The sequence below is a fragment of the Urtica dioica genome, chromosome 1 (assembly GCF_054948205.1).
Source record: "Urtica dioica subsp. dioica isolate 48M chromosome 1, U.dioica_male_clone48M_v1_H2, whole genome shotgun sequence".
Lineage (NCBI taxonomy): Eukaryota > Viridiplantae > Streptophyta > Magnoliopsida > Rosales > Urticaceae > Urtica > Urtica dioica.
In genome coordinates, this window is record NC_142756.1 from 7,603,573 (window position 1) to 7,675,661 (window position 72,089).

The window sequence follows — 72,089 nt, forward strand, 5'->3', positions numbered from 1 at the left end:
GGATTGAAATGAATGAATTGTGGGTATTTGATTTTATATATTGGTGCAAAAATAATTCAAAAAATTGATTACGTAAACCATCTAAACTATAGGAATTGTAAATTAGTCAACCTTTGGTAAATATTTTGTAAATAGCCAACTTGCATACGTGACAGCCTATTAACTACCTATTTTTTTTACATGTTTGGTTGGGTTAAATAAGTCTTTTACTAACCTCTTCATAAGTCCACTTGGCTATTTACAAGAAATTAACCAAATGTGGGCTATATCTCAATTCACTATTGCCGTGTGGCTATATAACTTAATAACCCAAAATAATTAGGTATTGAAGATTATAAAATGTAGTTGAGATAAATCTCAAGTTTAAAAATTAAAAGATGTATATATATATATATATACATATAACATATTATGTAACATTACTTTCGTTCTATTTTCCATCGGCATATCGATTTTCTATGGAAATGACATTTGAAAACGGTATATCAGTTGTCCTTTTCACATTTTTTAAGTTCAATTTTTCATCGGCGTGTCGATTAATTTTCATAAATATGAGGCTCGAAACGGCGTAAAAAACGACATTTCGAATCTTGGTTACAATAAAATATATATTTTCATGATTCCACATGAAATCTACTTAGATGTTCAAAAGACCTATCGTGTATGTCATCTAAACAAAGCTTTCTATGGCCTGAAATGGGTTCTAAGAGTTTGATATGTTCAGTTGATAAATGTTGCTCTAAACTATGGTTTTATTGGGTTTACTCTAAATTCTTCACTCTTAATTTTCAAGAAGTAAGCTATGCATATACTTATTAGATTATGTAGATAACATATTAATGACATGAAATTACTCAAAATTGATTACTCGAATAATCTCTTATTAGATAAAAACGTTCATTGTCAAGAGTTTTGGGCAATTTGTAGGTTGTCGGCGATTCTCAGCTCCGGCGACCGAGGGCGTATCAAGTTGGTATCAGAGCAGTGACAATTCAGATGACGACTACGAAGAGCACGACGGTGAGATTTGAATAAGTGGAAGGCGACATCGAGGCCATTCGCAAGCAGATCGAAACCGCGAACCAGGTTGTTGCGTCAATCTAGACGAATCAGCGAGAGTTGAGGAACGAGGTTCGACGAGTCCACAGCGAGGCTCGACGCGATTCAACAAGAGTCGAACGAAAGATTCGAGAAGCTCATGAGATTGGTCGAGCAAGTTCTTCAGACTGTGCAGACCGGCCAGATCGGACGGAAAATCTCGATCGAGTCGCACCGGAGCGAGCGACCGCAGTGACCAGAGACGACAAGGATTTCATGAATTGGACGACGACTTCGAGCTTGAACCTGGATGTCGGCGCGAATCTCAGATCCATAAATGAGACGTGTTAGGATGACGATCATGACCTAGGAGTGCGCGAGGCTATGATGAAGGTGAGAAGCACACGCGTGAATGTTGATGGAGGAGATATGAGTTCAACGGTCCGGCGGCACGAGACATTTTGGACGATGGTCAACATCTGTGGGCTCATAAAGTTCCAGGTCTGGGCGTGCCACGAACGGAGGGGATCTTAGCAGAGAATCAGCAGCGCGGGGTGGCACGAAAAGGTCTTAGACCGGAGAACCCGTGAATGCGATTCGAAGAGGAATTCCGTTGGGTGATGCCTCAACATTACGGGGCTGACTACGAAAGGTATGTCACTCCTTAACCACATCCGAATCAACGTCGTGATCACCATCTCTACCACCAACCGGGTTCGAGAGGCGAGCTTCGAGCTCGACGCATGGAATCGCCAATTTTGTATGGAACAAACCCCGTCGCTTGGATTTCCAAAGTTAAGCGTTACTTCGAGTATGACGTTCTCTCCAGCGAAGAAAAGATCGAACATGCTGTGTGGACACTCAAAGGAGACACGTACAATTGGTACCGTTGGGAAGAAAAGATGTGGGGATTTGATACATGGAAAGATATGAAACTCCGGCTTCTTCACCACTCCCAAAACGGGCTCGAGGGTTCGTTACACGAGAAATGGAGTGCTCTCGTGCAAGAGACGAGAGTAGCCGAGTACACTCGACGATTCATTGAATTATTGGCGCCCTTGCAATACGTAAGTATTTGGATGGGCTCAAGGATGACATCAAGCTCGAGTTACGATATTTCGAGCCTACAAATTTGGGGTGAGCTATAGAGTTAGCTCAATTTCTAAACAACAAGAACCGAGCAAAGGAAACCGATCCCATGGACAAGGGTCTCAACCTCGACCTGCGTGGAATAGGTGACCTCAGCTCTGTTCTCCGATTGAGGAAAATCCAACGGTGCTCCGGGGATCAGAGGAATTCATGCCCATCAGGGAGGAAATGAGACGTGACGGTTGACAAAATCTGAGGTGAAAAAGAAGCGGGAGAAAGAGCTTTGGTACTGTTCTGACGAGAAATGGAATCTGAGCCATCGATGTAAACGCAAAGAGTACTTGAGCGTTCTTATGGTTGGGGAGGCGATGAGTATAGTAAGACAAAATTTTACAATATCAAGGAAGAGATTGCTCCAACTTTGAAGGTGGCCGAGATTGACCACGTGGAAGTGTCCTTGAACTCGGTTATGGGATTTACAAGTCCTTAGACATTCAAAATGAGAGATCTTATCGATGGTGAGGAAGTGGTGTGTTTTTTGGGTCCCGGTGCCACTCACAACTTCGGGTCGCGAGAGGTAATGAACCACTTCAAACTTTCCATTGCAAAAACCATGCTGTATGGATTTACCTTGGGGTCCGGCGAAGCGGTCCAAAGCCAAGGGATTTGCCAAAGTGTTCACGTGGCGCTTTAAGGCTTGAACGTGATCAAGAGCTTTATCTCATTTCACTTAGAAGTAGAGACCTAATTTTGGGACTTCAATGGCTAGAGACGCTTGGTTCATGAACATTAATTTGAAGACGTAATTGAGCAAGTTCATGATGGGCAAGGAGCGAGTGACCTTGAGGGGCGATCATTCTCTAGGTCGGTTTCTCATGTATTTAAAGTGCATGATGAAGATGATTCAGAAGGAAGGATAATAAATTTTGATAGAGCTCAACCATTTGACTAGTTCCGTGGAGGCATTCAAGGACACCGCGGGTCCAGCCATGTTGGAGGAGTTTTGAGACATGTTCTACATGCCGAAGACTTTACCGCTAGAGCGTAATCATGAGCACGCCATCGTGCTCTACGAAGGAAGTGCGCTGATGAGCGTGAAACCGTATCGCTACTCGTACAAACAAAAGGATGAGATAGTTCGACTTGTGTCGGAGAAGCTCGCTGCCGGGGTGATTCGGGTGTGCAAGAGGCCATTCCAAAATCTGGTCCTCTTGATCAAGAAGAAGGATGGTTCGTGGAGATTTTGCATTGACTACCATGCTATCAACAAGGTAATGGTGCCGCACGAGTATCCGATACTGGTCATTGACGAGCTTCTTGACGAGCTCTACGGTGCCAAGATATTCTCGAAGTTTGTTCTGAAATCCGAATATCACCAAATTCAGATGAAGGAAAAAGACGTATCGAAGACGGCGTTTCGAACCCACAATGGGTATTATGAGTTCTTTGTTATGCCATTCAGTCTCATCAACGCCCCGACAACGTACTTGATGAAATTTATCTTGATTTTCTTTGACGACATCTTGGTTTATAGTCAGAAACAGGAGGCGCATCGAGAGCACTTGGCTCTCACATTACAAGTGTTACGCGAGAAAAAAGTTATACGTAAAACGAGGAAAGTGTGAATTTGTGAAGGAATGAGTCGCGTATCTTGGTCATATCATCACCGGTGAAGGGGTCGAGACCGATCAGGAGAAGATTCAAGCCATGGTCGAGTGGCCGACGCCACGAACCATGAAAGACTTGTGGGGATTTCTTGGTCTCATAAGCTATTATCGAAAGTTTGTGAAAAGGCATGCGCCACTTACAGACCAATTGAAGAAAAACTTGTTGCAGTGGTCGGAGGAAGCGAATTCGGCATTTGTAGCTCTTAAAGCGGCCATGGCTCAAGTTACGGTCCTTGCTTTACCGGACTTCTTGCAAGACTTCACGATAGATACGGATGCGTTCGGGTTCGGGGTAGGGGCGGTTCTACTCCAACACGACCGTCCCATCGCTTTCTTTAGCCAAACCCTTGATGTTCAAGCTCGCTTGAAGTCCATCTACGAGAAAGAGTTGATGGTGTCGTGTTCTCCATGACGAAGTGGCGACCGTATCTCCTCGGTCGCAAATTCACCAAACGCAGTGATCAACAAAGTCTCAAGTTTCTACTCGAGCAACGAGTAGTTGGGGCCGAGTATTAAAATTGAGTCTGAAAGTTGATGGAATTCACTCTCGACGTGGTGTATCGGACCGGTGTAAGCAATTGAGTAGCCAATGCAGTTTTGTGGTTTTTTTAGGGAGTCGAATTACAAAGCCATAAAGGTTCCGATATGGACTCATTGGGATGAGTTGAATAGAGAATTGGATGCGAATGAGTTTCTCCGTCACATCCAGGAAGAAGTAGTAATCGAAGAAGATAATCCAATTGGGTTCACAGTGGAAGAGGATTTGGTATGCTACAATGGCCGACTTGTGCTTCCAATGGGTCTCAATTGCTTGTCGAGGTGATGAAGGACTTTCATTGCTCGCAGTTAGGAGGTCATGCGGGCTAGATGAAGACGTACCAAAGGATTTCGGCGGAACTATACTGGAACGGAGTGAAAAGCGATATCGCCGAGTTTGCACGGCAATGCGCTATATGCCAACAAAACAAGATCATGGAAATGTCACCGGCGGGGTTGCTTCAACCATTGCTGATTCCCGAAGACGTTTGGGATATTGTGTCTATGGACTTCATCGAATGTCTTCCAAAGTCTACAGGCTTCGATTCTTTCCTCGTTGTGGTAGATCGGCTAAGCAAGTATGCTCATTTCATCGGCTTGAAGCACCCGTTCTCGGCAACAACGGTGGTGGCAATCTTTGTTCGACATGTCATTTTCTTACACAGTCTTCCTCGCGAGATTGTGTCAGATCAGGAATGCATCTTCATTAGCCACTTTTAGACCAAACTTTTTCGGCTCCAAGGCATTAAATTAAAGCGGAGGACACCGTATCATCCTCAAACCGATGGCCGAACGGAGGTGGTCAACCGGTGTTTTGAGACGTACCTCTGATGCTTTGCGTCCAGCAACCCATACTTGGGCTCGATGGATCTTATAGGTCGAGTACTCATAAAATACCATGTCTCACTCAGCGACTAAGTGCACTCCGCTTCGAGCCCTCTATGGACGGGACCCACCATCAAATAATTATTGTTCTAGTATAATTCGCTACATCCATAGTTTGGCCGTGGTGGGCCGTAGTGGCTGAGGTTGACCGAGAACTCGCCGATCACAATTACATCCTCGACGATCTCAATATGAACCTACTCCGGGCTCACCAAAAGATGAAGACATAAGCGGACCGACATAGACGAGACGAGTCATTCGTGGTCGGAGACAAGATGTATTTTGATCAACCCCACATACAGAAGTATTATTAGCACACTGCAATACTTTCCTACGACACGTCCAGACATTACATTTGCCGTCAACAAGCTCAATATACTTATTCAAGTTCTAATTCTCATGCAATTGACTTCTTCAATGCATCTGATTCACTATCTTGTAGGAACTCAAACACAGGGTCATTGCTTCCCGCCAGCTCTAAGTCTTAACCTTGTAGAATTCCCAGATGTTAATTGAGCCATCAGTGTTGACGACATGCGTTCATCGAGTGGTCATTGCGTGCTTCTTGGCTCAGGTCATCTCAAGGTACTCTAAGAAACAAGAAATCGTGGCGCTGAGTAGCATTGAGTCATAGAACCTTATCTGTTGCGGCGTCACAAATTATTTTGCATAGTTTGTAAGTTTTTCATATATCTTAGTATCCAAACCTCCCCAGTTATTTGGTGTGACAATATAGGCGCAAATGCACTGGCTACAAAAGTTTCATGCCAAAACAAAACATATTGAAGTGCACGTGCACTACATCGCGCAGAAGATCGCAGTCAACCTTGAATTCTATCATATACCAATTGATCGGAGATTACATAAATGTTCACCAAGATCATGTATGTAGGTAGATTTTTTTACTTGTGTTCCAAACTAAACTTAGCAAAAAATTTAGCTTGCAGATGGAATTACATTCATCCCGTCAGTATTGTTAGCATAGTGTGTTAGTTAGTTAGTAGTCAATTGGTTAGTCAAGTGTCTATATTTATTGAAACTGAGAACTCTGAATAAGAATTTAGGAAACAAAGCTCTAAGTCAAAATGATTTCAGAGAGAGAATTTTTTATTGAATATGATGGATGAATATACAAAGCTGAAAAACAAACATTTTATAATACCGGTAAAACATCTAATCAGACTATTTGGATAAAACGATAACTCATTGATATAAGCAAGTAAGATACGACAAGTATCTCGCAAAGCTTATAAACGACACAATTAACTAAGCAACTAAGAAACTCATGATCTCCAATACTCCCCTTCAAGATGAACTGTAAATATTCTTCACGTTCATCTTGGACATAAGATGAGCCAAAGCCAGGGAAGCTAATGGCTTGGTGAAGACATCAGCCAACTGATGTTGGGTACGTATTGGAAGTAACTTGACATGCTTGGCTTGTAGGCGATCACGAACAAAATGAAGATCTATCTCGATGTGTTTTGTTCGTTCGTGAAATATTGGATTAGCGGTAATGTGTATTACTGCCTAGTTATCACAATAAATCACTGATGAAGAAGTTGGACGAATCTGAAAATCCTTCATGACTTGCTGCATCCAAACCACTTCACTCATCACAACTGCCAAAGATCTGTACTCTGCTTCTACTGAACTTCGAGCCATGATTGATTGCTTCTTGGATTTCCAAGCAACTAGAGCATCACCTACAAAAATACAATAATCAGTGATTGATCTTCTAGTATCAAGACATGTAGCCCAATCAGCATCTGCGAATGCCCTAATTTGTGTAGAAGAGTTAGAGGGATAAAAGAGCCCAAGTCCTGGATTTTATTTCACATAGCGCAATATGTGATGAACTGCTTGTAGATGAGCAGTCCTAGGTACCTGCACAAACTAACTCAAAGTATGAACAACATAAGTAATATCTGGCCGTGTAATGGTAAGATATAACAATCTACCAATCAGCCTCCTATAACAAGTAGAATCTTCTAAGGCTTCTTCATCATCCAAGGATAAAGATATCCTAGGATTCATAGAAGTCTTAACGGGTTTAGAATCAATAAACCATGCATCATCAAGAACTTGTAAAGCATATTGCCTTTGACTAACAACAATATCAGAAGCAGAACTAGCAATCTCTAGACCAAGAAAATATTTTAACTCACTTAAGTAGTCATTCAATCGGAATTGAGAACTAAGAAACTCCCTGACATCAAACACAATTTGAGAACTAGGACTAGCAACAATAATATTATCAACATACAACAATATCACAAAAAAACTCATACCAGAACCTCTAGTATACATAGAGTAATCACATTTGGATTGTACAAAACCTGTTTTTTGAATGGAGTCAATGAATTTGAGATTCCACTGTCTTGATGTCTGTTTCAGTCCATATATGGACTTACGCAGTTTGAAAACAAACATACCATAATTGGTTTCATGCTCCCCTTGAATAGCATAGCCCATAGGTAGGTCCATATAAACCTCCTCATAGACCACACTATTCAGGAATGCATAGCTTATATGAAGCTGAGATAAGAACCATCCTTGTGAAGCTGCAAGACTTAGTAAAATTTTAACATGAAAAAATTTAGCCACAGGTGAGAAAGTGTCTAAGAAATCTACTCCCTCCTTTTTTTGTATACCCCTTAGCCACTAAACGTGCTTTCCTGCGAGCTAGAGACCTATCTGAGTTGAGTTTGTTGGTTAAAATCCATCTACACCCAACTGAAGTCTTCCCATGTGGTAGAGGTACAACATACCATGTATTATTTTTGTGCATGGCCTCAATTTTCTATGTCATAGCCTCACGCCATTCCCTACTTTTTACTGCATGATGATAAAACTAGGGAGCAGAATGTGCTGAAATAGAAAGCAAAAATTCTCTATAATGCAAAGACAAGCTGTCATAATTCATCACAGTGTTAATATGATGCTTGAAAGTATAGCATGAACATGTGTTCAGAAGATTCCAGTTATAGTCCTTCAAATTGGATGGAGGAACATGATGCCTTGAGGATTTTTGGTGCCTTCATGTGTGGGATCAGGCTGAGGAATGAGTTGTTCAGAGGAGTCTAATGATGGCACAAGTGGAGTGACCCTGTCAGGAGGATGTTCATCTTGGAAATTCATAATAGGTAATTCCTCTTGTATATCATAATCACAAAAAAATTCAATAGAGGCATCATTAGAGGTCAAAACTGGAATAGGGAAATTATCAAAAGGATCAACAGTTTTCTTATTTTTATGCAAATCATGAAAGGGAAAAATCCCTTCATGGAAGGTCACATCTCTGGATACGAAAACTTCCATGGTGTTCAGGTTCAAGAGTTTATAACCCTTGACACCGTATGGATATCCTAACAGGATGCATTTTCTTGCACGAGGGGCGAACTTCAATCTATGAGCTTTGAGAGTGGATGCAAAACAAAGGCACCCAAAAACTCTCAAATGATCATAATGAACCTATTTTTGATAAAGCAACTCACAAGGAGACTTGTTAGATAAGATAACAGAAGGAGTCTTGTTAATGATATAAGTGGCAGTTAAAACACAATCACCCCAAAATTGAATGGGGATTTGTGACTGAAACAACAAAGATCTGGAGACATTTAATAAATGTTGATGTTTTCTCTCCACAAAAGAATTTTTTTGTGGAGTCTCAACACAAGAGAATTGATGTAGAATCCCATTTTTGGAAAAATAATCTGTAAAGATCAAATCACGAGCATTATCATAACAAAAAATCTTTATAGTTGTGGCAAACTGAGTAGAAACGTAAGCAAAAAAAATGTGGAATGATATTGTCTACTTCAGATTTATGAGTCATCAAAAAGATCCAACAAAATCTAGTGCTATCATCCACTAAGGTAAAAAAAAGGACCGATGACCAAGTCTAGTAGGAACACTATATGGCCCCCATATATCACAATGAACAATATCAAAACAGGAAGTATAAAAATTGTTCTCATATACAAAAGGAAGCCTATGTTGTTTGTCTAAAGGACAGATACAACATGGCATAGTATCTATACTACTAGACTTGTAGGCTAATATTTCTTTAAGAACCTGCAATCTTGGATACGAGAGGTGTCCCAACCGTTGATGCCAATATGAGATGAGATTGAATTCACATGAGCAGCTGAGTGTACAATGTTGTTCTTAGTGAGAATGTAGAGATCATTGCAACTCCTACCCTTGCCAATCGTCCTCAAATGATACTCTTACATTAGATTCTTTGGTTAAAGCTTTGACAGATATAAGATTGAATTTAAAGAAAGGAACATATAGAACATTGTGTAAAATAAGGTCGGTTATTAGAACAACATCACCTATGAAATTAACCAGAATGACAGTTCTATTAGGCAAAGTAACAGTAGAATTGTGCACATTTCTTATGTTAGAAAAAAGGACTCGATTAGCACAATTATGCCTTATAGCTCCCGAGTCTTAGATCCAAGATTGATTAGTGAAATTGAAAAGATGAGAGGAATTAACCAAACCGCATAAACTTGTTTGGAAGGTCATGTTGGCTTCACCACTTGTGCTCGGAGTGGCTGTGGATGATGAGATTAGCTGATTGAAGAGGTGATTGATGATCTGGTGAATTTGTTCTGATGAGAGATCCGGAGAGTTGCTTGATGAAGAGTTTTCCGGGCAATTACTTGATCCTTCATCATTGTTTGCCTGTGTCTTGGACTTGAACTTGTAGCCCGGTGGATAACCATGAACTTTGTAGCACTTGTCCACGGTGTGCCCTAAAATCTTGCAATGTGTGCACATTAGACGATATTTTCCCTTCCATTTTTTCTGATCTACACGCACATTCATGGCAAGGGAATTGGACTGATCAATTGAGGCTTGGTGATCTGATCCAATCGACCTCTGTGTTTCTTCTTGAGAGAGCATTGCATAGACCTTGTTCACCGGTGGAATAGGGTCCATGAGGAGGACATGTCCTCGAGCATGAGTGTAGTTCTCATTGAGCCCCATGAGAAACTGCATAACATACTCTGAGTCGACAAACTCAGCAATCTTGGCCTTTCACCGCATGTACACGCACAAGTACATTCCGGCTTGAACTCACACAAATCTTGATGAATTGACTTCAATTTTGTAAAGTACACACCAATAGAATTCTGATCTTGAGTCAGGTTCACGAATTGGAAGATCCTTGGTATGTTACTTTTGTTGAAACCTGTGCTTCAGATCGTTCCAAATATCCTTTGCAGTACCACCAAAAAGAATGCTAGAAGCAATTTCTTTACTCACCGAGTTCATAATCCAAGCGATTATTGTACTGTTGTTTCAGCTCCAAAGGCGAAGGTGATCGGTATCCTCAGGCGACGGCTTCAAAATCGATCCATCGATGAACCCATGGCATGTAAATTGTATCGGTGACGATATTGGAGACGAGACTTCCTCATGAGGAATCTGAATGGTGGAGGTAGTAAGGAGAGAAAGGATCTTCAATTCTTGACCTAGGTCTTGAATTTCAATCTGCGCTGGTGATGATCGTCTCCGTCGATGAAGAATCTGGATTCGCCATTGAGCGATGAACTACAGATCTTGAAAAAACGAGAAGAAGAGACGAAGAAGACGAAGGTTTCTCAGAGAGCACAGAATTGCTCTGATACCATATTGAAACTGAGAACTCTGAACAAGAATTCAGGAAGAAAAACTCTGAATCGAAATGATTTCAGAGAGAGAATCTTTTATTGAATATGATGAATGAATATACAAAGCTGAAAAACAAACATTTTATAATACCGGTAAACATCTAATCGGACTATTTGGATAAAATGACAAGTCGTTGATATAAGCAAGTAAGATACAACAAGTATATCGCAAAGCTTATAAACGACACAAGAAACTTAGTAACTAAGAAACTCCTTATCTCCAATAATATTCAATAGTTTAGTAGTCTAGTTTCTATATTAAACGCAGCTGTAATTGTATAAATATATTTCGACAAATGATCAATATAATATTATTACATAAAACAATCCTTCTTTAATGCTTGTTATTTACAAAAAAAATATTAAAAATAAAAATCCATATAAATGATCTTTCATTATTCTATAATCAAATGCACACACAAACTTAAATTATGAACCAAAAAAAAATACACGAACCGCATCTACCTATTTGATATAAAATCTTCATATATCTATTTGATACTCCTAATCAATCGTGATCGGATCACATGTTTGTTTTTATAGCGATAGAAAAATAAGATCAGGAAGGTTCAGAATCGATATGAATCACCTTCTGATCATGTTGATTACAACTCAGCTCCTGATCATTAGGTCCTTGACGATTCTGCACACCATGATCCACGACTGGTGTTCTGAATTAGGCAATTCATTCGTTGGATCAGATCCATCATAACTACAATCATTATCATGGCCATGATCGTCATGAACATCATCAAGTTTATCTCCTTGATTTCTCCATATAACGTGCTTTAGCAAAGGAAAGGTTGTAGCAATTCCGGTCACTAGAAACAGAACATAAAAGCTACCCAATCCTATCTTATTCCCGTCCTCGCCATTTCTTTCGAGCGCAGAGCTGCAATTATACGAGGAGTACAATTTCTTTTCTAGATCTGGAAGTATTCCACTTTCTGTTGCTCTTAATATGGCTTGAGAAACATTTGGAAGATAAGGAGAGTTCTTGGAGAACGCCTAAATATGTTGAGAAAGTACAAAAAAAATGCACACAGACCAAATCTTAGACGAGTATTATGGTTGTGCATTTCATGTATTGATCTTAGAAGGAAAACAAAAAAAAAATGTAATATAAATAAAAGTCAGTGCTTACTTACAAATCCAAAACCTCCAACCATGAAGGGTTGACCCGATAAAACAAATTTTTCACAGTGTTTCGCCTTAAACAGTTTAACGTACGGAACTTCCAAGAAAGCGGCTTTGATCCTTCCCTTCTCGAGGGCCTCGGGATATTCATCGCCTGAGTTTATCTTCACTATGTTTTCAGTCTTGAAACCCAACGCTTTCACAAGGTAACTCGACACGAAGGAGTTTGCGTCGCAGCCGACTTTCGCACCCGTTCTCAGTAGGGTTTGGATGTCTATCGTGACCGGAGGACGGTTCTGGTCTGTGAGTAAAGTTGTCAAACTAGCTGTATACGTTTGTATGAGAACCACACAGACGAACAGCCATATCACGAATGCCAGTCTAGTCGAATTTCTCTTCAGCATTGGACCTTCAAATAAAGTACAACACATTATTCTCATTCAGGGTTTTTTTTTTTTCTGCTCCTTGAACTTGTGACCACAACTCAGTTTTTTCCTAGCGTTTATAATTGTAGGCATCTTCTAAGAGGAAAACTCAGTTTTGCTATCTTGCTTCTTCGTCTTCTTCAATTGTTACTTTTTCCTCCACTTTGTAAAAATCATCAACGTCAACTTTCATAGCGTATAAGTTTTAAACATCAAACATCTGACCCCATTATAATTAAAAAAAAAAAAAAAAAAATCTTTATAAACACCGAACTGAAGATTTGTTTATTTTTTTATCATCAAATATCAAATACAAGGAGCATGAGTTTCCTAGCTTGGTCTAGGGCATAACTATATAGAGTGAGGTTGTGGGTTCAAATTCATTGGACTAATAATGACTTTTATTTAAGGATTTTGTTGCCAACTAGCTGCCACGTACAAATTTTTAAAATGTGATAGATAGTTAACGTTCTATTAATTTTGTAAAGTAGTCAGTATTATAAATTAACAGTATACAAATATCCAAAATATAACAAAAATTAACTTTGTCATATCAGATCCATTGGCAATATTTGAAACATATTTGAAACGTTGGTTTAATAGAAATATTAACATTTTAAGTGACCTGACTCGTTATATTTTACTTTATTTAACTTCCTATTTGTTTTTCAGGACTATTGTGGTGCAGATAATAATTTAAAAACGAGTTTTGTTTCATTGATATAGTGCATAACTGGTGATTATTTAAAGATGTTTTCTGTTCCATTTCTCATATGTTCCAATTATACCCTAAGCCTATTAACTCTACATGTACATTGCCGATAAAACATTGTCTATTAGATTTAGCTTTTAGGTTTAGGTTTAGAACTTGCCTTGCAGCGAAAAGAGTGTCTTGAAGGCGGAGGCAAAAAGAGTCCCGAGTTGGTTCCATTTAGAGCCCTCCCTAAACTCAGGGTTTTGCTCTCGCTCGACCCAATATAGAGCAAGTCCATTGTACATATTGATGAAGAAAGTTGATAACCATAGATGCCAGTTGAATGGTGCCAGAAATAACAAATCTTTATGCAAATCCCTGGGCTTATAGTAAATTAACATTTGAACCCCCGACTCTGCATAGGGCTGTGAGAACTGAACATATTTGCAACGGTCCGCAATTATGGCTGTATCTGCAACCACTGCGTCAAGCTCCTTCATCAAAATCAAACATACTTTAGTAAATTATGTGCCCCTAATTGAGTTAATTAATTCAATATATATATGTTCATGATTTTTCTTGTAAAAAGTGCTTTTCTTTTATCAATAAAAAAAAAAAGAGTTTGCAATAAGTACTATTAACTAACTCATTTTGATCAATAATATTAATATCTCATACTATTGGTTCAAATACAAAGAAATATGCTCTAACTACAACTAGTACAAAGAAAAATGTCTAATTACAACAAGTAACAAAATTTATGCATGATCACGCTTACAGTCTTGTTTTCACCTAATGTCACCATGTTCAATTAATTAAGAAAACAAAACATATAACCAAGAGAGATTAGTTGTTAATATAGTACCTCAAGCTGGACATGCCTCAACATTAAATCATAGGACGAACCATTGATTGGTACAAATTTGTAGGGCAAACCGAGATCAACTATCTTCATGAACACATCAATGGAATATCCACCGAAAATTGGATTACTTTTATTTTTGTAATTCACGTTCACAAACTCATTAAAAGTTGTTTTGTTAGGCACCCCGATCCTCAACATCCTCGGTGTCGTGTCGCCCAACCACTTGGAATCGTCCATGGACGACCTGGCCAAACAACTTGTCCAAGTATATTCATCGAATGATTATAATAAGTTTTTTGTACCTGAATCGTCTTGGAGAACCCCAAGCCCTCCGTCCAGAACCCTAACTCGTCGTAACTTTTACCGGCGACATTCACAATTTCAAAGATATGTGCATGCGGTAAAACACTTTGGTTAAAATTGAAATGACTCAAGAACCCGTCAAACTTTACTTTCAAAATATTTTCCAAGATCTCTCTTCCCGAAATAGGTTTTTGGCCTTTTAATGCAAGAGACAAAGCTAATGCGGCATCGTATGCTTGTAAAGCGAAAATCCCCGGCTCCAAATTTGGCTCCCAAGGATACTCCAAAGCGTATTGGGTCACAAATTTGGAATGGAAGTCATTGTATCTTTTCCCGCTTTTCGAAATATAGCTCTTGACCCCTAAAACACCTTGTAGGGCCTTGATACGGGATGAACCCATGGAATCGAATTTATTTGTCAGCGAGGCAGTCGTGATCCAAACCGAATCTGCTTCCATCAGCCCTAACCTCTTTGCCGCTTTGAAGATTTCCTCGGCTTGTGTGAGAGAATTGGTGTGAACTATGTAAAGCCTACACATGTTATCTTTTAGGCCTCTAAATGTGATGTCATGTTTTGGCTTGAGAATCAAAGATTGGGAGGGATTGGTAGAAGGGTATTGATCATTGTACCGACTTCCTGTAGTTCCTGGATTAGGTACGGCGTGACACCTGTCGTTACCGAGTCGATGTCCTCGTATATGATGTTGGCTCTCTGCCATTGCCAAGTGCGGATTATTGCTGCCACGGCTTTCATTTGGACTCTTTGGCTCGGCGATGCGTTGATCAGATACGGTAAGTATTGATATGCCCAACTTGGGACCATATCATTTGCCAAGGAAAGGATTGGAACTTGTGACTCGTTGCCAAGCTTGGCGACAATAAGAGCTTTTTGCCATGATTCTAATCCGAGCAATATTGCTTTCACATTATTGTCTTTCATCATTGTGCTTGCTGAAACACAAATCGGTGGATATTAGTTTTTTTCTTTCTAATCATTTTTTATATTTACCAAGTAAGTTCTCTTCTAACAAAAGTTTAATTTAAAGAAAATATAGATTTATAACGAAGAAATTGAAAGAACATAAATTACATTTAATTTTGAAAACGAATTACCATTTATAAATAAAATAAATAAATATTAAAAGAAAATAAATTAAAATTAATTACAAATAAATATATCAAATACAATATATAATATAAGATTGGTTATTTTCTAGCAAATATAAAACATTGACTATTTCGCTTAAACACTTAATACATTAGCTGAAATTGGAGAAGTATGTGTATCTTTCGTTGTAAATTACATGAAATATATAATAATATAAGACAAAGATGTTCGAAATTAGAAAAGTATGTTTGTAATTTATCCCCGGACATAAATATTGCTGAAGAAAATTATCTCCACTTTTCGGTCGAGAAATCAAAATTTTTGCATAAACATCTATCATATAAAATTATGTGGTGAAATTCAATTTTAAACATAAAAAAAAAAAAAAAAAAAAAAAAAAAAAAAAAAAGTTATAAAAAAAATATAAATGTCAATAAAATATATATCTAAAGCTTCACATATATAATGATTTGTTGTTGAATACGATGAACCTTGCATTAGACATTTATAATGGAGTAATAAACTGAGAAATATAATGAGAATATAGACTTGCTAGTTATTACCTTGAAGTGTATTTTTGTATAAAAATAAAAATAAAAATAAAAATAAACGAACAAAAATATATGTTTAGGTTTTAAACTGTTCAAAATATCAATTTCAAACTAATCAATTAGCTTAGGACTCTTCTGTCCAAAATTTTCTAAAATTTACACAAGTTAGGTGAAAAGACATAAACATATTAGATTTATTTGTGCGCACAAGCTAGCAAAGGTTAAAATAAACTTATCAAACTGACCTAAAGAGGCAGTTTCGTTAGGATGGTGATCAAGAGTTGACCCCGGAGAATCGTTGACTATTATCTCGGGACATTCAATGTATGAGTTAAACTCAGAATAGAAGTCAGCCCTTGCGATCTTCATTGCGACTTTTTCTTCTCTGCCGGCTCTGGAAGAACTGTCTATAATGGCACCAATTCGATATTCCATTTTAGGGTTATCTTCAGGACATTTTTCTGGGGCCAAGGACGATATGGGAAATAGAAACGACACCATTATGATTAATATGATCAGAAGAAAGCTTATAGATAGTGAATCCATGTTTGGCTCTATAGTAAGAACTATTCACATTTCCTATTTTATTCGGTGCAGGTAGTTATAAATATAATGAGTAACGACGAGAATCATGATCCTGTAGCTTCAATATTATATTATATACTTGGAGAGAAAAAGTCTTACGAATATTTTACAGTTTGCTAAAACGTTAAACTACCTTCATATCATTCTTGATTGGCAGAGTTCATTAATTAATATGATCAATGGTAACTGGAAAACGTATCGTTATTGATGAACAAGGTATTAATATTAATATATATATATATATATAGTACTATTGGTCTACTAATTGAATCGTTATATAAGGCGAGAAGAAATCAATATACTAAAATATATATGGATTAATATGCAAGTGAGTTTCAACAAGTCAGAAGTAGATATACAGATATTTATATACTTTTTCATAAAAATATATTATTTCCGTGGTATGAAAGTAAGTACTATTAAACGTGTAGTGGTCCCTTACAGGCTACAGCATCCGATCGATTTCTTAGTTTCGGGGATAAAGCTGAGTTGACTTGTTAAGCAGCATTGACTTTACGCATACATGTTTTTTTTTTTTTTTAATTCCGGTCACAGTTATCGTGTGTCACGGTATTAATTTATGATATCATGATAGACATAGACATAGAGATTAATCAAGTAAGATTAAAGAAGTCCGGTTCCAATAAGAGTCGATGGACATTTGAAAATTTTAGGTCCAACTGGAAAATATCTGTTAAACTTTTAAAATAAATTTTTTTCCTATTTTCAATGATAAACAACACGGCATACAGTGTAATAAAAAGATGCAAATAACCATGGAGCCCTTTGTATTTGCACGTTTGTTGTCAATTGGACCAGGCCGGCCCTTTACTCAAACCCAAGAGAAGTCCGAGCTCGTATTTGACCCAAACTTTTTTTTTATCGAAGGATAAGGCCTGGCCTAAAAAAATAAGCTACTTTATACTCAATCCAGGACCAAGCTCTCGACCCTCGGGATTGTGAAACCCCGAAATAATTTTTTAACAAATTATTAGTTTTTTTTTTAAATAAATATATATATATATATATATATATATATATTATGATTAATATATATATATATATATGTATGTATTATATAGACCATAAATAAAATGATGTTAAAGAGTAAATGCGTTTCTTTATTTTATTTTATATGGAACTAGGTATGTGTATGCGTGTGATGTGATATAGTATGTATATATAAAATATATTGTATTATACATCGTACTTTTGGTCAGTTATCATATATATAACGTACATTATTAAATATGTCTTATGTATATATATATATCCTGTATATATATTCGTAAAGTATTAATGATACTTAATCTATATAATATGTATATAATATATGTTGTATATGTATAATGTGTACTAACCTTTTGGTTAAACGTTTTTGGAATTTGTATACTGTAGCGATATTAGTGTGTATATATACTAGCAATAAATAAAAGAAAGAAAAGTCAATGTATATAATATGTATATGCGTTTTTTTTATAAAGCTATACATATTTTGTTATATTCTAGATGATTCTTTGCCGAATTTTTAGCTTTTCTTTGCGGCAAGGAAAACAAGTTTTTTTAAATAAAATAGTAGAGAATATAAATATATATTATTAGGTTCAGAATTATTTTTAGGGTTAGAATTTTCTTCTTTTTGTTATACGCACGTCTCTCTCTCCCTTTCCTCAGCCCCAATCTCTTTTATTCTCTCTTCTTCCCCCTTCAAAAAATAAAAAAATAAAAAAATAAAAAAAACACCCTAGCCACCAAATAGATAAATCCTTTAATCTTTGTTCTCAAGCCCTATCAGCGTAAAAGACTAATTCTTTTACAACCGTATGAGAAATTAGGTATGTAGTTCGTGGTTTTCTCAAATTAATTTCTATATTATTTGTTGTTTTATTTTAAGTGAGCTTTTAGATATAAAAAATGTTTCTGGTTCGGATTCAATAAAAATCGTTTCTTAAAACACTTATTGTGGTTTCAAAACTCGTTATTTTGCATCGATTCTTTTTGGAAAAATTGGGTTTCGATGTCTTCTATCTAAATCCTTAATCGAAAAATATTTTATGAATTACAGAATATTTTCTGATTATTTTCAAATCAGTGCGCAGACCTGATTCGCTGGTCTGGCATATTCCCGATTTTCAGACTTTAAAACGTTTACTATGGATTCAAAAATTATTATTTTACGTTGATTCTTTTTGGAAACGCTAGTTTTACATGTCTTCTTTTTAAAAAAGTAATCGAAAAATATTTTCATGTTATACATAATATTTTCTGATTATTTTACAATCGGTCCGCAGACCAGTTTTTCACAAGATTTTATAGTAATATGTTATATTTGTTTTATTTTTAAGAAATAGTTAAAGATTTTTTTGGCTATGGTGCCTTTACAAAAAGTGATCAAAATTATGTTTTATACGTACTGGAATTTCTACACAAGTTTTTTACAGAGTTTTATTTTTTCCCCGGAACCCTAATAACCAAGGGTATTTTCGTAATTTCACGTTGAATGTCGTTTCTGAAAATTTTCAGAACCTACAGTATGTCTTGAATCCTTTTCTTAGCTGATCCCAGTAGTCTTTTATCCCGATTAGGTTCCAAGTCTTTTAGAGCGTCCAATTCCTTCGACGGTCTACGATCGTAACCGTCGATATCCAGGTGAGAATAGTTTCACTACAACACAGATTAGTTCAAAATTAAATATGATGATTTCGTAATTCATATTATAGTTTGTTTAAAGCTTTATATGTTGGAGTATGTTTTTCTTTTTTATTGTGTGATTGATTGTAGTAGTTGGATTTATGTTTGGTCAACTATGCAGTGTTAAGTTAAAGTAGATTTGAGAATGTACATGTTTTATATTTTTTAGTCATGTATTTTATGATCAGCATATGTTTGAAAGTTTTTATGTACATGTCATATCAGTATGTAATTTTTTTTTAAAGTGAAAAGATAAAGATAAGCAAGGGAGTCGTATCGCCTCGAGAGGTATTAAGGAGAAGTTTCCCGGGCCGAGGCTCTAATTGGGAAATTTCTCGGGCCGAGGCCCTAATAAGTTTAAAAGATAGAGCGAAATGTGGGACTTTATAACCCCCATCTCTTCGTATCTAAAGTGCGCACTGAAATTGGTACGACTACCCTAGGGGCACCCCGAACTAAAAGTTGATAGAATCAAGAAAAGAAAGATCAAGTCATCAATTAGTTTTAAAATACTAATAACCGGTTCATGCATTGCATTACTCTTTTTATTTTGTGAGCTTTATATTATTCTCGCTGAGCGTAAGCTCATCTCTTCGGAAAAAAAAAAATATACGTATGTGTTGTAGGTAAACATCTTACAAGGAACTGAGCAAGACGGATTAGCTGCGTCGATAGCGAGAGGGTTGGGTCATGGATTCCATTCACGAATTAAGTCTTCCGCTACGAGTTATTAAGAAATAAAGTTTAAAGTTTTGTTTTTCGTTATTAAGAAATAAGTCTTCCGCTACGAGTTTTTAAGAAATAATTTTTAAAGGTTTTTATTTTCATTTACGTCGAAGTTTCAAAGAGTTTTATATGATATTTAGATTATGGATTATGTTTTAGTATTTTTGCTGCTATGTTTGGTTTTAAATTCGTATTTTCAATTTTGGTTAAGTACTTCTCATGAAGTGTTCAATATGCAATCTTCATATTTTTCTTAAATGTTTTTGTTTCTTTTTAAGATCTTTAAAATTTTAGTATGCCTTGATTCGATGTGTTTTAAAAAAAAATTCCACCAAGTTTTCTAAAGAATTTTCTAAAGTTTAAAAAGTAAGATAAGTAAGACGGTCCGAAAAGTCGGGTCGTCACAGGGATCAAGAGCCGGGAAAAAAAAAACCTAAACTGGGCCTCAAGCCCAAACTATAATTATTAGAAATTAATAAAAAGGTCCGTCCAACCCAGTCCTTGTGACACCACTAGATTGGACTTGTATTATAGGCTCTCAAGCCCTGCTCCACTCTGGTCCCAACATATGTTAGATTAAAATATATTTATTTTAGATAAAAAATTTATGTTTTGTCTGTAAAAAGTGGTTTTGTATTATTAGTTTTAAAATGATATACTTCGGGAATTTTGATGTACGGTTCAGATCTTCTTTAGCCCGGTCCTAAGTGCTAAGGGTTTTTCTCGGATTGGGCCTAAGATCCTATTCCTTATGCTCAGACCAACGTGACCCCGCCTTCAATAAAATCATTTTGGGTCGCAAAGCTCTTTTGGGCTTGAAAAAAAAAAGCCAGGCCAGCCCCGCCCGACCCTTGTGATACCACTAGGCGAGACCAAGATGGTGGCATCCTATAGGGGCTCAGATGGGGAAGAGGATATGGCTCAACAACGTTTACAAATTCCTTAAACGGAATACGAGGGAGAGTGAGGGAGTGATTGATGTGCTTCACTTGCGCATGCTTAAAGTTGGCATGACTTGTGAACTTGATAGAGAGAGAGAGAGAGAGATATATATTTTCTTTCTGGAAGCGAGGATTTCTATAATATCATGAATGGAGATATATTAATTCATTTGTACTTAAATTATATCATGAATCGAGATATATGAATTCGTTTGTACCTATGTTTAAAGGAAAGAGCTGAAAATGATCTATTGTACTTAGTTTAAGAGAGTAATTTGAATATGAAAATAAGAAAATCTAGGTTTTAATCAATGAGAATGCAAGTGATGATTTGGTTTAGAAGCTTAAAAAACTTGGTCTAGTGATTTTGGACAAAGTTATCAGTTTGCGCATGTGTATAGTAAGAAATATGTTATGAACAATTTGGACCCTACCTTTTTAGGTGTCTTAGATTGGTTTGGCACAAACAGAATTTGCATACCCCTAAGTCCAAACGGCTATTTTCTTTTTCTTAAAACCCCCAAGTCGATTCTGTAGAGCACTTCTTAAAATATGACATGGATATTCATGGTCGAGCAATTTTTCTATTTTATAATTCTTTTCGACCTCAAGCTTGTTAAGAAGTCTCGATCGACCTTGACAATTCTTCAAGTTTTTTTTCACATCGTGTCATACAAACTCAAGAGTCAAACCATGTAAAGTCATGTCGATAGTTGACCGTTGGCAAAGGGTTGACCATATTTGACTAAAGCTAGAAATGTCCCTTAAGCATTTTCTTTAGACTTTCCGAACTGTATTCAACTCAGCTTAAGCCATAAATATCATAAATACCGCATCCATTCAAGTGAATTTTTAGTTCATATGGTCGATTTTACTTGAACACACTCTCGAATGAACGTTATTCATAGAATGGAGTAATGACTTAAATGATGTACATGGACTTGCGAATCCAGGTCGATTTTAGGTTAATATAAAACGGAGTAAAAGAATAAAGCTTCTGTCACCAAAATTTTAGTATAATATGTGCTACATACAGCACGGTTTCCCGATCATCCCATACAAGCATTTCACAAGCATTTCGGAAGGTCAAGGAGAAAGTGATCAAACAAACTAGTGAATGCGAATATGATCATCACTACCTCTCTAAATTCTGATGAACGATTTACTGATCTCGACGACACGGCGATCTCCCATGAGTTATCATTCTCCGGAAAGAATTGAGCCGGCTCGAACTAGACAACACTTTGCCACCACAACCCTCCCTTGCGACGCATGATCTTGCACTAAAATAAAAACTTTGCCCTCTTTACCGTGCAATTTTATTTAATAATAATAACTAAGAATATGAAAAAGAAAAAGACTTTTCAGGGATTCCAATTCCCTATACAGAACTTGTAAAATGCAGTGGATGATTTTGTAATATACCCATAATGAATTAATCGTATCATGACTTGTGTGAACCAAATACTGTTGGACTGCAGTGATTGGTTCCAGTTCTCTATTTTTTTTTTATGCAATCCTAGCTAGCACAAATGGTGTCTCGAGTATTATCAGCAAACAAAACTACAAAAGTGAAGAACCACGCTAAAAAACGGCAATGAAAAGAAAGTTTTGCATTTGGAAAAATCAAATAGTTATTCGTAGTGAACTAGACCTGATTTGAGAAACAGAAAGCAGTTGTTTTGTCATTACTACCATACCAACAAGGCTGAAACGATTTTTTTTTTTTACAGGCAAAGCCACAAAATTAAAACCTTCTAGTCACATCCTCATCTGCCCCCGAATTCAACAAGTTCCGAGAAGAACTAACACAAAACGACTTTGTTAAACCATGTTAAACCTGCAATAAAAATATTCAAGTCAAACTCCCAGGTAATAAGAGTGCAAGGATGTACGCATTGCCAACCAAGTTTGAAGAGCTCTTTTTACAAGGAAATATCTAACATTAAAATAGCAGTTGACTCTCACACGCAAATGCTTTGTGAACTGATGTTATTCATTAGCATATTGTTCATGTGAAACTCAGGTATTCTGAACTATTATATCGGTTCCTGTTGTTGTTAATTTATAAGCATACCGTATTTCCAAATGACTGTTAGTAACAGAGGACAAGCAGAGTAATATAATTTTCTACATTTCGCCGACTCTAAGGATGAATATAAGACAATGACATTGACAAGTACTTCAAAAGGTATAAAGTTGTTAGCAAGGATATGATTTCGGATATAATGCATGGATACACGTGTCCAAAGGGGCAGACGAACAAATTCAACAGCATTAAATGAAACAAATGTGAGAGCTAAGCTAAGGACATAATTCTCAAACAGTATTTCATCAATTTTTTCTCTAGGGATGCCTTGCCGAAACAAGAAACCTTACATAGATATGTACTGCATACCAGATGATAAAATATAAACCATATGATCCATATCTAAAATCGGCCACTAATTTATTTATAATTTCACTACAATATGCAATTAAATGAAAACAATAAGTAAAGATGGCTTGATGAACATACCATTGAGATCTGAATATATACATCAAAACAGCTTTGGAAGAAGAGATCGGCCGAGCAGCTTATGAGTCGGCTTCGGTACACTCCGGTGGCTTCGACAGCTTGCGTTTTGCATGGGATTCCTTGAGGAGTTTCGTCTCCTCCTCCAAAGATAGCAACTTGTTCGCCATCGCATTGACATTGTTGCCAAAGTCAGTGAATTTCCCGTCCCACCACTCTTCAAAATCCTTAAGCTGAGTCTGAATATCCAGAAGAATCATCCTATCCTCTTCTTCTCGCTTGAGGCGCTGTTTCTCGAGCTCCGTCGCGCTTATAACGAGACCGCCGGTTCCAGCGACTTCCTTGTAAACCGGATCGTGCGGCTTTGGATATCTCGCTCTGTAATCAGCATAGGCTTTCCTCGTTTCCTTCAGCGCGCTTCTATAGCTACGCAAGAGGGAATCCATCATCCGGAGCTCTTGGTCGAGCCGATAGACTTCCATGTCTTTCATGTTTCTCTCCTCGGCTCTCGCCTTTTGCAAATGCTCGATGGCATTATCTCTCTGCTGAACTTCGCTCATCAGAATCTGCTGACTCATCGCGGCCTCTTGCTCTTTCGCGATTCTCCGCGCCATCGCCTTCCCGGCGAGAACCTGAATCTGCAGCTCCGGGCACGTGTCTTCCTCGGACGACGACTTGCCGTTGTCCCAAGTCCCGTCCATTCTGAACCGCTTGTTTGAGAAATGCAAGTTGTGATGATCATCCTCGTGGCTCATCTCCCTCTTGCTAGTTCCGATGTGACGAGTCGGCATTCGGAGATCGTCTCTGGAGGACACAAAATCTCCGGCCAAAGGGTCGCGGATCGGCATCCCTGAACCGAGGCTCATATGCCCTCCTTCCAACGAATGAAGTAGACCTTCCGACGGGAAGGCTTCTAAAGACAAGCCCTTCGGTGAAATATGAAAATCCCCATCCTGATCTCCAAGGTCCTCTTCTTGCTCCTCCTCGTCCATCTCTTCCTCTTCATCCTCTTCGATGTCGCCTTGTTCTTCTTCTTCTAATTCTTCTTCTTCCTCTTCTTCTCCGTCTTCTTCTCGCCCAACTTCTTCCTCATCCCCGCCTTCACGTTGCCTCTCGTCCTCGTAACCCAAGTCCTTATTAAGCTCGACACCAAAACTACACTGTCGAAGAAAAAGACCGCTGTTACCATCGTCGCCCTTCCCAAAAAGCCATTGATCAGGCTCGTCATTTTCCTCCTTGCAGCCTTCGTAATCCATCAAATTTACGTCCCCAACTCTCTCCTGTTCCGTCTCCTTCCCCTCGTCTTTACCCTCTTTCTCGACCGCTTCTTCGTGTGCTTTCTCAACCACTTCCTCGTCGACTTTCTCAACCACTTCCTCATCGACTTTCTCAACCACTTCCTCGCCGACTTTCTCAACCACTCTATCCTCCACTTTTTCGACAGCTTCCTCGTTAACTTTCTCGACCGCTTCCTCGCCAGTCTCATCTTCCCCACCGAGACTCAATTTCAAATCGTGCTCGGTCACGACGTTACCTTCCCCTTCCCCGGCAAGGCTCAATTCAGTGTTTTTTTCCTGTAAATCATCAGCTTTCGGGTCCACGTTATCCTCAGCCTCCTTCATACAAGAATCCCCGGCAGCATCGACCTCCTCTTCCAACTCCTCCCGATAGTCCTCCTTCACATCAATCTCAACCAAAGACTCATCCTCCGATCCTCCCGCTTCAGGAAGCAGTAACTCCTCCTTCTGAGACCTGATCAAACACTGCAAATGCGAGGCGTAGTAACAATCGGTAAGCTGCGGCGCACGCATCAACTCCTTCTCGACCATGAACCACATCATCGTGGCCCAATCCAGCTTCTCCAAATTCCCGTCCTTTATGATATTCATCCAATTCAACACTTCTCGCGGCACCATATAAGTGTCGTCGTGCAAAAACACCCAATGCGATACAAGCTCCAAGATGAACGCTATCGACTCCTCCGACTCCTTGGGATCGGCGCTCTCCGCCGTCGCAACGCCCTTCCTCGCCGGGAGCTTCAGAGCCCTCGCCAAGTCTGCCCGGTTCACCATAACCTTGGCGTCGTTGACGTAGCTCCCACGCGAGCTGGGATTGAAGGTCGCGATCAGCTGAGCGACGAGATCGGAGCGGATCTCGCGGTCGAACTCGAGGTGAACGAAATCCCAAAGCCCGAGACGCTTCAGGAGCTTCTCGTGGCTCGAAAAGTCCAGATCTTTTTCAGGAGAGAAAGGAATGGGCTTTAGGTTTTCGATCAATACCTCGAGTTTCTTCGTGGACTTCTTCTTTTTTTGAGGACCCTTCCGCTTCCGGTATGAGCTCGTCTTCCGCTTGGCTCTGCGGCGGTAGACGGAGATCCCGGCGGTCTTCCCAGCGGAGGGAGGCGGAGAAGGGATATCTTCGGAGGCGTCATCTTCGCCGTCGAGATCGAGCGGGGTCTGATTTGGCGATTCAAGGGTTAGGGTTTTAGGGGGGTGCGAATCGGAAGCGAGAGGATTCGTGGCTTTGTCTGGGGATTTTCGGACAAGGGATTCGGATTCGGTTTCTGAGGAAGATGACATTGCTTTTAGTGGGGCAAGGATTTGAAATTGATGCCCTCTGACTGATCTGAGCTGCTCCGAGGAGTTACGGAAGTAGAATCCCTTCTATGCCGAGAGAAAAATCGGTAATGCCAATCTTTGGGATGCTTTAAATTTTACCTTTTTACCCTCTTTGTCTTATGATAAATAGTAATCGAAATACTAAACAAAACATATGTAATGGGTATGATTAGGAAGAGAAATTTTATAAACTAGACCTCTTTTAATTGCAAAATATATAGGAATGGACTTTTGATCCGAAAATGGTCAAAAATGCCATTCATATCAAATTTGATCCTAATTCATGGTATTTCAAAATTGGTTCAAAAGTCTTGAAATGGCATTTTTTTTAAGAGTCTATTTTTGGATATTTGCAATTATGAGGCCCATCTTTGATATTTCTCTACTTAGGAAGTTTATATTATGAATTTTTTCTTTGTAAATTATGCAAACTGGATCATTGTAAATTGGTCATTCAAGCAATATAATTGAAATGACGTTCAGCATATACATACAAAATGGCAATTCGAACGGAAATTTTATAAATGATCGTTCGATAACTGCGATATAAGTTAGACATTATATAAACCGACCTTCAGTCATACAAACTTCATTGTTGAAATCATTTAATAAATTTATTGAATATTTTAGTAGTTTCTATTATTTGGTTAAGATAAATATAATTTTATAGATTTTTTTGGTAAAATTAATTAAAGTTGTATAATTAAATTTTGAATATAAAAATTTATTAAATGTGGCTTTGTTATCAAATAAAAAAGTTAAAAGTATGGAAGTTGTTCGATATCAAATTCTAACTCATATTACATTTTTAACTATAAAGTTCATTGTTGATAATCATTCGCATTAGGCTTTGCTCCTCTATAATTGAGAGAGTGTTCATACATTTGAAGCTAAACGGTCAGATAGCCTACACGGACGTGTAGTTGAACACAGTTGTCCCCGAATGTTGCGAAATATTTTTCTAGGCCAATATTTCTCTTTGCATCGATCTATAAAGTGAGCAGGTGCTATTGGAGTTATTTTTAGATGAAAATTGTAGAGATGGGACTGAAAAGAGAGAGGATTGATCTTCTTCATTTATTAGTGTTATCGTACTTCATGGTTTTGAGTCGAGATAAATAAATGGTAAAAGTTCCAGAAAAAGTCCAACAACAAACAAATCAATCATGGAAGAGAAAGTTTTATTTTTCAAATGAGATTCCGTATAATTCGTTTTTGGAAAAGAAAAAAAAAAACTAAAATACCGCCAACTCTGGATGAGATAAATAGACACACGTTATTGCATTAAATAGAATAAATAGTAAGTGTTAAATGGTAATAGTTATAAATAGATGCTCACTATTTTTATGGGTTTAATTCAGCATAATGTAAATAATGGTGAAAATCACATTTAAAAGCTTTTTTAAATGGTTTAATGCTTTGAAATTTTTCTTCCAAAAAACATTAAATTTCCTCTAACAATTAATTATAATGAAAATAGGCCATTAGTTGTATATCAAGCTGAATATATATATATATATATATATATATATATATATATATATATATATATATATATAACCAGAAAAATAGTAAATGTCGAATCAATACAATTTGATTAAATACTTGTAGAAATTTTAAAACTATTAATTTTTAAATACTTTTGCAATTAAACTTGTTATCATCGTTTATTCTTCTTCTTTTTTTCTTTTTGAATTTTCTGATTTATGATAAACGTAGAATTCTTTTTTTTTTTTTTGTTGAATAAGGTTTGTTGATGGTTTATTTATGTTAATCGATGATATGTATAGTCTATGTTAAATTTATATACATGCAGATTATTCATTATTCACCAAAAATATTTATTATTTAAGATAAATTAAAAACTTAACCATTACGATATGTGCCTGCCAGCACAATATTTTTTACTTACTGTAAACAATTATTATGAACCTTTACAAATATACCAATGGACTACGAAATTCCAATTTATACTATAATATTCTTACACGCACATTGTTGGCTATTTTTTAGCTACATCTAAACCTAACCTTTGATGACCAGTTATATGTATGAATTCTACTACATTTTATCCGGGTTTTTATGCATCGAACTAGACCAAGGTTCAACTCTTTTTTGTAATAATCTTATTTTAGAGTTAGAGGATTTGACACGGAACTTTGTCTAGTATTTGGATCCATTGTTGTGTCTTTCTACAACCAGTTCAACAAAAATCTAAGCCAACCTGGTGATCAACTTTTCTCTGGTGATTCCTAGTGGGTATCGCTCAGCATTGCCCTTCATGTTGAAGAGTTGATGATGTATTTCCACCTTGTAAACACCACGCATGAGATGGTGAGACTTGGTTCGGTATATATGAGCTCCCTCCTTCTGGCTTCGCTGCCACTAATTCCAAACGTCTATAATTATTTGTGATATGATGACGAATAAAAAGAGTGATAAGTGCGATTCATTCACACTTATCAATGTTTTTTAGAAAAATCAAGACTTTTTCTTAAAACGCTTGATGTTATTTTTGTAGTTTCTTTTGATTTTATAGGTTATTAAGGAGCTATAAGTTTTATGATGGTAATGGAGCAATTTCATGGTGATTCGAAGACTTTTCGGACAAGTTAGAGAAAAATAAGAAACATACCACTCTCTTCTGCACGATTTTCAGATTCATAATTGAGTATTTTGGATGTTTTTTTTTTCAAAACTGAATAGATCGTTCTCTTAGATTTCCAACTCATATTCTTTTTTCGAAATCGAACAATTCAGGGCAAAAATTTATGGCCAATTCAAATTTGTTGCGCGTTTTGGACAAAGTCTTATGCGATAGTCGCGTTGAGGGCGACGTGACCAGGATTCCTACTTTCACGATTTTGAGCTAATGTTAACTCTTGGATCACATCCAAAGGCCCAGAATGCTCCGAAAATACTCATATACTTTGAGTTTATGTTCACTTGGTTCTAGACTAGATTTTTGAGAGTTTAGAGAGAGAAACTTAGAGCTAAGGAAAGCTTGGAGAGAGAAGAAGAAGACATCAAAGGGCCATAGAAGCTTTTTGGAGAAGAAGAAGGAGAGAGCTTGTGACTACTCTCTCCAACCTATTCTTCACCACCATCTTCTCCATAGTTTTATCCCTATATCTCTATCTTTTTTTTCATTACTTGTGCTTGAACTATATTTTTTTTTTATCTTTTCCATTTCTTAGTTGAATCTTGTTAGTCTTTTGAGATAATTATTGTTGATCTTGATTTAGACTTTGGATTTCATTGAAGTGGATATTGATTGTGAAATATTAATGGTTGAACGAATATGCCTCTCTTTGTGTTTATGCTTTCTTATTTCTATATAAATTTGCTTGATCATAATCATGAATAGCTAAGCATATAGAAGGGGTGCGATGTAGTTGGGTGAATTGATTCGGTCAGTAGATCATGCTAGAATTGTACTTAAATGTGGTTTGTTTTGTGGCAATCAAGAGAATTGAGTGGTTAATGCCATTGCTTAACTTATCTAACTAGATAGTGAATCTCTAGACCCGTTTAGACAGTGAGAGATGGTAGTCGAGTGTGCTCAAGCCGTTTTCTCACCCACCTACCTATATCTATAGAATTACTAGGGGGTTTGTGTAGTTTTTTGACTTCCCGTAGTAAATGCAATTGTTTGTTTTAATAGAATCCAAGTCGAGATGTGTAAGTTCGTCAAACAATTAGGCCTATTTCTACTCGAGAGAGTTTAATGGGTATTCAAGAGGGAATTAGAATATGTTTACCCAAACAATAGCCGTTTCGAAAAACCCAACGAAGTCGCACCCCTTTTGCGCTTCTTAACTCATTTAGATTTTCAAGTTAGTTTACATAAAAAAAAATAAAAAAAAAATAGAACGAGTTCCTCATGAGATCGATATCCGAGATTTTGTGCACTTCTACTACTTGACGAAACGTGCACTTGCGTCATCTGAGTTTTCCATGAAAATAAAATTTGCCATCAAAAGAGCGTGAAGAGCAGTTGCACGAAAAATTAAATACTAGATCCACTACTACATATATGGTTTTCCGGTGCGGATGACTTTTGGGTGCGACTTAGTCGCACCCAATACTTTCTCCAACGTATTAGGTGCGACTAAGTCGCACCTAAATGACCTAAATTTTTTCGCGGCCAACTTACCCCCTTTTTTTTTACAAATATCATTGGGTGCGACTTTGTCGCACCCGAAATCACTGACACAAGTTATTGGGTGCGACTTTGTCGCACCCAAAGGTGTCATTGGGTGCGACAAAGTCGCACCCAAATTCAAATTTCTATATAAAAAGCTGCTCGGTTTTCATTCTACCCGAGCCAAACACCAAAACCCTTATTCTCTCTCTCACTAGCCCGAGCTTTCTGGAATTTCTCCGACGACCACCTCTAAACCGGCGCCGCCACTACTAAACCCGTCGCCCCCACCACTCGGACCTCTTCCTCGCGCGACCCCCTCGAGCTAGACTCTGACCGAGACGAAAAACCACCGAGCCTCCGAGACGCCGTGAGTCGTGAGCCACCGAGACGCCGTGAGCCACCGAGCCACCGAGACGCCGTGAGCCGTGAGCCACCGAGACGCCGTGAGCCACGGGGCCACCGAGACGCCGTGAGCCACCGAGACGCCGTGAGCCACCGAGCCACCGCCGTGTTCTTCGTCTCCTTCATCAAGGTAAGGATTCAAAATCCGAAATTAGGGTTTATGAAGTGGATTTGGGGCTTTGTGATTCTGAGATTAAATTGATGATTTTTGGATTTGTTTTATGCTCGGATTTGTGACCAGCCGCCCCTCCACGACCAGCACCGAGCCGGCCAGTCCCGCTGCAGCCCCTCCGACGACCAGCTCCTCCGTGACCAGCACCGAGCCTTCGATGTAGCCCCTCCGACCAATCCCGAGCCTCCGCTGCAGCCCATCCGACCAGCCCCTCCGACGATCGGTATTTTTCATAATTTGTTTAGTATTTTGATTAGAAGTTTAGTTTATAATTAGTTAGTTAGTTTATAATTGATTTGTAATGAATTAATTAGTTAGTTTGTAATTAATTTATTAATTGAAATTTGTTCTAATTAGTTTTAGGTTGTTTAGTTTAATATTTACATGTTTAGGTTGTTTAGTTTTGATTAGTTTAGGTTAATTGAAATTGTCAAATTGAAATTGTAATTAGTTTAATAATATGTTTAGGTTGTTTAGTTTTGATTAGTTTAGGTTAATTGAAATTGTCAAATTAGTTTAATGATATGTGTTAAATTGTTAATCATGAAATTAAAATTAGTTATGTTATTGTATAATTTAGTTTTATTTCACACATTTTTTTATAAATGAGTTTAGATTATTGTATTTTTGTTGTAAACGAGCCACGGAGGTTCTGTTTAGGGTTTAGTTGATTATTAGGATAGTTTTGGATGATTTGTATATGCTTTTAAATGAGTTTGCAGGTTTTTGGTTTGTTAGTATTATAGGGGAAACTCTGCCGAAATTTAGATTGAGTTTCCAGTCTATTATTCTCAAAACCCTAATTTTTTCAATTCGACTTCAAATAACATAAAATTCATAATCTCATCTTCATTCATTGATCTTCGTCACATAGCAATAAGTAATCGACTTCATTCGTCTTCGTCACTTAGCAACAACTCATAATAATTGTTCCTTTTCCCTTTCGTTTAGCGAAATCAATGTCCAATCCAAGTAGAGATTGGATCACCGAGAACAATCGGTTGACCTTGCAGTATAAAATCGGAGTTAATGAATTTATATGCGCTGCAAGAAGATTTCCTAATGATAATTACCACTACAACAAATACAGTTTTTCGGTGCGGATGACTTTTGGGTGCGACTTTTCGCACCTAAAAGTCGCACCAAAATTACTTTCGGGTGCGACTTTTCGCACCAAAATGTCACTAAAGTCGCACAAAAAATTTCGTTGATTTTTTAAATTTGGGTGCGAAAAGTCGCACCCAAAAGTTTATCATACCTTTGGGTGCGACAAAGTCGCACCCAAAAGTCCAAAACATATCTTTGGGTGCGACAAAACATTTGGTCTAAAAATTTAGCGGGATTTTGTTCCCTCTTATTTGTTTGTTTTTTTTTAGGGATTCCCTCTTATTTGTTTTCACCAAAGAATCGGGAAAGGAAAAAAGAAAGAAGAAAAGAAAAGAAGAGAGAAAGGGAAAGAGAGAGACCGAGAGAATGAGAGAGAGAGAGAGCCGAGAGAAGAGTATCGGCCGGTGGAGACCGAGAGACCGAGAGAGAGGAAGAGAGCGAGGGAGTGAGCCCGCGGAGGAAGAGCGAGGCCGACAGCCACCGAGACCGGGCCACTGGACGCGCGCGCGGGCTGAGAAGAAGCGAGTGCCGCCGCGAGCCGCTGAGCGCGCCGCCCACGAGGAGACGCCGGAGAGCGAGAGAAGTAACGTCCGGGAGTTGATTTCGCGAGCAAGGTAAGGAGATTTCATTCTCAGCCAAGAATTTCGAAAGTTAGGGTTGAGAGTTTGATTTGGGGGTTTTGATTTCGGAGTGAAATCTGAGGTTTTGGCTTGGTTGTGATGTTCATTGAGAGTTTTCGAGTTGCGTGGTCGCAGCGACGCAGTTGTTGTCGGAGGAAACACCGTGCGAAGGATGTTCATAAATTAATGTATCTGATTTTCCTGTGTGTGTGGTGCAGCTTGAAACACTGTTGAAGTTTTTTCCTATTCCATCGTATAGGAATCTCACTCTTCAATGTTTGACTGAAATACGTCTTGTCTGTTTTAGGTGAAATCTTTTTTGAATTTGATGGGAATTTTTCTCAACTAAAGAAAAATTCTACACGACGCAAGCGAACGTGTCGTCAAGTAATAGTGTGCAAAAGCACGGATATCGATCCCACAAGGACTCTAGACTATTTCCGAAGCAAACTCACTAGCTTTCTTTTTCGAGTTATGGAAAGTGAAAAATGGGGGTTTTGATTGTTTTGAGAACAAGATGAAATGTAAACAAAAGTGAAAACAATATTTAAGCACAAGTTAAAAGGAAGGGGTACGATTTCGTTATTTCATCGAGTCGGTCGGTCAAGATACGATTCTAAGCTCGGGTTTAGAGTGTTAAAACTTAGTCTCAATCCCTCCTATAACATTCACTAATCTCTCTCGAGTCTTTAGGAATCTAGCTATGTGTCGAACTTACACCTCTCGGTTTGGGTTCTATTAAAGCACAAAACCGCATTTAGCCCGGGATTTCAATCAACTACATCTACCCCCTAGTCTTTCTATAGCTCTAGGAAGGTTAATGATGGGACGGGTAGAGCTCACTCGTTTATTACCTCTCGGTTTCTAAACTCGTCTAAGATTCACTAACTAAGTAGCTACTCTAATTAGCGCTAACACACACCCCATACCCATAGAATTTCACTCTCAACCCAACCATGAAGCACCAATCTAATCCAAATGTTTGACCAACCAACTCAACTACTCAACTACATCGCACCCCAAATCTACTTAGCTACTCATGATTAAGAATAAACAAAGTAAAATTGAAATAAGTAAAAGAAGCAAAACAATAAAGAAACAAGACATTGAATGCTAATCTCAACAACCAAATAAATATATCATAAAACTCAAGCACTACTTCAATATTCCACTTAGATAAAACAATAAACTTATCACAATGCTCAAATGACAAAGGTAATCAACAAAACCCAAATAGAATACTTGAAAGCTTAAAATATGTTCAACAAGCAAAAAGTGGAGTAAATAAGTAAAGAACAATAAATAAAAGAGATAGAGTTAAGAGTGAACAAATGGAGGTGATGAGGATGATGGAGGTTGTCACTTCTCCCTCTTCTTCTTCACTTCCAAGCTCAAGAGCAAAATGGCGGTGTCAAACCCTAGCTTTCTCTCTCTCACTTTCTCTCTCTAAAGTTTCAAAACCAAAACAAAAGTGTTATATTCTAAAGCTTGCTCTTTTCCCACTTGAACAAGTGTATATGAGGGTTCAAGAGATGTTTTCGGAGCAAATAAGGACCCTTGGATGAGATCCAAGGGCCAAAAATGATCTAAAAGACGAGCTCCAAAAAGTGCTGAAAAAGCAACTGGCGCGGTGCGCCACATAACGGCGCGGTGCGCCACTCGTGAATTTTCTGAAGGCGCGGTGCGCCACATAATGGCGCGGCGCACCACCCGAGAATTTATGAAGGCGCGCCGCGCCTCTCTTGCGCGTTGCCCGCTCGAGCTCTCGGTGTAAATTTTGGCACCAGGGCGCGGCGCGCCATGTTTTAGGCGCGGCGCGCCTCTCGAGAAACGTTGACTCCATTGACCGTCGTTGACTTGACTTCAAATGACCATAACTTGCTCGATTTAGCTCCGATTCAGCCCGTTTTTGCACCACAACCTTCTCATATTCTCTCAAACCTGAAAATGCAATAAAAAGTACAAAATAATATAAAAAAACATTAAGAACAAGCTTCGATTCTTATCTAAGAGTCATAGATAAGTGTGAATGAATCTCACTTATCAAACCCCCAAACTTAAACCGTTGCTTGTCCTCAAGCAACACAAAAGACTAGACAATAAAATAAACACACCAAAGAAGTTACACTAAAAACGAATAGTGATCACAAAGTTTAGCAACAATGCCAAGTGTTAGTTACATGTCTCAACCTACAAAAATTTCCGAATCCAAGTCAATCATCATATGAAACCAAAAAAATAATTAGATTGACTAAATGGCCTTTTGCAACACATTCCCGATCAAAATCCCCCGTGTTTGAAATATGTCCCGAAAGAGAGAGAGGTCAACTCAATATGTTCGTTCACGTCTTCTAATGTCAAATGCTCAAATAATAATGAGATGAATGTGAATCGAACACCATAATGCTTTTCGCCGCTCAATCTCCACTAATACAAGACATTTACCGAGGAAATCAATAGGGCTTTGTCGGCTTGTAATGTTAGGCTAGGGTCAACGGTAGGATATGGTCAAAATGTGGCTAAAACGTCAACTTAGCGACTCAATCTCACCAAACTCACCAACTTTCACATTATATTACTCACTCCCCCATTCCCACGTTCATGGTTTAACATTTCACCTTTCGCGAACGTTTTCTTTCCTAAGCCTTTACTTCCCAATGTTTTCCCCCAAACTTTGACTATGCAACGTCTAGTCTCTAAAACTAATGTCACAGAACACCACGCCAAAAACTAATACAATTAAATAATAAAACGCAGAAATTAAACACTCTTTTTTTGTAGTTTTTTTTTTCTTTTTCTCTTTTTTTTCTCTTTTTTTTCTTTTTTTTTATTTTCTTTTTCTTTCTCTTTCTAATACAAAACAATAAACATAAAAACGAACAATCACCGGCGTGGTGTCTAATGAACTATAAAACACATAGAGACTAGTCGAAGAACATGTCACAAAAATCGAAAGAATTCACTCAAAAGTCGCTAAGTTAACGGGGTTCTTTGTGGGATTTGAACAAATATGGGCTTGGCTTTTTCTGACTAAGTAACGAGAAAGGATTAATCGTTCGGCTTTTTCTGAAAGGGTGACCAAGGAAGTATTACGGGTTGGCTTTTTGGCTCTGATCGGTCCAAATGAAGGCCTATAGGTTCGTGTCATGTCATTTCGCCTCGATGAGGGCTAGAGCGGTTCTTAGTATTCGTGAGCTAAAAGACATTTAAAGATGTGATCGAACCGCTAAGGACTACTCAAACCCCGGGACGATGTGTGTACATAAGTGGGAAAAATCAACCGAAATTGTGTTACTCAAACCACTAGTCAATCACAATGAAGCACACAAAATTTTAAAATTGACTCAAACTCGGATTTCTTCGAAAATACATGGTATCCTTGGCAAGTAACGAGAGAAAACACTTTAATACTATCACTTATAAGCAATCACCAAACAAAATTAAGAAAATAAAAATTAAATAAAGACAACCTAATCTAACAGAAATCCCCCACAAAGTAGTTCACCCCCCAAACTCAATCTCTACATTGTCCTCAATGTAGATCCATAAAAACACGGGAGACAGAGAACTTACCTCGCGGGGGTGGTAGAACTCCCCTACTCGTCGCCTCCGTGCTCGGGCGGCGGCGGATCTTCTTCCACGCGCTCTTTCTTCATCCATACCTCTTTGAACGGTTTTGGCCAATGTCCTCGACGTGGCTTGAAAGGAGACTTCGGATTTGCATCTTTGATCACCTTTTTTGTTGATTCTTCTTTAGGAGCTCGTGGCGGAGGTGTGGGTGGTGGAGTGGCGACTTCGTACGTCTCGAGGACGTAGACATCTTCTTTTTGCTTCTTGCGCTTTCGGGTTTTACAGATCCCGAACGTCTCCTCCTCGTTCTTCATGCGCATCATCAACTCGCCTCTTTGCACGTCTATGCGAACACCGCAAGTGGCTAAGAAAGCCCTTCCAAAGAGAATGGGGATCTCGCGATCCTCGTCCATGTCGATGACGTAGAAATCCGCCGGAAAAGTGAATTTTCCGAGTTTTACGAGGAGGTCTTCCACGAAGCCGCGCGGGTGCCTTATGGTCCGATCTGCCAGTTGGAGAGTGATGCGCGTGAGCTTTAGTTCACCCACCCCGAGTTTGTTGAAGACGGCCGACGGCATGAGGTTGATGCCCGAACCTAGATCGCACAAGGCGTTCTCGATAAAGACGTCTCCAATAGTGCACGGCAATGTGAACTTGCCCGGGTCTTCTAACTTTGGCGGGAGCTCTTGTTTTAGAAGTGCGGTACACTCGGTGGAAAGCGCCACCGTGAGCCGTTGCGGGAACGGGAGTGGCATCTCATAGATGCGGACCGACGAGTGTGGCTTAGGGGCTTTGGTGACCGGGGCAGCCTCTTCTTCTTTCTTCTGGCTCTCGGTGGCTGCAACGTGTTGATGAGAAATGGCATTACAGTGCTCTATTGGATTCACTTCGGAGGTGCTTGGAAGGGACCCTTGTGGTCTCTCGCTCATGGCTTTAGCGAAGTGACCCATTTGAACTTCAAGAGTTCTTATTTGAGCCGAGTTGCTTTTGAGGGCCGCTTCTTGGCGTTCGAGTGCGGCCGTGGTGTTCGTCATGAACTTGGTGTTTTCAATTGCCATTTGGGCAATTAATTCTTCAAGATTCGGTCTCTTGTCTTGAGGAGGAGGATTATTCCGGTATTGAGAGCTCCCATGGTGTTGTTGAGGCGGTGGGTGTTGATGATGTTGATGTTGTTGATGATGCGGTGGAAGGTATGGTTGTTGGTGTTGAGGTGGAGCCGGTTGCATTGCCACTTGGTCTTGAGGATTTCTCCACGAGAAGTTTGGATGATTGTTCCTCGCTCCCGTGTAATAATTCCCCGAGTTTTGGTAAGTGGGACGATTGTTGTGGTTTCCCACAAACCTAGACTCCTCTATCTCGCCACATTCGTCCGTCGGGTGAGGACCCGCACACAAACCACACTTGTGGTGAGACACCTCCACCGCCTTCGCCGCTTCTTTTCCGTGGACGGTCTTCGCGAGTTTGGCTATCTCAATTGTCAATGATTTGAGAAGCTCCATCTCCGGAGTTATCGGCTCTCTCGCGGCAATTCTCCTCTCGACCGGGCATTGATCGTTCACTTGGGCCATCTTCTCGAGTAATGCAAATGCATCGGTGGTGGTGTTGTCGAGAAGTGAGCCTCCCGATGCGGTGTTGACTCGGTCTTGAGTCGAGGCCGTAAGCCCGCTATAGAAGATTTGTAGTTGCACCCACTCCGCTATACCGTGGCCCGGACACTTCCGAATCATGTCCTTGAAGCGAGCCCACGCTTCGTAGAGGGACTCTCCGTCGAATTGTCCAAAGTTATGGATTTCGTTTCTCCTCCGGGTCATCTTCTCAAAAGTGAAGAATCGTGAGATGAACTTCGAGCATAAGTCATCCCATGTGGTGATCGAACCCGGAGCAAGCGAGGATAACCACCCATGTGCACGGTCTCGGATGGAGAACGGGAAAAGTCGGAGGCACACGGCTTCTTTGGATAAATGAGGGAGGTTGAACGTGTTGCAAATCCGCAAGAAATTGTTGATGTGGTCTTGCGGATCTTCGGAGGGGGAACCGGCGAATTGGTTGTTTTGCACCATGTGGATGATCGAGGTTTTAATCTCGAAGTTTGGGTTCCCTTCCATCTCCGGAATTCGTATTGCCGATTGGTGCTCGTCGAAAGTAGGTTGACCATAGTCGAGTATGGTCCTTCGTTCTTCTCCATGTTCCGCGTTCCGACGACCACGCGGTTGTGCTTCGTTGCCTTCTTCCATTGCGGCTCGCCTCGCCTCCGCTCGGTTTCATCGGCAAGTCCGTTCGATCTCGTGATTGATAGGATTGAGCGGAGGGCCAAGTCGTCGCATACACCTTTAAAACACCAAAGGCACACAATAAGCACAATAGTAACAAACAAACTCAAAAATTAAACTAGATAATTCTATCGAAAATAGAACCGAAGTCCCCGGCAACGGCGCCAAAAACTTGATGGGAATTTTTCTCAACTAAAGAAAAATTCTACACGACGCAAGCGAACGTGTCGTCAAGTAATAGTGTGCAAAAGCACGGATATCGATCCCACAATGACTCTAGACTATTTCCGAAGCAAACTCACTAGCTTTCTTTTTCGAGTTATGGAAAGTGAAAAATGGGGGTTTTGATTGTTTTGAGAACAAGATGAAATGTAAACAAAAGTGAAAACAATATTTAAGCACAAGTTAAAAGGAAGGGGTACGATTTCGTTATTTCATCGAGTCGGTCGGTCAAGATACGATTCTAAGCTCGGGTTTAGAGTGTTAAAACTTAGTCTCAATCCCTCCTATAACATTCACTAATCTCTCTCGAGTCTTTAGGAATCTAGCTATGTGTCGAACTTACACCTCTCGGTTTGGGTTCTATTAAAGCACAAAACCGCATTTAGCCCGGGATTTCAATCAACTACATCTACCCCCTAGTCTTTCTATAGCTCTAGGAAGGTTAATGATGGGACGGGTAGAGCTCACTCGTTTATTACCTCTCGGTTTCTAAACTCGTCTAAGATTCACTAACTAGGTAGCTACTCTAATTAGCGCTAACACACACCCCATACCCATAGAATTTCACTCTCAACCCAACCATGAAGCACCAATCTAATCCAAATGTTTGACCAACCAACTCAACTACTCAACTACATCGCACCCCAAATCTACTTAGCTACTCATGATTAAGAATAAACAAAGTAAAATTGAAATAAGTAAAAGAAGCAAAACAATAAAGAAACAAGACATTGAATGCTAATCTCAACAACCAAATAAATATATCATAAAACTCAAGCACTACTTCAATATTCCACTTAGATAAAACAATAAACTTATCACAATGCTCAAATGACAAAGGTAATCAACAAAACCCAAATAGAATACTTGAAAGCTTAAAATATGTTCAACAAGCAAAAAGTGGAGTAAATAAGTAAAGAACAATAAATAAAAGAGATAGAGTTCAGAGTGAACAAATGGAGGTGATGAGGATGATGGAGGTTGTCACTTCTCCCTCTTCTTCTTCACTTCCAAGCTCAAGAGCAAAATGGGTGTCAAACCCTAGCTTTCTCTCTCTCACTTTCTCTCTCTAAAGTTTCAAAACCAAAACAAAAGTGTTATATTCTAAAGCTTGCTCTTTTCCCACTTGAACAAGTGTATATGAGGGTTCAAGAGATGTTTTCGGAGCAAATAAGGACCCTTGGATGAGATCCAAGGGCCAAAAATGATCTAAAAGACGAGCTCCAAAAAGTGCTGAAAAAGCAACTGGCGCGGTGCGCCACATAACGGCGCGGTGCGCCACTCGTGAATTTTCTGAAGGCGCGGTGCGCCACATAACGGCGCGGCGCGCCACCCGAGAATTTATGAAGGCGCGCCGCGCCTCTCTTGCGCGTTGCCCGCTCGAGCTCTCGGTGTAAATTTTGGCACCAGGGCGCGGCGCGCCATGTTTTAGGCGCGGCGCGCCTCTCGAGAAACGTTGACTCCATTGACCGTCGTTGACTTTTGTTGACTTGACTTCAAATGACCATAACTTGCTCGATTTAGCTCCGATTCAGCCCGTTTTCGCACCACAACCTTCTCATATTTTCTCAAACCTGAAAATGCAATAAAAAGTACAAAATAATATCAAAAACATTAAGAACAAGCTTCGATTCTTATCTAAGAGTCATAGATAAGTGTGAATGAATCTCACTTATCAGAATTATGTCCAGTTTTCATTTTTGGCTGTTTTAGGCCACTCTCCTCCCAACACTCCACTCGTTTCCCGCCACTTCCAGGCCCCGAACCCTAGTCCATCGCCGCCGTCTTCCGCTGCGCGTGGCTCTTCGGACGCGAACCTTCCGTGCCGATGGGGACTCATTCACGGAGAAGTCCGGCTACCTCTTCTCCCTCGGCGCGTCGGAGACCGACTCTCTCGCCGGCTACGAGGCCGCAAAAATCGCCGCCGTTTTCAGGAGCCGACCGCTGCTCGTCGCTCGCCGCCTCTTCCAGATCGCCTCCACCTTCGGCTGGTGGCTCGCTCTCCGCTACTCTGACGCCCTTGCGGACTGCTCCGATGAAATGTTCAAGGTCTCACTTTTTTTAAACCATTAGTGTTTGCAAACACTTTGAAGTTAAGGTTTTTATTTCTTTCTGTGGTTGATTGTTTTTGGCTACTCGAATTCCAGGTTAGAGCTGCTGAGCTTCGGAAAATATTGGTAGAGCTTGGTCCGGTATGTTTTTCTCTCATAAATGCATCCATACATATATATATATATATATATATATATATATATATATATATATATGTATGTGTATGTGGTGTTGAATTATATGTATTAGTTGTTCTAATCTGAAGTTTCAATGCTTGTTACTGCAGGCATATATAAAGATTGCTCAGGCAATTTCGTCTCGAGCGGTAAGTAATGGCTAAAGCTTTATGATGTCTTTAAGCTAGAAATGTTGTTGTCTTGTTCATTTGTGAGTTAATCTTCAAACTAGGCCTGTTGTAACAAACTATGGAATATGGATTACTCATTTTTTTATATTCTTATGAGTAAGGCTCACTCGTTCTTTGAGTTTAGTGCCAACGGTATTGTAATGAATTTGGAAAAGTTCCTTTTACAAATCTGAAAGCTACTGGAGGGGGAAGAAAAAAAAACCTATAGTCTTTTTCATTAGGAGTCTAGAGCTGCTTCTTCTTTGCTAGTGTACATGTTCATTATCTTATGGATTTTGAAATTGAAAACTAGTCCTTATTTATACCTTTTCACTCTTCCTCATAGTTGAAGACGAAAATGGAAATATTGTTCGGGAGACGATGAAGGACAATGATGTTCTTGTTCAATGGAGCGGTTTTGTTAGATATAGGATGTTGGTTGCACTAACTATAATATTTAGGTATAATTTTTATTTTTCATTCTGTGTATTATGTGTATTATAGACCATTTAGGTATAATTTTTATTTTTCAATCAAGCAATTCAATATAACAAGTTTCATTCAGCCTTTTATTTTTAATTGCTTAATTGCTTATAACAGGTTTCATTAAATTAAATCAAGTAATGTCATTTAATTGCATTTTATTTTATAAATAAATTAAGAATCAAAGTCACTTTCAAATCAGATGACAACTAAATCACAGTTAACAATTACATTTTTCAAAGATTTAAAGTCACTTTATAATAGAGCGACGTCTAAAGCACTATTTTTTTTCCCCAAAACTGACTATCGGGTGCGACTTTTGACTATCGGGTGCGACTTTGTCGCACCCAATGCTCTTTTACCCGTCTTTTCCACGGATTTTGGTGACACTTTAGGTGCGACTTCAGGTGCGGAAAGTCGCACCCGAAAGTCAAGACTTTTGGGTGCGACTTTTCACACCCAAGACTTTTAGGTGCGAACTTTCGGGTGTGGAAATGTCGCACCCAAAGTTGCACCTAAAGATATCTTTGGGTGCAAAAATTGACTTTTGGGTGCGAAAAAAGTCGCACCCAAAGGTCTATTTTGTACTAGTGTACGAATATCGATGTCTTTGCAAGCCTTGCAACAACGTGAGATGGCACGACATTGGGGTTGTAAGGCATCATCTGCTAAACAAAGGGTTTACCCCGGGCTACACAGAATGGTATCATCATGGCGAGGTCGTGCGTTCCGTCGGTCATCTTGAAGAAGTCCCCATCGGAGAAACAGCCCAGAGAGGAGTAGGAGGAATACATGCTGATGTGGAGGATATAAGAGATCACGAGGATTTCGATGGTGTTACGGAGCCGGCTCCGAGCGATGTGCGTGCGGAGGAGCAAGTGGAAGACTTGTTCGCTGAGTTGGAAGCGGAATTGTACCCAGGATGCAAGGAGTTTTCGTCGTTGTCATTCTTGGTTCAGTTGATGCACCTTAAAGTCACGAACCATTGGACGAACAAGTCGTTCACAGAACTGCTGCAGCTTTTGAGGAAGTCTCATCCAGCCGGTAATCGAATATCGGAGAAGCACTACGAGGCAAAAGCAAAGCTGAAGCGTTTTGGCATGGGATACGAGATAATTTTTCTTATGTGTAAAGGCGCGGATAGTTACTCTACTGGCGGATCTTCAGCAACAAGCAGAAGAGCAAGGCGTAGTCTTTAACCAGGACGACACAGAGGAGCACGCGATGCTAGAAATTCTCGGGAACCGTCAATATTGGTACGTTGGAATAGGTCCAGCGGTCCCGAGATCATCTTGGGCTATTGCTCAGGCTCAGGACGAAAGCTCGTCGTCAGGCTCAGGCTCGTCGCGGCGCCGCGTTCCAGATCCAGTTGTTGGCGAGCTCCAAGCTCAGGTGGCGGCACAACAACTCGCTATGGATGAGATGAGGCGAGCCCAACAACAGCAGATGGAGGAGATGCAACGACAACTGTTCGCGTTCACACAGCAGTTTTCGCCCTTGCCTCAGATGTCGTCCGGCACGATGCCACAGATGCCTCAGATGTCGCCCGGCACGATGCCACGGATGCCTCAGATGACGCCGTCGCCTCAAATGCACCCGTCGCCTCAAACAACGCCGCCATCAGTTTCAATGGCAGATGCTCAGACGACGCCGCCAGCTTCAGCAGAATTCCAGCGAGAGCGTACGAGCGGCAGTGCACAAGGAGGTAGCAGCAATTCCGGGGGAAGATTTGGCGGAAGAGGGAGTAAAACATTCAAGGAGTGGTTTACAAACCGAGGAAAAGGAAAGGGAAAAGAATGAACATTTTTTTTAATTATTTGTCGTACATTATAGTAATTATTGTAATCGAACAAATGTTTAGTTTTATTATTATTATGAATATTAATTAATGAATTTTTTAATTAATAAACTATTTAGTAAGTATTATTTGATTATAATCATAAATTTATAAGCATAATAAACCAAAAAAAAATTAAAAAAAAAAACTATCGGGTGCGACTATCCGCACCCGAAAATTGAGCGGGTAGACCTTTGGGTGCGAATAGTCGCACCCAAAGGTCAACATTCTCCGCCACAAAATGGCGGACAGGCTATTGGGTGCGACTTGTCGCACCCAATAGTTTCGCGGGAAACCCATTGGGTGCGACTTGCCGCACCCAAAAATTTGGCGGGTAGGCCAATGGGTGCGACTAGTTGCACCCAACGGTTTGGCGGGTAGGCCTTTGGGTGCAAAAAGTCGCACCCAATTGCCTTCCCGCGGACTTTTTCGCACATCTTTTCTGATTTATGGGTGCGAATTTGGGTGCGGAAAACCGCACCTAAAAGTCGCACCTAAAAGTCATGACCATCGGGTGCGACTTTTCGCACCCATCATCTTTAGGTGCGAACTTTCGGGTGCGACTTTGTCGCACCTAAAGTCGCACCTAAAGGTATCATTGGGTGCGACTTTTGACTTTTAAGTGCGAAAAAAGTCGCACCCAATGATGCTTTTTGTACTAGTGATCACAGTCGTATTTGAACGCTTCTGAGATAGACACTTCATCTTCTTGGTTACAATTTTCACCCGGTCTTTCTTTTTTAGGTCAATGAGCCGACCTCTTTGAATCACCCAACCTTTGAGGAGTTTAGTCACAGTCTTTCTTTCTTCAAATTATATCTTCCACTTAGCATTGTTGGTCTAATTATTTCCCTTCTACAACTTTGGCTCTCAAGCATTGGGATAAGATCCTGATAAAGGATCGATCTTTTAAATTTCAAGGAAAAATTTGTCTCGATCATTCTAGAGTAATGTGAGATTGAATGACGAAGGATGGTGGTACTTTAATTTTTCCTTTTGATATAACACGTCGTCCTTCTCATTTCCACTATAGGGGACGCCAATCCTCCCTAACATACGAAAGCCTCGAGTTGTTTCACTTTTGGGGCTAAACCTTGATTCATTTTTAATTTGTTTGTATGTGAAATCTGAATTGAGATTCATCAAGTCAAAAATTGAGTCCAAAGTGCTATTTTATTTATTACACAAAGGAACCAACGTGCTAGTGAATACATTTTTATTTAGATTCATGATTTTTAATTTGTTTGTATGTGTTATCTGAATTTAGATTCATCAAGTCAAAACTGAGTCCAAAGTGTTATTTATTTATTACAAAAAGGGATCCAAAGTGCTAATGAATACTGATTCAGACTGGGTTATCTCATTAATTATTTTGTTTTATTTTATTCTGATTCAGACTGGGTTAATTGGGCTTAATAAACCATTAAATATCAAGATTAGACTCTAATGTTTAAAAATATCTAAATATGGACTTTTGACCCAAAATCGAACAAAAACACCCCTGATTCAAAAAACCCATATTTTTCTCTCATTTTCAAATGATTTTCATCACAAATCTTTTGGTCTTCGAATTGGTTGCGCTAGGATTAGAATTTTCGATTTTGAGGGTTTCACATTGAATCTCATCGTACGGCATCGTACGACATCGTACAGCATCGTATGTATTCAGTTTCGATTTTGAGGGTTTCACATTGAATCTCATCGTACGGCATCGTACATCATCGTACGACATCGTACAGCATCGTACGACATCGTACAACATCGTATGTGTTCAGTTTCGATTTTGAGGGTTTCACATTGAATCTCATCGTACGGCATCGTATCGCATCGTACAGCATCGTACGACATCGTACATTATAATGTGTATGAATTTTATCGATTTTGAGGGTTTCACATTGTATCTCATCGTACGACGTCGTACGATGCCGTACGATGAAATTCAATGTGAAACCCTCAAAATCGAAATTGAACACATACCTAAATTCCTAAAAAAAAAAAAGAATTGTGATGAAAATCATTTGAAAATGAGAGAAAAATATGGGTTTTTTGAATCATGGGTGTTTTTGTCCGATTTTGGCCCAAAAGTCCATATTCAGATATTTTTAAACATTATGGTCTAATCTTGATATTTAATGGCTTGTTAAGCCCAATTAATGAAATTTCTCTATATATAGGACTGAGTAGTACGTCCTATTTATCACTAAGAGTACTAAATTACTTTATATATATATATGTATATATACACTATTATCGAGAATAATTTTAATACCTATTTGTGATTGCTAATTACAATATCATTAGTTCATCATATATACGAGTTCTTATATTGCGACTTTACTAAACTTATGTTGCGGAAGTTTCATCCTCATCCAAATTAGTACATATAATTATTTTACATGCAAATTAGTAACTAATGATCATGATATTTTTGTTGCATAAATAGAATAAAGTAGTTGAATATGAAGTTGTTACATGTGGAAGGATCCATAGAAAGGAGATGTAAAGACCAATATAAAATGATGATGTTGACAAAATTGTACATCTTACATCTTACTATAACTCTACTTTTCTATATATACATCACATGTGCGTAGTCTGCTGGAAAAATAATGTTCTTATTTGGTAACAACTAACGTCTAATTTTTAAAATATGATTATTTTGCTTAAAAATTTACAACAATTTTTTATTTTCATCCTCTCATTTACTAATTTTAAAAGGGAACCAATGATGTATTTGGATTTTGGAATTTCAAGAGTGAGAAAAGGAGAAAAGAGAGAGACTTTAATAATAATAATAATAATAAAAAGTTTAATAATGTGATCTTGTTTCCTTCCCCTAGTAAATCAGCGGAAGAAAGGTTAATAACTTCTACTAGAGGAACGGTTAAAAGTTAAAAGCTAAAACCGACCAAGGAAAAAAAAAAGGAGGGAAAGAAAATGAAGAGACAGTGAGAGAGATCCGACGGTTCGCATCACCTCTTAGTCTGTGCAGAAATTAGATAGAGAAACACACACTTCTCTCTCGATCTCTCTCGATCTCTGCAAAGATCCCCTCATCTCCCCTGAATTATATATCCAACCAGTACAATAATAATAGCTAGCCCAGTCCGAGTAACGGTCACTTTTCACCCTTAAAAAACAGCATTCACACGATTCACCCCCCAAAACCTCTCTCTCTCTCTCTCTCTCTCTAAAGTAACAACGATGGGCAAAAAAGGGTTCTTCTTCTTCTTGCTGGTGCTGATGGTGTTAGGAGGGGTGAGCTCGGCGGGGACGACGACGGTGGAGCTGTGGTGCGTAGCGAAGAACAACGCGGAGGACGCGGCGCTGCAGGCGGCGCTGAGCTGGGCGTGCGGCGCCGGAGGGGCGGACTGCGGCGCCATCCAGGAAGGAGGGCCGTGCTTCGACGGCGGCGATGTGCAGTCAATGGCCTCCTTCGCCTTCAACGCTTACTTCCTCAAGAACACCATGGCCAACCACTCCTGCTACTTCGACAACTCCGCCGCTCTCACCTCCCTCGATCCCAGTCCGTCTCTTCTCTCTCTCCTTCTTTGGATCTGATTCAGACACTAAATGATTCATTTTTTGTTTTTTTTTTTTTTCAGGTCACGATAAGTGCAAATTTCCGTCCAGGTATGTACTTGATTTGATTATTCTTGTTGATTTATTTAGTGATAGCGATCGAATTTCCTGATTTTGATTTATGGACCAGTCTGGCTTTGAACAACGGAGCTTTGCCGAGCTCGTCCACGGCGGTGGGGTTTGGGCCGAGTGAGGAAACGAGCGGTGGTGATCGGCGGGTTTTGAAAGCACTGGTTTTGTGGCCTCTTTTGATTCTGGTGTTTTAAAAGGAAGGTTATTTGTTCGGTTCATAGGAGGGTTGAAATTTTTTTTTTTTTTTTTTTTTTTTAGGGGTTATGTTGGAGGCTTTTGTGTGCGCTAGTTTTTACAGTTCGGTTTAGTTAGCAAATATTCAAGAATGTGTTGTATTTGTTGATGTGTTTCACGGGATGAATTGATGTCGACCTATTTTGTCGGCGAGAAAGGTTGGGTTTTTTACTCGAGTTGAGATTTGACGAAACAATTGGAATTCATATGTGGTTTAGGATCAAAGGGCAATTGGACAAAATTTGGTGTTCTTTCGTTCTCTCTCCATTTCTTGCGGTATTTGATTATATCTCTTCACAATACTTGAAAATTTTGATTGTTCGCCCACAATTTCTGACTTTTGATGTTTTTCAAACTACAGTCTTTACTTTTCTCTCATTTTATTCAAAGTTCAAACTTCAAACACCTGATTCGGGATTTTTTTTTCCTAATTATTGAAGAACTTGCGAACATAATCAAAGGGTTCGTGGAGATTCTATGATTGACATAAGAATTACAGCTTTACTTTCATCGGTTAAAAAAAAAAAAAAAAAAAAAACTATTAAAGAATTACTATAGTGCTACAGAAGGATAGGCCTACGTGTTTCTTTTAAGAGAAATATGTTGGTTTTTCATCCCAAGATCCAATCACACAAATCAACGCATCTTTAATTTTCAACTTCACCATAGGTTTTATTAGTTATATAATTTTTTTCATCTAAATTTCGCCAGTTTCGTTCTCTCGCTTTGGTCTCTTTTGATATCTCAGTACAAATATCTATTATTTAGGCCACGCAATGCAGCGTCTATAATTTCTTCATTTTGGTCCGTAAATGTCAAGTATGATATTTCAAATTTATGTCTATAATAGGAATTTGTTGAAATATATATTGATTTAGAGCATAAGTCGTATGTCGAAATATAAAAATTTCATAACTTAATGCCCGGCACCATAAGTTGTTATTTTTGGTTTATTTGAGAGACTCTAAATTAATAAATAAATAAAAAAATAACCAAATAATCAATCATAGAAAATTTAGCCTCTTTCAAAGAAAAAGAGATTAAACTTGATGAAAGATCGACAAAACTCTTGTTTTTGAGATTGAATCTCGGATTGTTTGTGTATAATGAGAGAGAGAGAGAGAGAGAGAGAGAGAGAGAGAGATTGCTTGCCCCAAAAGAATGAATTAAATATATAAGAAGAGATATTGACACCACTAAAAACGTTTTCAAAGATTTTTCAAGTTCTTATAAAAATCTCGAAAAAAAAATTAATATAAAAGTATTTGGTAACAAACATGTCACTAAATTACATAGATTAATGAAAAAAATATCACTATTTACATAGATTAGTGACATTGTTTGTCACTAAACATTTGTTGTATCAGTCTTTTTTAAATTTATGTAGAATAAAATGTAATTTTTTTTTATTATAAACACTCCTAGTCTTAACAATTTCCCTATTTTAAATTTTTAAAATTTGTCATGTGATCCCACTTTTAATAATATCCACTAAGAGACCACCTTGACCGGATCAAACTCCTCCATAACTCATTATACGTAACACGACCTCAACTCTACAAATGTAGCCATGACTCATTCATTAGTTAGTTGACACATCATTGATCATCTTTAAGAGTTTCAAATAGAATTACACGTGCAATTTTGTGAAAATACTCGAGTAAAATCAAGTGGACTTTTTGAATAAAAATATCCAAACTACTTGTCCATCTCATGCCTGACAGTGATGTGTTTTAATTCAAAATTATGATGACGATCAAGCTTTATAAGTAATCAAAACGGTTAAATATGACTAAACTGTTACAATTGACCTTTTTCTAGCTTGTCTAGAAAAAAATAAATAGAATATAAGTTTTACAAAAGGTTTAGTATTAAAAGTCAGAAATTAGCAGCGGTGTTGAGCACTGGTGAATATTAAGCTTATCAAAATTTTCCTAGGCGTGTAACTATGTATATCAGTCTATTTAATAATATAAACGTTATTACTAATTCAATTTCTTTCATACATCAATACTTGCGTACCTTTTATTCAAATGAACAATAATCCACATACCATTAGACTTTACAGAGTAACAAATAATCTACGTACGTTCTTTTTCTTATTTCCACACTGTTTGTGTCTTATTGAACTTAATGATATACGATGATTTCATACGGAGATATTATATAATATATATATATATATATATATATATATATATATGTGTGTGTGTGTGTGTGTGTGTGTGTGTGTGTGTATCAAACAAATTCATGTTTAACTACAAATTTAGAAACACTGCACAAATTCCATATATGGATTGATTAAATAAGTTGACTGTAATTAATGACAAGAAATATTACCATCTTATGTCACACCGAATGCCCCCGATCAATTTGATTTATCTTTTTTTTTTAAGAGAAAAACTAAATAAACTCTTTGATCAACTTTATTTATCAGCTTGGAATCAAACACATGCAATAAAAGACACGGCAGGTGGTAATCAGTCAACAATTGTTTGGTTATCAAATTCAAACATAACCAAATTCTTCATTTGGACCAAGAAAAAACACATGACTGAACAACGCAACACAACGTATCCTATTCATACATTAATTTAATCAAAATTAAAATCCTTAATTAGCCCTGAATTATTTTTGAGGTAACAATCAGCCCTTAATTGTACACACACCATATGGTTTTCCGATGAGTACGATTTGTCGTCGTTACTTTACAGGGCCAAAGCGAAAGGGGGGACCATATGTTATTCCATGTTATTAATTTCATCATATTTCATATTATTCCATCATAATCCACCTTATTCCATTAAAAACAAATTGTTATATAACATCTTATTCCATTGAAAACCTACGTAACTTTATAAAATTTCAGAATTTTTAACGCCGGATCGAACAACCTAAGTCATAATATCCAGCAAGCTATTCTAAATAAATTGATTTGAAATTAATGACTAAATAAATGCACTAACTCATTCTCTTCAATAAAAATCCACAAAATTCACTGTTTTAGAGAGAATTTAATAGTCAGAGAGACAGAGAAGTAAGAAAATGAAGAATTGTTGCAGAGAAATGAGAGAAATTGTGCTTAAATGCCCTGAGAGGTATTTTTGTCATAAATTGGATCAAAAGTCCATTTTCAGATATTTTCTTATAATTAGAGGTATATTATTGATATTAAAAAAAAATTCTTAATTGTATAAGTATGCACCAAAGTTCGAGGAAATGAGGTGGCAGATGAACTACGTGGCAAATATGGTTGCAGATCTGGTGGTGGAGGAGGCCCGTGAGCAGGGCGGAGGCCGACGTGAGAGGTAGAGATCCAAGCAGAGCAAAAGCAAAACCAACGAGTGAAAGTGGTTTTAGGTCCTGCTTGCGGCCAGTTGTCTAGCAAGAACCTCTGTGCCATTCCCCATATCGTCCCTATTTCCGATTCTTAATTGTGATTCCATCGTTGAACGGTTGCTGAAAGTTTTCTGCTTCGTGGGTCCGAGCCGTCGAGTCCCAGTGAGTGAAAGTGATTTTGGGTCTTTCTTGGGGATGGTACCTTGGTGTTGTGTTCTGTTTTTAATTAATGATTTTCATTTCCTTGCTATCTTTACTTTGAAGTTGTGAAATTGGATTGGTATGGTGTAATGTTTGGGGTTGGACACGAGTTAGGTGCCGTCCACATTCCCGCTCAGAAAAACTATGTTTGATGTTTATCTATACAGCCCGAAGATCTATCTTCATCCTAGTAAATGGACCGTGTTTGGTTGGACCTCTCCACCATCTATTAAGGGTTATCTGAAGAGCTTGATTTATGCTATTTTCTTTTTGTGTCTCTTGTGTACAAATTGGGCTATTATTTATATTTGGCGTTAATGGTAGATCTTTTTCAATCTAAGTCTCTATTGCTCTTTGAATCTATATGGTCTAATGTTGTATTTGTGAGGATTATTCCCATGTTCTAATAGATGACTTCAAGTCTTTTTCCTTATGAAAAAAAAGTATGCACCAAAGTCAATTTAATATTAGAGTATATAACACGTTATTATGAGGTCCATTATTTTCATACATCAATATTTAACAGAGTACTATCAAGAGTATCCATCATGTTTAATTGAAATGCGAGATTTATCCCTTCGATTTTTAGAATTATCAGACATATTCAATTTAATATAAATGATATATACCTCCCCCAAAAAATTTATATTACAAATATCACCCTTTTCGTTTATTTTTTACAAAAAAAATAATTTGAACTCCCCAAAATACCCTTAATGGAATAAATATTTATTTACTATTTTATTAAAAAAAAAATCAAAATCTCTCTTTATAAAAAAAAAATCCTTACCTTTTTATAAAGAATTTTTTAATTTAGTTTTTTATAAAGAATAAAAAATAAAAAATTATTTCATTAAGGGTATTTTGGGGAGTTCAAATTATTTTATTGTAAAAAATAAACGAAAATAGTGATATTTGTAATATAACATTTTTTTTAGGGAAGATATATGTCATTTATATTAAACTGAAGAGATATGTCTGATATTTTTAGAAATCGAAGAGATAAATCTCGCTTTTCGATTAAACACGAGAGATATTCTTAATATTTTCCCAAATTCAAATGGACAATTACACACACATAAAATGTAACAAAAACCATTAGACTTAACAATATAACACATATTATTCTACGTACTTATTATTATTGCCAAGCTATTTTTGTCATTATTGAACTTAATGAAAGATTATGATTTCATACGGATAGATTATGATATATCACAAAAATTCCTTTTGCTTTAAATACAAATTAAGAAACACTACACAAATGGCTCTTATTGTGTAATTAATCTCTAGAAACTTGGCATCTGATGTCATCCCGAATGCCCTCAACTTGATTTATCTTGAGAACTCAAACATTCAATAAACGCCACGTCACCAGTCAACAATTTGTTGGTTTTCAAAGTGGTTACCGAATTCATCAAACAAAACCAAAGTCCTCATTTGGCCAAAGAAAAAAACACAACATAGCGTATCACATGTAATCACGGATAATAATATTATATTTTTTTTACAACAAAAACGTAATCCCCAAAATACCCTCGATTGTACAACCACCATACGGTTTACCGGAGCTGATAAATTTTTTTTTTCTGAATATACTACGCATGTACCTTATATTACTATGACTGTCTCTCTAAATCCTCATCAACGATCTCCTGATCTCGCCGGGAAGACGATTTCTCCCGAGTAGTAATCATCCTCCGAAAAGAACTAAACCGGCTCGAACCGGTCCCACCACCGCACCGCGACGACGACGTCATTCCAACCTCGACGCACGTGAAAGACGACGATGACGACCCCAGCACCGGCGGCGCCGTCGGAGGCTCCCTCGGCTCGGGCCTTAATATCGGCGGCGGCGGCTGGGGATCCACGACGGCGCGGCAGACGGGGCACGACGCCTGAGAGGCGAGCCAGACGTCGATGCACTGAGCGTGAAAAGCGTGGCCGCAGCCGGGGAGCTGCCTCGCCGGCTCGCCCTCCGCCGCGGCCCCGAGACAAACCGCACAGTCGTCGGAGGAGGAGAGAGATGAGGGAGGGAGAGAGGCGATGGCCGCGGGGTCCAGGCCACGTGGCTTGGCTGACGTGGAGGCGGAGGCGGCTGCGGCGGGGGAGGCGGAGAGGGAGAGGCGGCGGAGGAGGGATTCCCGGCGGAGGCGGGCGTGGCGGCGGAGGGCGTACCGGGCGTACACGTGGAGGGCAAGGACTAAGAGGACCACGGCGGAGAGGGAGATTATGGCTGTCAGCATGATTCTGCCGTTCAAGTCGTACCTGCTGTCGTTTCTGTGGTAATTGAAAAACGACGCCGGTGAGTGGTGGTTTGAGTGTGGTTCGTCGTCGTCGTTTTTCAGGGGCGCGGGCAAGGAGAAGGGCTCTGAGGATATAGAAGTGGACATGGTTGTGGCGTGAGAAACTTTTGTTGGTGAGCCAGTTTTCGTTGGTTTATATAATTGTGATTTGTACTGTTTGCGTGTGAAAGCGGACATATAGTTCTACTAATTTTGGGACCCACTAATAGAAGAAGTAGAAGAAGAAAGTACGTCTTATTTTCACGAGAGTTGACTGAATATGCATATTTTTGTTTACTAGCTGTTTAGTTTTTGTTTATTTCTGCTCTTTGATTCTAAGATCTGATTTTCCGTTCTGCTTTTCGCTTGCCTTTTTTCATTTGTTTATATGAAAGTGGTAGCTAGTATAACTAAAAATAAAATTTAAGAAGAAAGCATCGTTACGAGATTAAACACGTGACGTCGAATAATAACCTAATATAGGTGGTTCTCATCTTTTACTATTGTTTATTTTTTATGCCGGTGGCCAACCAATGAACTACTAATTTCGTAATGACAAACCATGCATACAATTATAACATATACAGTTTATACTCAGTAATCAATCAATTACTACCAAAAATCTCAAATATGAATATGATATAAAATATGATCCAACCAAGTTTAAGAGTAAGTAAAAAAGATGATAACAAAAGAACATCTTTTAAATGCAAAAATAAGAATGTAAGTACAAAAAAAAAAATCAACTAAAATTGTATAAAAAATATATCAGCAATCATTAACATCGAAACAAAAAAAAAATCAACTAAAAATTGTAGCAAACTAGTAACCAAATCAAAATATAATCCCTAGGCATAATGATCATTTTCCTCCTCATCGTCCTATAGATGGTGTTGAGACGGGTTAATAGACGGCTCAATGTCAATGGCTTCGTATTGAAAATTTGGATCAATCGAATTCAAATACTTTGCGATCTTGTCCACCATTGATATTACCTTTTTGAGACACTCGACCACGACCATGTGAGCTGGATCCTCTTTTGTCGGTGTAGCACATGAACTGGAGGCTCCATCAGGACGCGTATGGAGAAGAATTTTCGTCGGTATTTTTTGTCTTATTCCCTTGGTGTACCTACGGCCAGAGTGTAATAGTTTACGCATGATTTCTTCATCTGTGGTGTGATCATCCGGATCAGCATCTCGTTGTTGTCGAGCCTTGTCCATTTGTTCCTAAAAAAATTCAAAATCTATTCAGAACATTATTCCAATAAATGATATATCTGATGACTGATTTACTTCATAAGTACATAATAACAATTTTATATAGTATAACTTACATAATCTGTGCAAGCAGCGGTTGACGTCCACATCGATTTTTTAAAATGCAAATCCTTCCACGCATCGATTGGACTTAGCCATTCTCCCGTCTCCTTATTACGCTATGACACATGTTTGAAGTCATAAAAAATAGAATTAACATAAGTCAATACTGCAAGACATGTGCAATCACATATTTGCATATATAGAGCATAACCACATGCATATATTAAGCTTACAAGGATAGAAAACTGATTTTTAAATTTTTAGACATAGCTATAGTAATTACCTTGCGATGTCGATATTGTGCAAATCGACTGGGACCCGTGCCGACTTTCAACGGCTACACATGAATGATTCCGTGAATAAATTTTCGACATTGCCTTCATATATAAAAATAAACCATGTGTTAGACATATATTATTTGTGATTCTAATAAAAAAAAATTATATAATAACATGAGTTCTCCATCCACTTCAAGAATGCATGCCACTGCTCCTTACTGCGACATTGGTCGGGTTTTAGTTCTCTGGCTTTCTCATCGCCATATTCTTGAACTAGTTCAAACCATTTATTCTTCAAGTCATTCTTCCAGTCACACACTACCCTTCCAGCTTGTCCATGAAGTTATGCAATAAGTTCTTTGTTGTCCGGCATCGTAAATACATCCTAGACAACATCAAGTTTCATATTTCAATATCCAACATTTTTTTTACATATATTCGTAGCACTTAAATACTCAACACTTACATCCACAATAAATTAATAATCTGTGACCAACAACCAAATAACAGGATATGGTCCGAAACCATATAAAAATGTATCATAATTACCAATACGTGGGCAGTATATTTTAGTAGCTAGCTATAGGTAGATGAATTAATTATTGAAATAATAAAAACAGTAGGTGAGCTTATGAAAGAACTATAGACCCAAAACATGTGAATATAAATAATACTTCTTCAGGATATGATACATATTAATGAGTTTATGAAAGAAAACGCACCTTCATGTTTGTAATAACTCTTTCACGAGCATGCTCATCTTGATCAACATATTTGATTAAATTCGGTTGAAGATTATCACGAACTGTCACACCTAAATAGTTGTTGAAGATCTTAGCATTTTCCCCGACAGCCTTCCATGTGCTCCCTTCATCGAAAATAACATGTATTTTTTTCCCCATTTGGGTGTTTTGCCTTCCATTGCTCAACTGACAAAGCCTTGTTTGGGCCTCTAGTCCGTTTTGGAGCCCGTCGAGGAAGGCATTCAGGATCCGTAATTCCATGTGAGTACTCTCCACCATCATCTCCACTGCGAGTCATCAGCGCTGTAATTAAAAAAAAATGAATTATTAAATACAAGTGTATAAATAGATTAGTTAGAAAATAAAAGTAAAAAAGTAAGTCAAAATCAACTACTTTATCGGTATCTAAGTCACGTTATACAAAGATTTCATTATCGTCATCTTCTTCTTCGTATACGTCGTCATCACTATAAGTCAAGTCAGGGTCCTCTACATCATCGTCGATGTCTACATCAACATTGCCTTCACATAACGCTATAATACTCTCATCGGAAATAAACTCGGGTGGCTCGTTAGAGTTGTAAAGTATGATGTTTTCAACTCTTGGAAGTTCAACCACCAACTCAAAGTTCCCACTAAAATTCTCTTGCAAGAGTGTTACTTGATTATCTTGTTCTTGTACAGCTTCAGATATATCCCACACGTTCCGATGATGAAAATGTTGAACAACTTTCCATGGCTTTTTATTCAATAAATCTTGAATGTAGAATACTTGTTGCGCTTGAGTGGAAAAGATATAAGGATCATCTTCGTACCACTTATTGTCAGTGTTAATGCTTGTGATATTTTGTATGACTCGAGGTTTCGGTTTATCCGTTTTGAACCACGTGCATTTAAATAAAATAGCATGACAACCTGATTGGTACTGCATTGTTAAGATTTCTTCGAGCTCACCGTAAAAGGACATTGAATCTTCTCCTGGTACAAAAACACCAAAATTTTGTGTAGTTCTTCTATCGTCGCGTGATTTACACACAAATTTGACACCATTAACCACACAAGCAGAGTTAGAAAACGCAGAAACAAGTGGACCTGATGCGAGAGAGAAAATCTCGTCACTGACTGATAAAGGATCTTCTTTGCGCTTTGCATATATATTCTTTGCAAACTAATGTGAAAAAGTTTCAGAATGAATATTTGTAACATCAAGCACTCCTAACTCCTCTCGCAACTCACAAATATGTTCCCTAAAAATCAAACCAACCAGTATCGTAAGTAAAAACACAATTAATTAAAAATTTAATAATTTCGTACTTGTATAAATGTAAGAGCTTACTCTCTATAATCAGCAATCTCTGGGCAATTGTTCAAAATATACCATGTTATCTTTTTCTTCAAATCCTCCTCCAATCGAACAAAAGTAGGTTTACCAATCAGCCGGGTACGTTGCTTGAAGACAGAAATCTGCTTGGTGTCTCCTTCATCTCCACTGCCTGTGTGTCGCTCAGGTCTATTGAAACGTGTTTCAACATCTTTTAGATACATTGAGCAAAATGTAAGAGCTTCATTGACCACTTATCCCTCAGCGATGGATCTCTCGGGACGAGCACGGTTACGTATGTACTTATTTAATGATCCAATGTTACGTTCGATAAAAAACATCCACCGACCGTTCACCGGTCCCCCTTGAAGTGCTTCTTCGGGTAAATGCATAATCAAGTGGACCATTGTGTCAAAAAAGCTAGTGGAAAAATCAACTCTAACTTGCACAAAATGGTAATGACATATCTCTGCGCTTTTTTCAGATCTTCCACGCGTAGGGTTCTAGCACATATCAGCTGGAAAAAATTGCATAGCTCTGTTATTGCATTACTTATTTCCTTTGGTAAAAACTTTCTAACACCCGGAGCTAAAAGTCGTTGCAGAATAATATGGCTATCATGAGACTAGAGTCCTAAAACTCTTCCATCCTCTGTAATATTCTTACTTAAATTTCCAGCAAATCCATCAGGGAATCTCACCGACTTAAAAAAATTATTGAATTCTTTTCGTTGATCGGCACTTAAGACGTATGATGCATGTGGTTTAACCCATCGATTTACTTGTTTCTTCATATGTAGTTCTGAACGAACATTAAGATCTTCCAACTCCAACTGTGCCTTATCGGTATCTTTAGATTTTCCCGGAATACTCAACAACGTACCAAGCAAGTTATCGCACACGTTTTTTTTCAATATGCATGACGTCTAGATTATGCTTTAATACTTGATCTTTCCAATACGGAAGTTCAAAAAATATTCTTTTCTTCCTCCAATTATGCTCTAATGGATACCTCTTACGTTTCATTCCACCTAATTGCCAATGTTTTCCGGGCATTATGCAGGGCAAACTTTGCAGCTGATAGGCGATATCAGCGGTCGTTAAAGATAGAGGTGGCTTTCGTAACTCCTCTTTTCCATCAAAGCGTAAATCTCGTCTATATCTGTGAAGTATCATTAAAAATTTCCTATGCCCAAAATATTCGATTTTGCTTCGACCGCGGATTGATGGTGTTCCTTCATTACACGTAAGGCATGCTTTATAACCTTGCCCACTCCATCCTGACAAATAGATTCGTGCTGGAAAATCATTGATCGTCCATAACAATGAAGCTCGCAAGTTGAAGTTACTCTTCGTGATTGCATCTCGAACATTTATGCCGTTCATCCATAACTCTTTCAATTCGTCGACTAGCGGTCTGAGGTAAACATCAATGCTCTGTACCGGTGAAGAAGGACCGGGGATCAACAACGTCAACATCAGGTAAGACTCTTTCATGTATAACCATGGCGGAAAATTATATATCGTCAAGATTACAGGCCATACGCCATAAGAAACATTCATCTTTGCGAATGGTTTGAAACCATCGGAAGCCAAGCCAAGTCTAACATTTCGAGTCTCAGCTGCAAAGTCGGGGAAACGTCGATCAAAATCTTTCCAAGCGGTACCATCTGCAGGGTACCGAAGTACACCCGCCTCCTCCGATCTCCCTGTTTGATGCCATCTCATCTGCCTCGCAGTGTGTTGAGAAATGTATAATCGACGTAAACGATCACACAATGGAAAATATCGTAACACTTTATGTGGAATTTTCTTTCCTTTTCCGTCGTTTTTTTCCCACCTCGAGGTTTTGCAAACAGGACAAACTTCAGCGTTTATGTTCTCCTTCCAAAACAATGCACAATCATACTTGCATGCGTGGATTATTTCATAGCCCAAACCCAATGCTCGAAGTTTTGACTTGGCCTCGTAATGTGATGCAGGCACTTTATTTCCTTCTGGATACGTAGTCTTCAAAAATTGTAGAAGTTGATCAAAAGATTTGTCAGTCCACTTATTTAGGACCTTGAGATGCATCAACTTGACAGTAAAAGTCAAGGATGACATCTTTGCTCCTGACCAAGCCTCTGTCTCTAATTCATTGAACATTGCATCAAAATATGCAGGTGTGTCTTCATGATCAACATCTTCCACATCTTCAGTAGCAAGATCATTGAGGACATCAAACATTTCATCTCTCTCAGCATTAGGAACAGCTTCTTGGACGAAGGAAGGAATAGGTTGCGGGTTGGGACTAACATTGGTAGCTGCTTCACCGTGGTAGATCCATTTCGTGTACGCAGTGTGAAACCCAAAGTCAATGATGTCTGCTTCAAGTGTCGAGAGTGTATGCCATACTCTATTCACACATTTTTTACACGGACACTTTGTACACCTTTCCCTATTTAGATGTCCTCGAGCCATATTTAAAAACTCTTGAGTTCCACGCCAATACTCCTCCGAGGTTCGACAAGTTAGAAAAATCCAACTTATCAATTGCCATATTTAAACTGTGACTGTAAAATATGTAATAAATAAACTAATTTTGACCACTACAGTATTATATAAGCATTTAGTAAAAAGAAAAAAGTAGCGATGCAAGTAACATAATTAAATAACATCTTTTATAATATTGAACTCCAAGTTTTTTTACTGCTCTTAAACCTCTGTTAAGCTAAATTATCAATTGTCAAATAATACCCAAAAATCTACAAGATTAAGCTAAAACCATTCAAGCAGAGACACACAAAACACAATATATATATATATATATATATATATATATATATATATATATATAATATCATGAGAAGAGAAGAGCATCTTACCTGCGTGTAGGTTTGGATATATAATGAAGCTAAAATATGTTGTGTGCTTGAATGTCTTTAGAAAAAAATTGTCAAAATAAAAAACACCTGCAAATGAGATAATTCTCACATAAAAAATTGCTTACACTGCTATTAAACTTTGTTACGCTAAATTATCAATTGTCAAATAATACCCAAAAATCTACAAGAATAAGCTAAAACCATTCAAGCAGAGACACACACAATATATATATATATATATATATATATATATATATATATATATATATAATATCATGAGAAGAGAAGAGCAGCTTACCTGCGTTTAGGTTTGGATATATAATGAAGCTAAAATCTGTTGTGTGCTTGAATGTCTTTAAAAAAAAATTGCCAAAATAAAAACACCTGCAAATGAGATAATCCTCACATCAAAAATTGCTTAAAAATCAGATAGTCCCCAAACTATAAAACCAATAAATAGATAAATCTAAGAATTATGTTATGAACTAAATGAATCCCCTAAATAAGACGTTACATTAAAAAAAAAAAACACCCGAGAATGGCCGGTGACGAAGACGGGTTTGTTGATGGAGTGAGAGCCGGAATTAGGTCGCCAAATCAGATTCACCTAATAATTCACCTAAACATTTAATAATTATATAATAAAATCTCCTAAATTTGTTCTAAAAAATTAATCCCCAAAGCGTGCTTATATTTAGAAAAAAAAAACTAACTTGAGAATTGTGGAAAGAGGGAGAGATCGAAGACAACTGAGGAGAACGAGTTCACTCTACCCCCGCGGAGATGGGAACAAAGCTTCTCCAAGAACGTGGCATCGCGATTCCGGTGGCTGAGGCGGTCGGAGATGACGGAATAGGCTTTGGGAGGTGGTTGATGGTGTGGGAGTCTGAGCGTGACGGCAACGAAAGAGAAGAGCCGAAATAAGTTTCCTTGGAGTGGAGAAGAAATCGCGAGAAGAGCCAAATCAGTTTTCTTGAGTGAAAAAAAAGCGCGGGTTTGGTTCTATTGTTTAGCGGGGTATTGTTATTTATCAGAGTAGTTGGATTTTTTTTTCCTTTTTAATTGTGTGGGCCGAAATTTTAGTGCAACTACGTTACAAAGGATGGGAACTTCTAACCGGAAACTATTTATATTGTTGCTATTAATTTGCGCGCGTCACTTGCTAAATATGAGAATTCTTGTAGTGTAGCTTCGGAGCCACGCAATGATGGAGACAAGCTTCCACATGCATTCGAGCTCCAACGTGGCAGCAAGGGGCGCTTTCGCATCTCGTAAAAATAGTTTGTATACAATATAGTGATAAGACATGTCGAATCTATCGGGACGTTGGAATCAATCGGTGAGGACGGAGAGGAGTGTCAAAGCCACGGCGACGGCTGAGACGGCTTCCCACGGGAGTTCGAGCTCCGACGTACACAGTGCGAAATTTAGCACTTTTTTTTAGCATCTCGTAGATCTGATTTATATAATCAGCACGTTGAATGAAGGCATTTTGGTCCTAAAAAGTAAAATCCGTCATTTTTGTAATGTTTCTAAAAGCCGACTGTTTTTTGTAAAGTAGCAATCAAAATCTGTTGTTTCTGTAATATCCCCTTACATATATCTAAACATCCCGGAACAATTTTAATTTTTGTAATTACAAATGTCACCATCATACGCGGACTTGTTCTGGAACTCGCCCGATTTCTCGATTATTAGTCTCTCTCACTGAGACAACATCAATCTCGTTATATTGAGGCCTTGCCCTTTGCAAGTTCACCCGACTCCTCAGGTTGGGAGTGTTTCTCGTCGATCGCTTGACTCACGCTTTGTGGTTATCATTGATTGCCAAACTTGCATATCCAGTTATACGGAAACGATAACAAACTTTTCATTGTCATATGAGGATGTGGTGTACCCTACAATCGTATATTAGCTTGAAAGTTATGAATGTAATAAAAAAAATGGAAAAGAACTGTCACAAGAATCCTCAAGCCCCACCTATACCTGACCGAGTAAAGACTTGACCCCAGTTCTGGACTCTGGACCGCTTTGGCCTCTACCACGCCATAATGCGGTTTTTCCGTGTGATCCGACATGTAAGCGGCCATCTAAATCTCACACCGTTGCGCTTGTTTTGAATATACTTTGCGAACCCGTGGGGACTAACAAAGGCCAACACATAAACGTAATTTTTTAAGTAAAAATTAACCTATAAATGAAAAAAATAGAAGAAAATGGAGTTAAATGAAATAAAAACTATATTGTCTTTTCTTTGTGGACCCGGAGAAAAAAATAGAGAAAATGAAGACAACGGTAAAAATAATATTATGGTTAAAACTAGAGAAACCACTCGAAATTAGTTTAATTAAGATAGAGCCAAAGTTCATTTTTATAAGAGAATATCCATTCACACATTTTAGACCAGTTTTATTATTACATTTACTATTTAATCATTATTTTCTTAGTGTTGTTTAAAAAACATCATCAAATTTAAAAATTTTAACAAGGTTTTTGGGGATAATTTAAAAATATGACCATTAAAAAAAATTGACCAAAATTCAATAATGGCTTCTAATTCCAAAAAATATGATCAATTTTGTTAATAAATAAAGTTGTTTATTGACTTGTCAATAAATATAGTTATTTATTGACAAACTTGTCAATAAATAGTCATAGTTTTTGAATTAAAACCAATTAATAGATTTTAGTAATAAAAAATGTCATAGTCTTGAAATTATCCCCTTTTTGTGTTGATTTTGGATTTTTATAAATTATTTTGAAGTAATTTAAAAAAATAATAATTTGATTGGTAGTTTATTTTTTAATTAATTTTTATTCATCTTTTTTTATAGCTATTATCAGTTCAGTTGCTTTATCCACATACGTTTAATGAGCATAATTTGTAAGGTTTTGTATTATTATTATTATTATTATTATTATTATTATTATTATTATTATTATTATTATTATTATTATTATTATTATTATTATTATTATTATTATGTACTAAAAAACAACAATACAAGAAAGTGTTTTTAATAGAAAGTGTTTTTGTTTACAAATAGCTATCTTCAAGTAGTACTAATCCATTTCTTTAGAAACAAAATTATTAGCTTTCTTATTACAAGGTATTGGACGTGACAAAAATCGCATTTAATGTCTCGTCCAAACAATTTTTGGATTCCATTTTTGAACTTTTGAATACGATTTTTGCCGCATCTAAAAATTTGTTTCGTCTTCGTCATTAATAAAAAGTATGTTTTGCAATGACAAAGGAATAAAGTAATTATTAATTTATGATAGCTACCGAAAACTCTTCAGCCAGGCAGGCCGTCTTTGTGTTTTTGCTGGATGATTAATATTTGTTTCGTCGTTCGCTTTTACCTACGATGTGGCTATCTAGCCAATATAAACTTTGAATTTAGCAATATAGCCCGAATTTTTTAAATTGAGACTAATTAGCCAAAAATATTAAAAATTATTAAAATACCCTTTAGTCTCTCTTCTCAGTTCGTAAGTACATTTACAGAAGCTCAAAATGTCTCTTACACATTCCTCAGCACCCAACCCTCTCGTTCTCTCTCGTTGTGACCTCTCCAACCTAACTCAAGACGCCAGATTCATTCTCCCGAATCACCGTCGTCCACGTCGCTGATCCCGCTCCTCCAACGAATGCCATCTCCGTGCTCTTCCGTGAGTTCGACAATGGAAGATCGTTGTCATGTCCGGCGAGCTGATCCGCCAAGATATCGGAGGAGCTCTGACGATTCCGCGACGCCGAGCAACGTGCTATTCGATCTGTCCTTCTCCGTCAAGATTGGGGGTTTTGGCTCATCGAGGTTAAAATTGGATTTGAATAGTAAGATTGAGATCGCCGTCAAAGGTAACAACGGCAGTGGTGACACCATGGAGGATTACGGCTAAGTCGCAGAGGAGACCAAGAGCATCGCAACCGTCATCACTATCTCCTTCTTCTTTTTTTTCTGGTTCATCGAACAGTGAATTAAAATTTTTGAAAGCATGATTAAAAATTTTGAAAGCAGGATTAAAATCTTTTACACTTCGTTGCTTTCTCGTTGCATACGACTAAATTTTTATTCTTTTGCTTCTTTTGGTTTATCAAACAATTGATTAATTTTTTTGAAAGCGGGATTAAATTTTTTACATCTTCTTCTTTTTCTTTTTCTGCTTTATCGATGAGTGGATTAAATTTTTTGAAAGAAAAATTAAAATTTTTGACATCTTCTTCTTCTGATTTATCGAAGAGTTGATTAAGACAGAAAGTGCAGTAGTTTAAAATTTTGAAAAATTAGATTAATTATATTGAAAATAATTAAGGGTATATTAGTATTTTTACATTATAAGTGACTAAAATGCATCAACTTATGAAACCTTGACCATTTTACACAAGAATTTTACAGTACTTACCGTCGTCACAGTGAAACAAGAGAGAAACAAATGGTTCTCTGAGGTATACGTGTTAATCTAGAATACCAACCGTCATAGATTCATCATGTATGTTTTTGTTGTTGATTTGTGTTTTTTTAATTATTCAATATGATTAGATAATGGAATTAAGATGATGTTATCGTTGTGTTTTGGAGAATCCACATTTGATATTATATTTTTTGGATATGGATATTTGTTTTATGCGAAATTGCAATTGTTATTAGTTATCGGATATTCGCAATTGCTTTTATGATATTGGAATAATTCATTATGTTATTTTTTTTTGTTTTATGCGCACAAGCATATAAAGTTTTGTTAAATTCTTTATGCGCACAAGCATATAAAGTTCATCAGGTTAATCTAATTCCATGTGTGTATATATATTCTCATTATATTATTAAACTTTTTCTCATCAGTTTGCACATATATATACATATACATTAGTTTCGTTGCTCATAATCATGTTCGTCGGATCGTCATCACATATATACATATTTGTTTAGGATTTGTGTTATGTGCGATTACATCTGATTTTGGCTTGTTCACGATTCATCAGTGACAGTCACTCACAGCCTCTTGATGGAAAACCTTGGATACCCTTAAGTTTTCACAAAGTTATTTGGGCTCTGGCCCATTATTATTTTTTTTATTTGGACAGTGATTTTTTCCTTTTTAAAATAAAAATTAAATTCAAATATTAGTTTTTTTTTTATATATATGTATTTTAGAATAAGTTAATTGAAGCAACATGTCACCAAAGTGACCTGTTTTGTGGAAATTTATTTATTTTAAATATAAATTTTATGTGTGTAATTTTTGTGAATATATATCGGCCCAAAGTAAGGTAAATTTTTAACTTGATTGTATGTATGTCTGCGCTAATAAATACGTGATGATTATTTGGTTTTACATGTAAATAGATCAGCCCAAAGGAAGATTTATTATTTGTTATGTTCATTATTGTAAGTATTTGATTGGTGCATTAAGATATCACTTACAAGCCATTATTCTTGTCCAAAGACATATTATTGATGGAGTACACGGTATCTTGAGATGAGTTTTACCAAATTTGAATTTATTTTAGGATTTCTCTAAGCATGTTTTATTTGTTTATTATTCTTTGTGTCAATTACAACTCTTGAAAATATTTCTACCAACATGAATTCAGTTTCTTTGTTGAATGGCTCTAATTTCAAGTCATGGAATAAGAACTTATTGATTGTTCTCGGGGTCATGGATCTTGACCTGACGATATGAACTGAAGTTCCTCCACCACTTACAGACATGAGTACCTCTGATGATAAGAGAGAGATGGAAAAGTGGGAGAGATCGAATCGCATGTGCATAATGATCATGAAAAAAGCCATTCTAAAAGCATTCAGAGGCATTATGTCTGATTCTATTACTATGCCTATGGAATTCCTTGCTCATATTGAGAAAATGTATGTCAAGGACGAAAAGTCTAAAATTGATACGATCTTGACAAGTCTTATTTCAATGAAGTGTAAAGATAAATGCAATATCATAGAGTACATACTAGAGTTGTCTCACCTTGCTTAAAAGCTTAAATCACTTAAGCCTGAACTCTCTAAAAACTTGCTAGTGCATTTAGTTCTAATATCTCTTCCTACATAGTTTAGTCAGTTTAAGGTGAGCTACAATTGTCAGAAAGAGACTTGGTCTCTCAATGAGCTCATCTCATACCGTGTTTAGGAAGAGGAAAGGTTGCAGCAAGATAAGACCAAAAGTACTCACATGGCCTCGAACTCCAAGAGCAGGGACAAGGGAAAGAAAAGAAAGAAGGATAAGGGAGCTACAAATACAGGACATCGGAAGAAATATCAAAAGCAGCCAGATAACCCTAAGGAGACTGGTTGTTTTTACTGTCGAGCTGAAGGGCATGTAAAGAAGCAATGTGCTAATTATCATGCTTGGCGTGCTAAGAAAGGTATGCTTCTTAATTTGGTTTGTTCTGAAGTTAATTTAACGTACTTCGGTACCTAAGGACATCCGGTGGATGGATTCTGGTGAAACCACTCACATTAGTGTGTCTATGCAGGGTTGCCTCTATTGTTGAAAGTCAAATGATACTAAAAGATACCTCTATCGGGGAAATGGAAATAAGGTTGACGTTGAAGCAATCAGAAAATTTAGATTATTGTTGAAAACTGGATTTTATTTGGATCTTGATGAAACTTTTGTGGTACCGTCTTTTATACATAATTTTATTTATGTTTCTTGTTTGGACAAATTTTGTTATTCTTGTTCATTGAGAATGAAAAATTTAGTTTGTTTCACAGTTCAAATATGATTGGTTCCGACTCTTTATCATGATATGATAATCTATATTCCATTGATATAAATGTTTTATTTAATGAATCCTTTCATTGAAGTACTCAAAGTGTAAAGAAAAAATTAAATAGCGAGAACTCGGCCGCGTTATAGCACAAACGATTAGGTCACATCTCCCAAAGGAGAATAGAGAGACTTGTGTCCTACGAAATTTTAGATCTCTTAGATTTCACGGACTTTGACATCTGTGTAATTTGCGTAAAGGGAAAACAAAGCAATAAGAGGAGATTTGAAGCCAACAGGACTTCGGACATCTTAAAACTTATTCATACAGTCAAATGTGGACCTTTTCCGACATCTGCTTAGAACGGTCAACAATATTTTATAACGTTCATAGACAATTTTTCAAGATATGGCTACATATATCTAACTAATGAAAAGCACAGTCACTAGACTTGTTCAAGATGTTCAAAGCTGAAATTGAAAATCAACTCAGCTAAAGAATTAAAAACGTCATATCTGATCGTGGCGGTGAGTGTTACGATGGATATGACGGTTCAAGTGAACAACGTACATGACCGTTAGCTAAATTCCTAGAGGAATGCAACATCGCCTCACAATACACTATGCCAGGCTCGCCCACTATGAATGGTTTTGCTGAAAGACAAAACAGAGCGCTTAAAGACATAATAAGAAGTATGATTTGCCATTCTACATTACCTGAATTGCTCTGGGGAAAAGCATTTAAGACTGCGGCATATATCCTTAATAGGGTTCCAACTAAGGCAGTGAAGAAAACCTTTTACAAACTTTGGATGGGCAAGAAGCCTAGTCTGAAATATATGCACATTTGGGGATGTTCAGCTGATGCAAGACCTTATAAGCTTAATGAAAATAAACTGGACTCAAAGACTGTGTGTTGCTATTTTGTTCAATCCTCTAAGAGATCCCGGAGGTACAAGTTTTATGATCCCACGACTAGGTCGATTTTCAAGACGAAAAATGCTCGGTTCTTTAAGGATGTTGAGTTTGCGGGGGGAGATACAGTAAAACAATGATCATGACTTAACTCTTGACATTGTTCAAGACACAATGTTCAAGACACAATGTTCAAGACACAATTCAAGATAATATTAGGGAACCCATTGCTCAACAAATTGTTCCAGAAGAACAAACTATATCACCTCAAGAACATATGCCATTAAGAAGATCCACTAGAGGAAGAAGAATTGCAATACCAGATTATTTTATTGTGTTTCTTCAAGAACATGAGGATGATATTGGAGTAAAAGAAGATGATCCAATCAACTTCTTTCAAGCCATGGAGAGTTTTGATTCTCAAATATTGATCGATGCCATGAATGAAGAGATGAAATCTATAAAGGACAATGGCATTTGGGACCTTGTACCATTAACGGAAGGTGCGAAATCCATTGGTTGCAAATGGATGTTTAAGACCAAAAGAGATTCAAAAGGTCATGTGAAAAGGTACAAAGCTCGTCTTGTTGCCAAGGGTTTCACACAGCAAGAAGGCATCGACTACAAAGGGACTTTCTCTCCAGTTTCTACGAAAGACTCTTTTAGAATTATAACGGCATTAGTGGCATATTTTGACCTTGAGCTACATCAGATGGATGTGAAGATCGCGTTCCTTAATGGTGAAATCGAGGAAACGATCTAGGTGGTGCCACTAGAAAATTATGTGTCCAAAGACGCAAATGATTTTGTATGCAAACTTAATAAATCAATCTATGCGCTCAAACAAGCATCTCGACAATGGTATTTCAAATATCACCAAGTGATTATTTCGTTCAGTTTTGAGATGAACTTGGTGGATGAATGTATATACCATAAGTTATTTGGGAGTAAGTGTATTTGTCTGGTTTTATATGTCGATGACATTTTGCTTGCCAGCAACGATATAGGCTTATTGCACGAAACAAGAGATTTCTAGCTAAGAATTTTGAGATGAAAGATCTTGGTGACGCCTCTTTTGTATTAGGAATCCACTCCGCGATCGCTCTCGGGGCATTCTTGGATTATCACACACTAGGACAAAAAACATTATCCGGTGCGACGAATGTCGCACCGAATACTTCAAATGTCGCGCCTAAAAGTTTATTAGGTGCGACGGCGTCGCACCGGATAACCCGTAGCAAAAGGCATTAGGTGCGACATGTCCCACCTAATAGTCATACGTCTAGGTGCGACATATCATGTGCGACAATGTCGCACCTAATATGTTTTTTAAATTAAAAAAAAAAATTACAAAATCAGAAATAGAGGGGGGGATGCTGATCGATCCAGGCGGCGGGGCGGGGGGCTGGTCTAGGCGGCGGTGGGGCGGGCGAGCAGGGGGCTGGTCCAGGCGGCGGTGGGGCGGGCGGGCAGGGGGCTGGTCCAGGCGGCGGTGGGGCGGGCGGGCAGGGGGCTGGTCCAGGCGGCGGCGGGGCAGGCTGGGAGAGAGAGACAGAGTGAGAGATGGCCGGTGAGACAGAGAGAGAGAGAGAAATAGAAGGGGACGTACCAGGGAGGGCCGACAGCGGTGGAGCGGAGAGGGACGGCGGCGGGGACTGGCTGAGAGAGAGAGACAGAGTGAGACGGTGAGAGACGGCCGGTGAGATATAGAGAGAGAGATGGGGACGTACCAGGATGGGCCGGCAGCGGGGAAGGACGGCGGCGGAGGCTGGCTGAGAGAGAGACACCTTGTGAGACGGTGAGAGAGAGAGATAGTGAGTGAATGTGTGAAAAAATGAGAAAAGTCGGGTTTAAAACCCTAATAATCATATTGGGTGCGACAATGTCGCACCCAATATGAAATCCCAGATCCAAAAAAAAATTCAGCGGGATTTGCTGACAAATTTAATTTTAAAACTCATTGGGTGCGACATTTGTCGCACCTAAGGGTATTAGGTGCGACATTTGTCGCACCTAAAGGTATTAGGTGCGACAATTTCATAATAGGTGCGACATTGTCGCACCGAATAACACTAAACATTAGCGAAATTTTTAGTCATCCGGACGAGTATCCGGTGCGACATGTCGCACCTAATATGGGCTTAGGTGCGACTATTAGGTGCGACATGTCGCACCTAATACCCTTCCGCACCCAATATGTTAATTTGTAGTAGTGACATAAGAGTTATATAAAAAAGGTTCTAAAGTCATATGGCATGCAAGTATGTATACCAGTTGATACCTTTGTGGCTAAGGGAGACACGTTCAGTCTCAATCAGTGCCCTAAGAATGACTTTGAAGAAAAATGAAATGCAAAAGATTCCCCATGATTCGGCAGTAGGAAATCTGATGTATGCTCGGATTTGTACGCGTCCAGATACTGCGTACATTACAGAAACGTTGAGAAGATATTTACGCAACTCAGGAATGGACCATTGGAAAGAAATTAAACGGGTCATGCGGTACTTGCAAATGCTCACATATCAGAGGTCAGATCAGATCGAGATCGTTGGGTATACTGACTCTGATTTTGCTGGATGCCAAGACAGTATGAAATCTACAGCATGCTATATTTATTTGTATGGTATTGAAAGACCACTCAGATTATTTTGTGACAATAAATCCGCCATACTATACTCCAACAACAACAGGAGTTTTACAAAGTCGAAGCACATCGACATCAAGTTCTTGGTTGTGAAAGAAAGAATTCAGAGTAGACAGTTTTCTATCGAGCACATCGGAACAAACTCCATGATTGCTGATATGCTTACTAAGGGACTACCACCCAAAGTGCTAAGGGACTATCACCCAAAGTGCTACACGAGCACACTGCTCATATGAGTGTTATTTCATATAAGAATATTAAGTTCTAGTGGGAGTTTGTTGTTTGCTATTCTTAGTGTTTTTATGTTATAGACATATTTGTTTTATTTATGATTATTGAGATTTTATGCAGAATTAAAGTTTTAGTTTATTTATACTTTGTTCTCTGGTATATGATTTGATCTCACTAAGATTTAAGGATGATCAAATGGAAATAGGCATGTTGAGGTCACATAACATAAAATTTTCATACTACACATTGACTTCATGATCCATGTCGTTCAGATGTACCGATATACGTGACCATTGATGGGTATATTCACGATAGATGTAACGAATGTCGCTTTGATCCTATGTTAGTATGGTGGATGGACCGGATTGGTTATGAAATACATTATGGTAATGACAGCAAAGTTGAGCTTCTTCGATTATTTTTTGCGATGCATAATTATAAGGTTAAACATATCGCCCAAGTGGGAGATTGTTGGATCCTTAATCCAACTTTGGGCTTACATGTTAAATAATTATGTGTTGTAGACTGTCAATAAAGATAGCCCGTTAAAAGTGATCTAATATGGTTTACGTTGTGAGCTTTTAATGTGTAGACCACTATGGCTTCTATTTTTATGATGGACTAAAATAGGATGTCCGCTAAGTTAACCTAATGATTGCCTATAAATACGATTGGTCCCTGGATCACACGTAATGTCTTGTCACTTTTGATATCCTGTCGTCAAAGTGAAATAAAAGATAAACAAATGACTCTCTAAAGTATACGTGCTGATCTAAAAGACCGATCGTCATGAATTTAACATGATTCGGTCATAAAATTATGTGATAATTTTCACCGAATCTAACAAAAAGAATGTTTCTTCCATTCGACCCGGCTATATTTATTTACACTTACTTCTCGAACTAAGATGATTTACATTCTTTGTGAAGGCCGCATAACTTTATCTTTATATAATGCATATATATTTAGCAGATTATGGCTCTTAAAATTTCAGCTTTCGTCGAGTTTAATTAGGGTCTTGAAAAGAGAAATAATCCGATGTAATATAATGCACAATACCATCTAGTAATAATTAGATCAATATTTATTTTTTTTATTTGTAGAAATGACCTTGAAGAAAAATAGCAATTAATACATACATATAAATATTTAAGTTATAATGCCTGGTCATGAACAGCATATATGTTCGAAAATAAATGATATACCTAACAAGTTATGGGTGTAACGTAGATATTTCTGTTTAAGTAAACTAAAAAGGTGAGAAATGAGATATCATATTAAACATTAATTTGCGATCTATTGTTGATCAACATTTTGTAGATTAATTCTATATTGGTCACAACTTGGTTCAAACAATATTCAAATTTGTTTCCCAAGTCGCAGGGTGCAATAAAAAAAAACACAGGATGCATATTCTATAGGATACTGTGGATAGTAATTGAAAAACAAAATTGGTTGAGCCAAAAGCACCCACAATTAAAATAATCAATCACTAGTTGTTTCGAATGTACTAGAACCACGAAAAGACTAGCTAGCTAGGTTCAAACTCCATATATAAAATAACCAGAAAATCACATCAACAATATTCTAATAACTAAAATAGAAAGAAGAAATCTTGATCATACAGTGATCTCATTTGTTCCTTCTCTGTTGTACATCACTGAATTGACTGGAGTCATGTCTCCTCTCCATCACCAGTAAGAAAACACCTATTCCCAACGGTTAAAAGAGAAAACAAAACAAAAAAAAAAAAGTTAAAAAATAGATAGCCGTCAGCACTTCAGAATTTACACGAGTGAAAAAAAAAATTACCGGTCGCGGTTGCATAGTTGTCAAAAATACCATTTTCAGTAAAATTTACAATTTACGGGGGCGATTCCAAATCATGCGTACACAGATACAGATTTTTCCCATGGTAAGAAAAAAAAAAAAAAAAAAGAGAAAATAAAGGAAGAGTATTACATACCTGTTTGGGGAACAGAAAAGATTCGGAATTTTTTATATTGAATTTCTTTTCTGTTATTCTGTGTCCGCCTCCAT

At 38.0% G+C, this 72,089-nt stretch overlaps 6 protein-coding genes, 1 long non-coding RNA gene and 1 pseudogene across 8 annotated transcripts in view; 1 reads left to right on the forward strand and 7 right to left on the reverse strand.

Annotated features, from left to right (window-relative positions):
• Nucleotides 1–11,515: 11,515 nt before the first annotated feature.
• LOC149406931 (glutamate receptor 2.2-like) lies at nt 11,516–16,532 on the reverse strand (annotated as a pseudogene).
• A 5,961-nt stretch (nt 16,533–22,493) lies between these two features.
• Nucleotides 22,494–26,181, reverse strand: LOC149406932 (uncharacterized). Its single transcript, XM_089610020.1, has 2 exons — nt 23,448–26,181; nt 22,494–22,769 (listed from the first exon to the last, which is right to left on the reverse strand). Exon 1 carries the CDS (start codon nt 26,021–26,023, stop codon nt 23,507–23,509), a length of 2,517 nt encoding a protein of 838 aa, XP_089466146.1. The 5' UTR covers nt 26,024–26,181; the 3' UTR covers nt 22,494–22,769; nt 23,448–23,506.
• Nucleotides 26,182–36,106: 9,925 nt separating this feature from the next.
• On the reverse strand, nt 36,107–38,314 carry LOC149406933 (uncharacterized). The gene has a single exon (XM_089618022.1). The coding sequence runs from the start codon at nt 38,312–38,314 to the stop codon at nt 36,107–36,109; it is 2,208 nt and encodes a 735-aa protein (XP_089474148.1).
• Nucleotides 38,315–45,916: 7,602 nt separating this feature from the next.
• On the forward strand, nt 45,917–47,615 carry LOC149406934 (PLASMODESMATA CALLOSE-BINDING PROTEIN 5-like). Its single transcript, XM_089610045.1, has 3 exons — nt 45,917–46,816; nt 46,896–46,923; nt 47,003–47,615. The coding sequence occupies exons 1-3, from the start codon at nt 46,495–46,497 to the stop codon at nt 47,136–47,138; spliced, it is 486 nt and encodes a 161-aa protein (XP_089466171.1). The 5' UTR covers nt 45,917–46,494; the 3' UTR covers nt 47,139–47,615.
• Nucleotides 47,616–52,103: 4,488 nt separating this feature from the next.
• Nucleotides 52,104–53,169, reverse strand: LOC149406935 (E3 ubiquitin-protein ligase ATL41-like). The gene has a single exon (XM_089626761.1). The coding sequence runs from the start codon at nt 53,109–53,111 to the stop codon at nt 52,338–52,340; it is 774 nt and encodes a 257-aa protein (XP_089482887.1). The 5' UTR covers nt 53,112–53,169; the 3' UTR covers nt 52,104–52,337.
• Nucleotides 53,170–54,102: 933 nt separating this feature from the next.
• Nucleotides 54,103–54,704, reverse strand: LOC149406936 (uncharacterized). Its single transcript, XR_016295596.1, has 3 exons — nt 54,609–54,704; nt 54,340–54,441; nt 54,103–54,232 (listed from the first exon to the last, which is right to left on the reverse strand). It is a non-coding gene; the product is annotated as an uncharacterized LOC149406936 (long non-coding RNA).
• A 1,057-nt stretch (nt 54,705–55,761) lies between these two features.
• LOC149406937 (uncharacterized) lies at nt 55,762–56,919 on the reverse strand. The gene is made up of 3 exons (XM_089618023.1): nt 56,683–56,919; nt 56,583–56,593; nt 55,762–56,438 (listed from the first exon to the last, which is right to left on the reverse strand). The coding sequence occupies exons 1-3, from the start codon at nt 56,889–56,891 to the stop codon at nt 55,762–55,764; spliced, it is 897 nt and encodes a 298-aa protein (XP_089474149.1). The 5' UTR covers nt 56,892–56,919.
• A 14,560-nt stretch (nt 56,920–71,479) lies between these two features.
• Nucleotides 71,480–72,089, reverse strand: part of LOC149406938 (uncharacterized) — a 2,844-nt gene continuing 2,234 nt past the window's right edge. For both annotated transcript variants that reach the window (XM_089610053.1, XM_089610060.1), the window contains 2 exons: nt 72,016–72,089; nt 71,480–71,758 (listed from right to left, as the gene is read on the reverse strand). The exon at nt 72,016–72,089 is cut by the window's right edge and continues 545 nt beyond it. The gene's annotated coding sequence lies outside the window, so the exon portion shown is untranslated. The remainder of the gene's footprint in view (nt 71,759–72,015) is intronic.

Bases quoted from the DNA above. Each gene is read 5' to 3' on its own strand.
- LOC149406932 (XM_089610020.1), bottom strand. From the start codon at position 26,023: ATGTCATCTTCCTCAGAAACCGAATCCGAATCCCTTGTCCGAAAATCC.
- LOC149406933 (XM_089618022.1), bottom strand. From the start codon at position 38,314: ATGGAAGAAGGCAACGAAGCACAACCGCGTGGTCGTCGGAACGCGGAA.
- LOC149406934 (XM_089610045.1), top strand. From the start codon at position 46,495: ATGGGCAAAAAAGGGTTCTTCTTCTTCTTGCTGGTGCTGATGGTGTTA. The intron at 46,817-46,895 runs GTCCGTCTCTTC...TTTTTTTTTCAG, and splicing joins TCTCACCTCCCTCGATCCCA to GTCACGATAAGTGCAAATTT. The intron at 46,924-47,002 runs GTATGTACTTGA...TTTATGGACCAG, and splicing joins AAGTGCAAATTTCCGTCCAG to TCTGGCTTTGAACAACGGAG.
- LOC149406935 (XM_089626761.1), bottom strand. From the start codon at position 53,111: ATGTCCACTTCTATATCCTCAGAGCCCTTCTCCTTGCCCGCGCCCCTG.
- LOC149406937 (XM_089618023.1), bottom strand. From the start codon at position 56,891: ATGTATCTAAAAGATGTTGAAACACGTTTCAATAGACCTGAGCGACAC.